The sequence below is a fragment of the Esox lucius genome, chromosome 7, assembly GCF_011004845.1.
Source record: "Esox lucius isolate fEsoLuc1 chromosome 7, fEsoLuc1.pri, whole genome shotgun sequence".
Taxonomy (NCBI): Eukaryota; Metazoa; Chordata; class Actinopteri; order Esociformes; family Esocidae; genus Esox; species Esox lucius.
The window spans coordinates 21728078-21800166 of NC_047575.1; the positions used below are offsets into that span (position 1 = coordinate 21728078).

The 72089-nt window shown below is 41.0% G+C and overlaps 4 protein-coding genes and 1 pseudogene across 5 annotated transcripts; 3 read left to right on the plus strand and 2 right to left on the minus strand.

The window, feature by feature from the left end:
- Nucleotides 1–1000: 1000 nt before the first annotated feature.
- On the plus strand, nt 1001–1939 carry LOC114839533 (olfactory receptor 4E1-like). Its single transcript, XM_029121192.2, has one exon. It carries the CDS (start codon nt 1001–1003, stop codon nt 1937–1939), a length of 939 nt encoding a protein of 312 aa, XP_028977025.2.
- Nucleotides 1940–11646: 9707 nt separating this feature from the next.
- LOC105009282 (olfactory receptor 4E1-like) lies at nt 11647–12585 on the plus strand. The gene has a single exon (XM_010868701.5). It carries the CDS (start codon nt 11647–11649, stop codon nt 12583–12585), a length of 939 nt encoding a protein of 312 aa, XP_010867003.5.
- Nucleotides 12586–19799: 7214 nt separating this feature from the next.
- Nucleotides 19800–30456, plus strand: LOC105009284 (olfactory receptor 52D1-like). Of its 2 annotated transcripts, XM_020048103.2 has the most exons (3): nt 20115–20134; nt 26280–26617; nt 29342–30456. In XM_020048103.2, exon 3 carries the CDS (start codon nt 29368–29370, stop codon nt 30301–30303), a length of 936 nt encoding a protein of 311 aa, XP_019903662.1. In that variant the 5' UTR covers nt 20115–20134; nt 26280–26617; nt 29342–29367; the 3' UTR covers nt 30304–30456. The 2 variants fall into 2 exon arrangements, with proteins under 2 accessions (XP_010867005.1, XP_019903662.1); XM_010868703.3 differs by lacking the exon at nt 26280–26617 and having other exon boundaries at nt 19800–20134.
- Nucleotides 30457–38417: 7961 nt separating this feature from the next.
- On the minus strand, nt 38418–39356 carry LOC105009283 (olfactory receptor 2F1-like). The gene has a single exon (XM_029121194.1). It carries the CDS (start codon nt 39345–39347, stop codon nt 38418–38420), a length of 930 nt encoding a protein of 309 aa, XP_028977027.1. The 5' UTR covers nt 39348–39356.
- A 14643-nt stretch (nt 39357–53999) lies between these two features.
- On the minus strand, nt 54000–54931 carry LOC114839454 (annotated as a pseudogene).
- Between the last annotated feature and the right edge of the window lie 17158 nt (nt 54932–72089).

Genomic DNA, 72089 nt, shown 5'->3' on the forward strand with positions numbered 1-72089 from the left:
CATCCCATAAAAACTGACAATCTAGATTCACCCTATAGTCATTGTATCATTTTAAATTCAAAGAAAAATATGTGTCACTATATATTAATCACCCCCTCGGCAGTTAAAAATAAGAAAAAAATTTGGTAATTCATGCTTTTTTCAATGTATTCAATTAATTTTAAAACAAAATGTCAGAGTATTAGATGCTTATGTCAATACACATTCATTGATAAAATAAGTATGCCAACAATATGCTTGTCAGTACATTTCATTCAGTGGGAGAAGATGAGTGTCACAGGGTGGGAGATTTTGCCAATAAAAATGCAGTCAATAGTAAGGTAATTGTAGTAATTGTAGTGAAAGTAATGGGACATTGTGCATTAAATTGCCTTCAATAAACATGGTGACAGGTTTGATACATCAAAACATCCTGTTGAATGGAAGATTCTGACAGTACATTGCATTTAGTAACAGGCCTTAATGGGAGATACTGTAAACGTACAGCATATGAGCTACATTACCTGAGAGATTTGACATACTGTGTCAGTTGCTTGGAAACGATTAGCCCCACAGACTGCCCAGGATCTGCCTCACAGTTAGAGAGAACCCCTTACCTAATAAAAGGTGCTGGTATTATTTGTCTGGTCTCATTTGTAGAGATGTGTCAGACTGGGTGAAAATTAAGAACATTTCCAACTTTCTCTTTCTTTGTATAAATATGGTACGAGATGTTAGAGGATGAGTATATATTTTGGACAGTTTTATATTCTCTTTTATTTTCATCACTAATGTTCACTGTTAGAGATCAGCGTTATTACTGACTCCAGCCATAACCATAAATGCTGCATTAACTAATGAATTGAAGATTCAGGAAACATTTAATAAATTCCCAGGTATTCCAATTTCTGTTTAATCTACCCTGACTGGCAAAACAAGGGACGGTATTGAAATTTACTAGAATTTCTTAACCTTAATGAATAACATTTTAGTTGGTATTTGAGTCTAGTCTGTCCCACAGATGGAAAACCAAACATACAACGTGGACCTTCTCAAGCTTGAAGGAATGTACGTCGACAATCTGTCCATGTACCCAGCCTTTATCTTCCTCCTGATCGTCTACATCTTCTCAATGGTGTCCAACATTGGGCTCACAGTTCTTATCTGCTTGGAGAGGATTCTGCACCAGCCCATGTACATCCTCCTTGGCAACATGTCTTTCAATGATGCTCTTAGTATCACCACCGTCATACCTCGACTGCTGTTTGATATTTTAACACCTACTTCAGACAGATATATTACCTATAATGAATGTTTCACCCAAGCTTTCTTGGGCCACTGGTTTGCTGCAAACTTTCATACAATACTGATGACCATGGCCTTTGACAGGAATGTGGCCATTTGCGACCCTCTGCGATACACCACCATCATGAACAACTACATGCTAGTGAAACTATGTGTATTTGCCTGGTTGATGTCTATTGTCTTTGTGGCAGCCCTCCTCGGCCTTGTAGTACCCTTGTCTCGTTGCAGGTCGGAAATCACCAACCCTTGGTGTGACAATGCCTCGCTAGTCAAGCTATCCTGTGAGACCACGGTTGTGAATAACATTTATGGACTTTTTTACACTGCCATATTATTTGTCTCCTCCATGGGGATTGTGGCTTATACATACATTAGAATCACCATGGTGTGTTTGAGGAGTAAGAGCAAATCGCTTAACAGAAAAGCCCTACATACATGTTTTACACATCTGGCTGTATATCTCATTATGCTTTTTGCAGGTTTTATCATTGTCTTCCTCCATCGGTACCCACAGTGGTCAAATTACAGGAAACTGGCATCAGTTATTTTCTATGTGGTTCCTCCTGCCCTGAACCCTCTTATCTATGGATTCCAGTCTAAGGATATTCGTAAACAAGTCATAAATATCTTGAAATCCAAGAAAGTGTCTCCTTGAAATGAACACATTTTACTGTTTACACAAATACGTATGTATGTACAATGCAGTGTGGAATGTGAAAATCATGTATTTTTATAAGTGGATATTAATATTACCCCCTTTGGAAACAGTAGTAGAGTGAAATATAGATTACTACAGCATTCCTGATTTACAAACCTTTTTCCAGAAAATGTGTGATGCTGCGTAAAATGCAAATAAAAACAGAATGCAATGATGTGCAAATCATTTATCCCTGTATTTAATTTAAAATAATACAAAGACAACATATCCAGTGTTGATACAGAGATAGTTTATTGTTTTTGGAAAAATACATGCCCATTTTGAATTTGATGCCAGCAACATGTTTCTAAAGAATTTGGGACACAGGCATCTTTACCAGTGTGGTGCATCACCTCTTCTTTTAACATAATAAGACAGAGTGATTTAACTCTTTGGTCTACACATTACTGTTACAAGGATTGCATATGAACAGACACAGGGTGTAGACTAGGGCAGAAATTGAGTACATGTGCATATAAAAATATGCTCTTTTCATGGCTAAACTCAAAACCTACCTGTTTAGAATTGCTTTTAATACGCAGTAGTGGTGTGACAATTTCCTCTTCCTGTTTCTATGTAAACTTTTATGATTATATTGTTTTCTACGTTTAATTTTTCTTATTGCAATATATGTTTTTTTTATTCTTGGTTCCTGATGTGAGCACTTTGGATACCTGCTGGTTGTTGTAAAGCGCTATACAAATAAATGTAGATTGATTGATTGATTGAATACTTTAATCATTTAATCACTGAATTAACATAGAATTGACATTTTTCAGTTCCTTCAGGTTGTTGGCCGTAGAATGTTATCTCATCCGGTGCGAGTGCTTACGGAAACCTGGTTGAAGAGAAAGGGGCGCGAATGGCGGACTGGCAAATTCTGGTGTTCCCTGGCGAATGCCAGTCGAGCTGCACGGTACTGGGTTGTGAGCACAGGTCCCACTAGAGGACGTTGGGCCCTCATGCCACCCTCATGGAGTCTGTTTCTGACTGTTTGGTCAGAAACATGCAAACCAGTAGCTCGCAGGAGATCAATTTGTAGGGCTCTGGGCAGTGCTCCTCCTGTTCCTCCTTGCACAAACGAGCAAATATCAGTCCTACTGCAGGGTTTATGGCCTTCTACGGCCATGTCCAGCTCTCATCGTGTAACGGCCCCGTCTCGTGTAATGGATCTCCTCCATGCTCCTGAGATTGTACTGGGAGACACAGCAAACCTTCTTGCAGATAGTACGTATGGATGTGCCATCCTGGAGGAGCTGGACTACCTTTGCAACCTGAATGGGCTGCCGGTATCGCCTCATGCTACCAGTAATAACATGGACACTAGCAAATTGCAAAACTTGAGAACAGTCAGGAAGGATAAGGAGAGAGCAATTGTCTGTGGCCACCACCTGAAAAACCATTCCCTTTTAGGGGGTTGTCTTGCTTTTGCCTCTCCAGGTGCACCTGTTGTCACTTAACTTTGCCCCAAAACATGTGACACTGATTCATAATCAGCTTTTGCTTCCTAACTGGACAGACTGATAACCTGAAGTTTAATTGACTTGGTGTTATACTGTGATGATTTCCTGTTCCCTTAATTTTTTTTAGCAGTGTACTATGAATTTCCATTAGACATAGTAATAAGCAATAAGAGTTCATTGTAATAAATAAAATGTTCCACCACACGTAACGGATTAATAATCACCAATTCCATATTTTGATTTAGTGGAGTTCATGTATTTAGTAGAAAAATGTGAAATTAAAAATGTGTTCGCTTGTGCAATAAACATGCAAACCCCTTCATTCATTAGCTTGTGACACCTCCATTAGCAGTGATAACTTAGAATAAATTGAATAAACTCCTATAGCCCTTAATCATTCTCTGACATTTTTGGCAGGATTTTTTCTCTCTGCTGCTTATCCGAATTCAGCAAATTTAATGTAGTTTAAGGGGTATCTGTGACGGCTGCTCCGCGTGGCGCTGCGAGTTCTCTCCCTCGGCGGCGCTCCACCTCGCTGGTCGACAAACTGCCGGCTGTGAGGTTCTGTTGGTTCGGTTTGGTTCTTACTTTTGTTTGTGAATGCGGCCTGTTTGGTTTTTGCCCTTTGCTTTTGAACGTAGCCTGGCGTTGTCCTTATTGTTTCCACCTGTGCCTTGTTTGCTCCCTCATTTTGTCCCTATTTTATGTCCTCCTGCCCCAGTGTTTCTTGTTGTTCATTGATGTTAATGTGTGTTTGTTACTGTTGCCTGTTCTTGCCATTTGTGCAATTTTGTTTTTGTTCTTTGTAAGTTTATTAAATTACCCTTTTGCCATTTTGGAATCCTCTGTGCCTGTGTTCTTCTACCCCTACTCAAACCATGACACCAGCTGGAGAAGATGACAGCAGTGCACCAAACAGACTCTCACACCTGTTTTGAGTTAGTTATAATGATGTCAATTTATGTTTCTCATTTTCACTCGCACCTCACGGGTTATTGAATCTATGTCTGTTTTGAGACTGTGTGGTACTGTGAGCTTTTCCTATAAAGACAAGAAGCGTAATTCTTCGTGTCGGTGTTGTTTTGTACCAATAAACCTGGTAGGCCAAGAAAGCCTACTTTCAACACACTAAAAACAGTCCAACTGATCAAATAAAACTCTCCAGATGTGTCAAAGACTACCATATGGAGAAGAATATACCAAGAGGAGTCAGCTGGTACTGTCACGGTACGGTGAGCAGCAGCACCACCGTTCCGTGCACTCTCACTTCCCATCACTTATGAACACATCCCGGACTTGTTTTGTGTCACATGTCTTTAACCATGCACACCAGGTCCGTATCACATCATTTGATAGTGTTTAAATGTTTCCCCTCTGCTCCCCGCATTTGTGGATCATTGTTGTTGTGTTTGACGACGTTGTCGTGTGTGTTGCCGATTGAACATACATTTCTTTAGAGCCATTGTGTACTGTCGTTTTGCTACTTCAGTCAGCCCTTTTCTTTTGTTGTTTGGTCGTGCTTATTAATTGTTTATTAAAAGATGAAAATCGACCACATTCCGCCTGCGCCTGGTTCCTTACCCCCGCAACCTCGATGACAGAATGATCCACCAAAAATTGAACCAGCAGGCAGTCCCTCCAGAAAGGGTTTACACCTGGAGGTGTGATTGGGGGTCTGACTCCCTCTCCTCTGATGATGAGGAGACTGTTTATGGGAGAGTGGAGGAAGACCCCCCGATGGAGCAAGGAGGGAGATCGCCCCAAGAAGAGTTTGGGGGGTCGCTGTGGGGCATGGACCAATGGGGAGTGGTCAAGCCGCTCACTGAGGAGCTGGTCACAGGGCTCCTGCAGGATATGCAGGAGGCAGAGAGGACTGGACGCAGGAAGAGAGGCCGAAGGAAGAAGAGGGCAGCACCACAATGCAGGACGAGGTGCCCAACGCCTGGTCGTGGTTCCCTCCTGAACAGAGGCCTCCTCAGGGTACGGAGACCCGGCACCCCGTCTACGTCCGGTGCCAGCGCCACGGCGCCGGCTATTCCCTACTGCCCCTGCTGCCGTGGAGTCGCAGCTAGCGCCCCCTGCTGCCATGGAGTCGCAGCCAGCGCCCCCTGCTGCCGTGGAGTCGCAGCCAGCGCCCAATGCTGCCGTGCAGTCGCAGCCAGCTCCTCCCGCTGCCCAGCGGCCGACGCCGCCAGCTCCTCCCGCTGCCCAGCGGTACGGTGAGCAGCAGCTCCACCGTTCCGTGCACTCTCACTTCCCATCAATTATGGACACATCGCGGACTTGTTTTGTGTCACATGTCTTTAACCATGCACACCAGGTCCGTATCACATCATTTGATAGTGTTTAAATGTTTCCCCTCTGCTCCCCGCATTTGTGGATCATTGTTGTTGTGTTTGACGACGTTGTCGTGTGTGTTGCCGTTTGAACATACGTTTCTTTAGAGCCATTGTGTACTGTCGTTTTGCTACTTCAGTCAGCCCTTTTCTTTTGTTGTTTGGTCGTGCTTATTAATTGTTTATTAAAAGATGAAAATCGACCACATTCCGCCTGCGCCTGGTTCCTTACCCCCGCAACCTCGATGACAGAATGATCCACCAAAAATGGAACCAGCAGGCAGTCCCTCCAGAAAGGGTTTACACCTGGAGGGGTGATTGGGGGTCTGACTCCCTCTCCTCTGATGACGAGGAGACTGTTTATGGGAGAGTGGAGGAAGACCCCCCGATGGAGCAAGGAGGGAGATCGCCCCAAGAAGAGTTTGGGGGGGTCGCTGTGGGGCATGGACCAATGGGGAGTGGTCAAGCCGCTCACTGAGGAGCTGGTCACAGGGCTCCTGCAGGATATGCAGGAGGCAGAGAGGACTGGACGCAGGAAGAGAGGCCGAAGGAAGAAGAGGGCAGCACCACAATGCAGGACGAGGTGCCCAACGCCTGGTCGTGGTTCCCTCCTGAACAGAGGCCTCCTCAGGGTACGGAGACCCGGCACCCCGTCTACGTCCGGTGCCAACGCCACGGCGCCGGCTATTCCCTACTGCCCCTGCTGCCGTGGAGTCGCAGCTAGCGCCCCCTGCTGCCGTGGAGTCGCAGCCAGCGCCCCCTGCTGCCGTGGAGTCGCAGCCAGCGCCCAATGCTGCCGTGCAGTCGCAGCCAGCTCCTCCCGCTGCCCAGCGGCCGACGCCGCCAGCTCCTCCCGCTGCCCAGCGGTACGGTGAGCAGCAGCTCCACCGTTCCGTGCACTCTCACTTCCCATCACTTATGGACACATCGCGGACTTGTTTTGTGTCACATGTCTTTAACCATGCACACCAGGTCCGTATCACATCATTTGATAGTGTTTAAATGTTTCCCCTCTGCTCCCCGCATTTGTGGATCATTGTTGTTGTGTTTGACGATGTTGTCGTGTGTGTTGCCGTTTGAACATACGTTTCTTTAGAGCCATTGTGTACTGTCGTTTTGCTGCTTCAGTAAGACCTTTTCTTTTGTTGTTTGGTCGTGCTTATTAATTGTTTATTAAAAGATGAAAATCGACCACATTCCGCCTGCGCCTGGTTCCTTGCTCCCGCAATCTCGATGACAGGTACACCACAAGATGCAAACCAGTAGCACCCTATAATGTTAAGACTATGTACAGAACAAGCTGTCATATCTAAAGGGTAATCCAGTATGGATGTAAATACCATCAAATAAAAACTGACAATCTAGATTCACACTATAGTCATTGTATCAATTTAAATTCAAAGAAAAATATGTGTCACTGGTGTTCCCTGGCGAATGCCAGTCGAGCTGCACGGTACTGGGTTGTGAGCACAGGTCCCACTAGAGGACGTTGGGCCCTCATGCCACCCTCATGGAGTCTGTTTCTGACTGTTTGGTCAGAAACATGCAAACCAGTAGCTCGCAGGAGATCAATTTGTAGGGCTCTGGGCAGTGCTCCTCCTGTTCCTCCTTGCACAAACGAGCAAATATCAGTCCTACTGCAGGGTTTATGGCCTTCTACGGCCATGTCCAGCTCTCATCGTGTAACGGCCCCGTCTCGTGTAATGGATCTCCTCCATGCTCCTGAGATTGTACTGGGAGACACAGCAAACCTTCTTGCGATAGTACGTATGGATGTGCCATCCTGGAGGAGCTGGACTACCTTTGCAACCTGAATGGGCTGCCGGTATCGCCTCATGCTACCAGTAATAACATGGACACTAGCAAATTGCAAAACTTGAGAACAGTCAGGAAGGATAAGGAGAGAGCAATTGTCTGTGGCCACCACCTGAAAAACCATTCCCTTTTAGGGGGTTGTCTTGCTTTTGCCTCTCCGGTGCACCTGTTGTCACTTAACTTTGCCCCAAAACATGTGACACTGATTCATAATCACTTTTGCTTCCTAACTGGACAGACTGATAACCTGAAGTTTAATTGACTTGGTGTTATACTGTGATGATTTCCTGTTCCCTTAATTTTTTTTAGCAGTGTACTATGAATTTCCATTAGACATAGTAATAAGCAATAAGAGTTCATTGTAATAAATAAAATGTTCCACCACACGTAACGGATTAATAATCACCAATTCCATATTTTGATTTAGTGGAGTTCATGTATTTAGTAGAAAAATGTGAAATAAAAAATTTGTTCGCTTGTGCAATAAACATGCAAACCCCTTCATTCATTAGCTTGTGACACCTCCATTAGCAGTGATAACTTAGAATAAATTGAATAAACTCCTATAGCCCTTAATCATTCTCTGACATTTTTGGCAGGATTTTTTCTCTCTGCTGCTTATCCGAATTCAGCAAATTTAATGTAGTTTAAGGGGTATCTGTGACGGCTGCTCCGCGTGGCGCTGCGAGTTCTCTCCCTCGGCGGCGCTCCACCTCGCTGGTCGACAAACTGCCGGCTGTGAGGTTCTGTTGGTTCGGTTTGGTTCTTACTTTTGTTTGTGAATGCGGCCTGTTTGGTTTTTGCCCTTTGCTTTTGAACGTAGCCTGGCGTTGTCCTTATTGTTTCCACCTGTGCCTTGTTTGCTCCCTCATTTTGTCCCTATTTTATGTCCTCCTGCCCCAGTGTTTCTTGTTGTTCATTGATGTTTATGTGTGTTTGTTACTGTTGCCTGTTCTTGCCATTTGTGCAATTTTGTTTTTGTTCTTTGTAAGTTTATTAAATTACCCTTTTGCCATTTTGGAATCCTCTGTGCCTGTGTTCTTCTACCCCTACTCAAACCATGACACCAGCTGGAGAAGATGACAGCAGTGCACCAAACAGACTCTCACACCTGTTTTGAGTTAGTTATAATGATGTCAATTTATGTTTCTCATTTTCACTCGCACCTCACGGGTTATTGAAACTATGTCTGTTTTGAGACTGTGTGGTACTGTGAGCTTTTCCTATAAAGACAAGAAGCGTAATTCTTCGTGTCGGTGTTGTTTTGTACCAATAAACCTGGTAGGCCAAGAAAGCCTACTTTCAACACACTAAAAACAGTCCAACTGATCAAATAAAACTCTCCAGATGTGTCAAAGACTACCATATGGAGAAGAATATACCAAGAGGAGTCAGCTGGTACTGTCACGGTACGGTGAGCAGCAGCACCACCGTTCCGTGCACTCTCACTTCCCATCACTTATGAACACATCCCGGACTTGTTTTGTGTCACATGTCTTTAACCATGCACACCAGGTCCGTATCACATCATTTGATAGTGTTTAAATGTTTCCCCTCTGCTCCCCGCATTTGTGGATCATTGTTGTTGTGTTTGACGACGTTGTCGTGTGTGTTGCCGATTGAACATACATTTCTTTAGAGCCATTGTGTACTGTCGTTTTGCTACTTCAGTCAGCCCTTTTCTTTTGTTGTTTGGTCGTGCTTATTAATTGTTTATTAAAAGATGAAAATCGACCACATTCCGCCTGCGCCTGGTTCCTTACCCCCGCAACCTCGATGACAGAATGATCCACCAAAAATTGAACCAGCAGGCAGTCCCTCCAGAAAGGGTTTACACCTGGAGGTGTGATTGGGGGTCTGACTCCCTCTCCTCTGATGATGAGGAGACTGTTTATGGGAGAGTGGAGGAAGACCCCCCGATGGAGCAAGGAGGGAGATCGCCCCAAGAAGAGTTTGGGGGGTCGCTGTGGGGCATGGACCAATGGGGAGTGGTCAAGCCGCTCACTGAGGAGCTGGTCACAGGGCTCCTGCAGGATATGCAGGAGGCAGAGAGGACTGGACGCAGGAAGAGAGGCCGAAGGAAGAAGAGGGCAGCACCACAATGCAGGACGAGGTGCCCAACGCCTGGTCGTGGTTCCCTCCTGAACAGAGGCCTCCTCAGGGTACGGAGACCCGGCACCCCGTCTACGTCCGGTGCCAACGCCACGGCGCCGGCTATTCCCTACTGCCCCTGCTGCCGTGGAGTCGCAGCTAGCGCCCCCTGCTGCCGTGGAGTCGCAGCCAGCGCCCCCTGCTGCCGTGGAGTCGCAGCCAGCGCCCAATGCTGCCGTGCAGTCGCAGCCAGCTCCTCCCGCTGCCCAGCGGCCGACGCCGCCAGCTCCTACCGCTGCCCAGCGGTACGGTGAGCAGCAGCACCACCGTTCCGTGCACTCTCACTTCCCATCACTTATGAACACAACCCGGATTTGTTTTGTGTCACATGTCTTTAACCATGCATACCAGGTCCGTATCACATCATTTGATAGTGTTTAAATGTTTCCCCTCTGCTCCCCGCATTTGTGGATCATTGTTGTTGTGTTTGACGACGTTGTCGTGTGTGTTGCCGTTTGAACATACGTTTCTTTAGAGCCATTGTGTACTGTCGTTTTGCTGCTTCAGTAAGACCTTTTCTTTTGTTGTTTGGTCGTGCTTATTAATTGTTTATTAAAAGATGAAAATCGACCACATTCCGCCTGCGCCTGGTTCCTTGCTCCCGCAATCTCGATGACAGGTACACCACAAGATGCAAACCAGTAGCACCCTATAATGTTAAGACTATGTACAGAACAAGCTGTCATATCTAAAGGGTAATCCAGTATGGATGTAAATACCATCAAATAAAAACTGACAATCTAGATTCACACTATAGTCATTGTATCAATTTAAATTCAAAGAAAAATATGTGTCACAATATATTAATTTCTCAGCAGTTAAAATAAGAAAAATGTTATGTAATTCATGCTTTTTTCAATGTATTCAATTCATTTTAAAACAAAATGTCAGAGTGTTAGATGCTTATGTCAATACACATTCATTGATAAAATAAGTATGCCAACAATATGCTTGTCAGCACATTTCATTCAGTGGGAGAAGATAAGTGTCACAGGTTGGGCGCTTTTCCCAATAAGAATGCAGTCAATAGTAAGGTAATTGTAGTGAAAGTAATGGGACATTGTGCATTAAATTGCCTTCAATAAACATGGTGACAGTTTTGACACATCAAAACATCCTGTTACATTAGGAAATATGGGGAAATGAATTGAAGATTCTGTCAGTACATTGCATTTAGTGACATGCCTTATTGTAGCAAGCACATTTATTTTGTCTATAATAACATTGAAGCTTTTCTATTAATTACAGATTTTGTCAACACCATTAAACCCTCTTTGGACTGACTGTAATGGGAGATTACAGACAGTACATTGCATTTAGTAACAGGCCTTAATGGGAGATACTGTAAACGTACAGCATATGAGCTACATTACCTGAGAGATTTGACATACTGTGTCAGTTGCTTGGAAACGATTAGCCCCACAGACTGCCCAGGATCTGCCTCAAAGTTAGAGAGAACCCCTTACCTAATAAAAGGTGCTGGTATTATTTGTCTGGTCTCATTTGTAGAGATGTGTCAGACTGGGTGAAAATTAAGAACATTTCCAACTTTCTCTTTCTTTGTATAAATATGGTACGAGATGTTAGAGGATGAGTATATTTTAATATATTATTGTGCTCTGTGTTGTTTTGTTGACAGTTATTTATTCTCTTTTATTTTCACTACTAATGTTCACTGTTAGAGATCAGCGTTATTACTGACTCCAGCCATAACCACAAATGCTGCATTAACTAATGAATTGAAGATTCAGGAAACATTTAACAAATTCCCAGGTATTCCGGATTTCCTGTTTAATCTATCCTGACTGGCAAAACAAGGGACGGTATTGAAATTTACTAGAATTTCTAAACCTTAATGAATAACATTTTAGTTGGTATTTGAGTCTAGTCTGTCCCACAGATGGAAAACCAAACATACAATGTGGACCTTCTCAAGCTTGAAGGAATGAACGTCGACAATCTGTCCATGTACCCAGCCTTTATCTTCCTCCTGATCATCTACATCTTCTCAATGGTGTCCAACATCGGGCTTACGGTGCTTATCTGCATGGAGAGGATTCTGCACCAGCCCATGTACATCCTCCTTGGCAACATGTCTTTCAATGATGCTCTTAGTATCACCACCGTCATACCTCGACTGCTGTTTGATATTTTAACACCTACTTCAGACAGATATATTACCTATCATGAATGTTTCACCCAAGCTTTCTTGGCCCACTGGTTTGCTGCAAATTTTCATACAATACTGATGATCATGGCCTTTGACAGGAATGTGGCCATTTGCGACCCTCTGCGATACACCACCATCATGAACAACTACATGCTAGTGAAACTATGTGTATTTGCCTGGGTGATGACTATTGTCTTTGTGGCAGCCCTCCTCGGCCTTGTAGTACCCTTGTCTCGTTGCAGGTCGGAAATCACCAACCCTTGGTGTGACAATGCCTCGCTAGTCAAGCTATCCTGTGAGAGCACTGTTGTAAATAACATATATGGACTTTTTTACACCGCCCTATTCTTAGTCTCCTCCATGGGGATTGTGGCTTATACATACATTAGAATCACCATGGTGTGTTTGAGGAGTAAGAGCAAATCGCTTAACAGAAAAGCCCTACATACCTGTTTTACACATCTGGCTGTATACCTCATTATGCTTTTTGCAGGTTTTGTTATTGTCTTCCTCCATCGGTACCCACAGTGGTCAAATTACAGGAAACTGGCATCAGTTATTTTCCATGTGGTTACTCCTGTCCTGAACCCTCTTATCTATGGATTCCAGTCTAAGGATATTCGTAAACTAGTCATAAATATTTTGAAATCCAAGAAAGTGTCTCCTTGAATTGAACACATTTTACTGTTTACACAAATACGTATGTATGTACAATGCTGTGAGGAAAGTTGAAAACCCTTTTTTATAAGTGGATATTATTATTACCCCTTTTGAAAAATGTAGTAGAGTGAAATAGATTACTACAGCATTCCTCGTTTACAAACCTTTTTCCAAAAAGTTGGGATGCTGTGTAAAATGAAAATAAAAACAGAATGCAATGATGTGCAAATCATTTATCCCTGTATTTAATTGAAAATAATACAAAGACAACATATCAAATACATGCCCACTTTGAATTTGATGCCAGCCACATGTTTCATAAAAAGTTGGGAGAGGGGCATGTTTACCAGTGTGGTGCATCACCTCTTCTTTTAACATAATAAGACAGAGTGGTATAACTCTTTGGTCAAGCTTGGGTAATTATGGCTTGTCCTTAGGCTCTGTATTCAGAAGCGAGTTATACATTAACATGTAACACATTTAACATTACAAAGATAGCATATGAACAGACACAGGGTGTAGACTGGAGCAGAAATTTAGTACATATCCATATATTATTGTTCATTATACTTTATAATAAAGAATAGTTAAATCACTGAATTAACATTTTTTCAGTTCCTTCAGGTTGTTGGCCGTAGAATGTTTTCTCATCCGGTGCGAGTGCTTACGGAAACCTGGTTGAAGAGAAAGGGGCGCGAATGGCGGACTGGCAAATTCTGGTGTTCCCTGGCGAATGCCAATCAAGCTACATGGTACTGGGCTGTGAGCTCAGGTCCCACTAGAGGACGTTGGCCCTCATTCCACCCTCATGGAAACAGTTTGACAGTTTGGTCTGAAACATGCACACCAGTAGCCCACAGGAGGTGCTTTTGTAGGGCTCTGGAAGTGCTCCTCCAGTTCCTCCTTGAACAAACGAGCAGATACCAGTCCTCCTGCTGGGTTGATGCCCTTCTAAGGCCCTGTCAAGCTTTCCTCGTGTAATGGCCCATCTCCTGGTATCTCCTCCATGCTCCTGAGACTGCACTGGGAGACACAGCAAACCTTCTTGCGACAGTACGTATGGATGTGCTATCCTAGAGGAGCTGGACTACCTTTGCAATGCCTAATACTACCAGTAGTGACATGGACACTAGCAAAATGCAAAACTAGAGAATAATTATTCAGGAAGGATAAGGAGAGAGCAATTATCTGTGGCCACCACCTGCAAAACAATTCCCTTTTAGGGGTTGTCTTGCTTTTGCCTCTCCAGTGCACCTGTTGTCACTTTCATTTGCACAAAAACAGGTGACACTGATTCACAATCGCTTATGCTTCCTAACTGGACTGACTGATAACCTGAAGTTTAATTGACTTGGTGTTATACTGTGATGATTTCCTGTTCCCTTAATTTTTTTTAGCAGTGTACTTTGAATTTCCATTTGACGTAGTAACAAGCAATTTTCCACCACACATAACAGATTTATAATCACCAATTCCATATTTTTATTTAGTGGAGATCATGATGTTTAATAGAAAATGCAAATAAAAAAGGGGTTTGCATATGCAAAAACATACGCAAACACCTTAATTCTATAGCTTGTTGCACCTCCATTAGCAGTGGAACAAATTGAATAAATTCCTATGGCCATTATTCATTCTTTGACATTTTTGGCAGGATTTTTTCTCTCTGCTGCTTTCAGAATCCAGCAAATTGAATGTAGTTTAAGGGGTTTCTTTGACGGCTGCTCCGCGTGGTGCTGCGTGCTCTCTCCCTCTCCGGCGCTCCACCTTGTCGGTGCACTAACTGCCGGTTGAGGCAGATGGCAGCAGCACAACCAACACACCTTTTTTATAATTAATTACTGGTTATAACCTTTTTTATAATTAATTACTGGTGTTGAATGATGGCCTGAAGTTCTGTTAAAAAATCTCCTGGTGTAACTCAGAATTCATGGTTCCCTTAATGATTCGGAGAAGGAAAAGAAGCCACAGATCTTGAAATCCCCACCACTATGCTTGACTCTTTGTATAAGTTTGTTTTGGTGGTGGGCAGTGTCAGGTTTTTTGCAAACATAGCAGTTTTGAGAAACATACATTTTGGACTTATCTGTCCAAAGAATGGACTTCCAGAAACCGTTATTTTCAAGGGGTCTCGTTAAGATTAGCAGTTTCGTTCTCTTTTGACACTAGAAGCTTGTTCCTAGCAACCCCCCAATTAATGCAATTTTGATTCAGTGTTTATCTTATTGAAGCATGCTGTGAGGCAAATTCGCAGATCTCCTGGTGTTATTTTTGGGTTGGCATTTACCTGATTTATGATACAGAGGATATAAAAAGTCTACACACGCCTGTTACAATGGCAGCTTTTGGTGATGTAAAAAAATGTGACTAAGATAATTCATGTCAGAACTTTTTCCACTTTTAATTTGAACTATAATGTGAACAATTCAATTGAAAAAATGACTGAAATCTTCGAGGGGGAAAAATGAAAAATAATAACCTTACAATAACCTGAGGGATAACCTCATATAACTGGGGATGTGGCTGTGTTCAGAATTAACCAATCACATTCAAACTCATGTTAAATAGAAATCAGTACACACCTGCCATCATTTAAAGTGACTCTGATTAATCACAAATACATTTCTAGTAGGATTTTCCTGAAATTTTCTTAGTTGCAATGTCAGAGCAAAAGCCATGGTCTGCAGATAGCTTCCAAAGCATCAGAGGGATCTCATTGTTGAAAGATATCAGTTAGGAGAAAGGTACTAAATCATTTCCAAAGCATTAGATATACCATGGAACGCAGTGAAGACAGTCATTATCCTGTGGATAAATATGGCACAACAGAGTGGTGGCAGCATCATGCTTTTGGGCTGTTTTTCTTCAGCTTGAACCAGGGCCTTAGTCAGGGTGGAGGGAATTATGAACATTTCCAAATACCAGCCAATTTTGGCACAAAACCTTCAGGTGTCCGTTTGAAAGCTGAAGATGAAGTTCACCTTTCAGCATGACAACGACCAAAAGCACACATTCAAATCCAGAAAAGCATGGATTCACCAGAAGATTAATGTTTTGGAATGGCCCAGCCAGATCCCAGACCTGAATCCAATTGAACATCTGTGAGGTGATCTGAAGAGTAATGTGCAGAGGAGATGTCCTCGCATCTGACAGATTTCGAGCACTTTTTCAAAGAAGAGTGGGCAAATATTGCCTACGTCAAGATGTGCCATGCTAATAGACTCCTACCCAAAAAGACTGAGTGCTGGAACAAAATCAAAAGTTGCTTCAACAAAGTATTAGTGTGGGTGTGCACACAAAAAAAAAAGTTATTGTACTTTTTTTAATTATTTTGTTTTTCAAAGATTTAATTTTGTTTTTCATTTGAATTGTTCACGTTATAGGTCACATTAAAGGTGGAAAATGTTCTCACATGATTATCTTTGTCTCATTCTTTTACATTACAAGAACCTGGTATTTTAACAGGGGTGTGTAGACTTTTTATATCCACTGTATTTCTTTAGTCTATATTTTGGAAGGGCATCCACTGAGTTGCTGTCATGTTAAATGCTCTGAATTTCTAAAATGTTTTCCTGATATTGCACTTACGAAGCTCAAATCGTCTTGTGACCATTGTATAGCCTTCACCAGACTGATGTGCTTTCAGTACCCTCTTGCTGATGTCCTCTGATATCTCATTTTCCATTTTCCTGCCCAAATACTTTCCTATAGATCCCTCCTTTGATTGGTTAATTTGGTTCCCAATTATTTACCAACTTGATTCTACTTACCTTCTTAATTTACTCAGTTATGAATTTGGGGTCCACTTTTGCAACTAGCAATGGTGATCTCTGGCTTATAAAAGTTAGGTAAACTAGCTGCCAATACCTCTATCTAATTACCTCCTGTAACGTGAGGTAGATATTTATCTTATCAGAGTGTTTTTCTTAAACCGGTAAGGTGTAGTTATTCTAACATTATATATATGAATGATATTGATAGTAGCAAAATATATATTAGCTTGCCAGCTAACATTATTTCGCTAGCTAGCAAACAGTCTATTACACTAGGTTCACCTCACTGACAGCTAGCACAGTATGACACCAGCATGATGCCAGCCAAGAAGTTAGACAAACAGGTGTTTTTTATGCAAAGGCAAAGTGAGTGGTACAGCTAGCTAGCTATGAGACATTAGAAGATATAGCTAACTAACTAGTTTAATAGTTGATCTCTTAAAAAGTCCCTACATAAGTAGCAGGATCAGATGGTGACCGTGAGAAAGTCCTTGTCATAGCAGGATCTGACAGCCAGAGAGAAAAGGTCAACCGTGGAGTTTAGGTGAAATGTTGTCTTTAAGGTGGATAACTTAAATACAATTAGTCATGTGTAGCCCATATCTTGAATGTTCATATTTATTAGCCGAACCAGAATGATGTTGAGTCAACCAGTGTACAATAGTCATGCAAGAGAGTGGTGGAGCTTGGGAGGTGAGGCTGTGAAATTCAAGTACAGTACTGGCAAAATATACATATAGATCACATATCAGCCACACACACTGAAATACAGAGGTCTGTAGCAGCTCTTCACTATGAGCACACATGGAAAATGTGTTAACTAAGTAATATTAAATGAAATGGCTTGAGGCTGTATTTAGTTTGTTTTAGTAGAATCAATGAGATTGTTGTCAGTGCACATACTGCATACGGCCAAAACCTACATGAGCTTGTTGGCCATCCCATTCCAAAACCATAGGCATTTGTAAAAACATATTTGTTCCCACTGGCATAGATATCCATTGTGCGGTTGCACCAGGGCCCGCAGTGGATGAGGGGCCCGTGCTTGACCTCTATAAAAAAATATATATATATATTGTGTGTTTCTATGTGGTTATCATAGTCAGACCTCAGGATCAGTTTTCCATGTGTATATACCGCTTCACAAACAAGTTTCAGTAAATAACTTTCTGCAGAGCATGTCAAACGCCATCCTGCAAACGTGGTCTAGACATCCAATGGAAACGGACATCATTTGCATGGTAGACTAGTGTTGAGATGTTTCTAACATTGGCCTAATATCCCTTATTCAGATTGGAAACATGATTTTGGAATACAAATATTGTGCAGGAAAATCATTAATTGCGATCTGTCTCAAATAATTACGATCAGGCAATTATGTAGTAATTGGGACAGCCCTTGCAGGCTCAGTTTACAAAGATTGTGAAGACTCCATTCTGCTGATAAATTTAAATAAAACAAACATTTATAATTAAATTCTAATTATTACACACCCCACCATGTCAACAAAATTTGATTTTTTTCTAGTATCCAATTATTACATGATGGAGATGATAATGTAATTTTGAATAATTACACCAATAATTTGAATTGAATTAATTGAACTGACAGTCTACTGAAAGTCTACTTAAAGCATGTTATGAAAGCTGTTATGAAAATTGTGGTTATGTGTTCACAGAGATTTACATTGTGTGTTTGTAGCAGCACTTGACTTGAGATGAAATAAGCACAGGAACTGACAAATCACACATTAGACTGTGTTCATCAATATAGCCAAGACCGACTCCATACAGTAAGGCTTGTTACTAAAAAAGCAACAGTGACGGGCTATTAGCCTAAAATTATTAGTCTCCCATATGAAAGACTGTACTGCCCGGATTTATCAATTGTTTTATCAATCGAGTTTGATCTATACCCCACATCAGAGGCATCGCTAGGATCTCAATACATTCGGGGCTTAGCTTTGCAAATGCATATCTTTACACAATCATGTAAAAAGTGCATATAAAGATAGACCTAAGATCAAGATCAATTGATTAAATCCATTTCTAATCCTTTGATAATCAAATGCAGCTTGTGACATCAGATGTAAAAATATTGATATTTTGAGTAAGGTACATTTCATTAAATAATTGAGTCAAAAAAATTATATCAAACTATCTATTAAAAAATATTTATGTATGTTTATATTTTATGTTGTTATTGCAGATTAAATATCTGTGAGGGGAGAAATTATGGTTCTATACAAATAACCACTGATGGATATTGCAGGATGTATCAAAATGTTGTTCATAGATATTCTTGAAAATCTGACACACATCATCCTCTCAGCATTTTTACTGTTACAATAATTGTGTTAAATAAACAAGATTAAAAAAATAGGAACTTCAGAACAGTTTTGGATTACTCAGTAAAGACATGTTGTAGCTAATCCTGACCCCCACTGACACCAAACACCCATATCACAACATATTCTTATTACACTAATTCATAACTTCAATTGTTTTTTGTCACTTAATTGTTACTGTATTTTGCAGTTCTGCACTTTTGTACTTGCCAGTTTTTGCCCTAGCACTATACAGTATGTTTATTGTTATGCATCAGACCAAAGTAAATTCCTTGTATGTGAAAACCTAATTGGCAATAAATCTGTTTCTGATTCATGGTGCTCTTTGGCTTGAAGTGATATGAGATATTGTTTCCCCTGAAAAAGTCCTCAAACAGATACATTTTCTAGCGAAAAACATGCATTTTACTGCACTATTTGTTTTAAATTAAACCAAATTAATTTTGAAGTATTAATTCATTTATTTTTTATAACAACCACAATCAGAATTTGGCTATTTATTAAAAGTGAATTGTTTTATATAAATAAAAAATAGACAAAACACAAAATGGAAAAGCAAACTAGCTTTCCAGCTTTGAAATATGATGTATGTAATTGCAATCAAACACTATGGAGATAGAATTGCTTCAAAATTATTGCAAATTTGTAGATCACAATTTACAAATGTATTTTACAATGCGTAAACAGAAAATACAGTTTACAAATGAATGTAGCATCCACAAACAAAAGTCTCACAATCTGCAAATACAAAACACAATCCACAAATATATTTCGCAACCCATAAATATACTTTTAAACTTATACCTCAAAGCAGGGATTTCCATATATGAAAAATGATTTTCGATTATCCCTCACATCTTTGAACAGTAAATTCATTATTTGCAGATCATATTATATTTGTGTATTGGTTCCTATTTGTTTGTAACATTTTGACTCTAGTTTTGTGATGTTTGATACAGCATAATAATCTAGAATTGCACAAATTCTCCAAACAAATATATTATGATCTGCACATAGGAAACGCAGTCCACAAATGTAATTCAGAATCTTCAAACAAACACGTTTAAAATTCACAAACGACTACTTTACCATCTGTAAAATCGATCCACAATCGGAATTCACAATATGCTAACTATTTTCATCAGGTGAAGAGGTATTTGGAGTGACATTTTAGTTTGTGGAACTTATCGTATTTGTGGATAGCAAACTGTGTTTTCGAATTGGTTCTTGTTTGTTTACAGAATTTGGACGCAAACATTCTGCCTTTGATTTTCAAAAACAATTTGTACTTGCAATCCAATGAGGCTAATAGGGTTATCTATTCGGTAGCTTTCTTTACTCCAACTTGCCTTTAGTCTTACGTCAGGTCTTGGTTCGAGAGCTATGAAGTGTGACTTTCCTGAAGTCCTGGTGAAAATCGCAACTATGCAGTACACTGGTAAGCTGTTGGCTTGATATCTTCTGTAACCAACTACCTATTTGTAAGCCTCACTCAGATAATTGTTTGTTTTGTGCCTGACTAAAATCTAGCGTTGTATCATTACTAAATAGAGACACTGTAGTGAAGCACGTGTCACTCTCTCAGCCGGATTTATTTATCCTTGTCAAAGTAGTTTGTTAGCTAGATAGCTATCCAGCCAGCCATCCTATTTTGTGATAGTTTCACATGTAGCTATCACATAGTAATTTCATTGTTTCTTTCTTTAATGTGACACATACGTTTTGTTATTTTGGCTGTTTACCAAAACCTTTATTTGTTACAGTATAAATAAACAAATAATGAAAATGGGCTTAAAGTGCAGTCCCTCAACTTTAATGTGAAGGTACTCACATCCAAATGGGAGGAAGGGTTTAGGAATTACAGCTTTTTAATATGTAGCCCCCCCTTTTTTGGACTATTGACTCAAAAGCTGTTTCATGGACAGGTGTGGGCTATTGCTTCGTTATTTCTTCATCAATTGAGCGGGTAAAAAGTCTGGAGTTGATTCCAGGTGTGGAATTCACGTTTGGAAGCTGTTGCTGTGAACCCACACCATATGGTCAAAGGAGCGCTCAGTGCAAGTGAAACAGGCCATCCATAGCCTTCAAAAAATGTATTCCATCAGGGAGATAGCAGGAACACTAGGAGTCGCCAAATCAACAGTTAGGTACATTCTGAGAAAAGAAGAACGCACTGGTGAGCTCTGCAACACAAAAAGGCCTGGATGTCCACAGATGACAACAGTGATGGATGATCGTAGGATCCTTTCTGTAGTAAAGAAAAATCCCTGCACAACATCCAGCCCAGTGAAGAACACTCCTAGAGGTAGGCATAACATTATCCAAGTCTACCATAAAGGGAAGACTTCATGAGAGCAAATACAGAGGGTTCACAAGTTGCAAAGGATTCATAAGCGTCAAGAATAGAAAGCCCAGATTACACTTTGCCAAAAAAACATCTACAAAAGCCAGCTCAGTTCTGGAAGAGCATTCTTTGGACAGATGAAACTAAGATCAACCTGTGCCAGAATGATGGGAATAAAAAAGTATGGGGAAGGCTTGGAACGGCTCATGATCCAAAGCATACAACAGCATCTGTAAATCACAGTGGAGGCACTGTACTGGCAAGGACATGCATGGCTTCCAGTGGCACTGGATCACTAGTATTTATTGATGTGACAGAAGCAGCCAGATGAATTCTGAAGTGTATAAGGATATATTGTCTGCTCAGATTCAGCCAAATTCAGTGAAATTGATTGGACAACGCTTCACTTTACAGATGGATAATGATCCAAAACATACTGCAAAAGCAACCCAGGCAAATAAATGATATATTCTGCAATGGCCAAGTCAATCTCAACCCGATTGAGCGTGCATTTCACTTGCTGAAGAAAAAACTTAAGGCAGAAGCTGAGGATTAACTTGGGGCTTAGACTAGATGTGCCTTGCTGACTCACTCTAGCAACTGATTGTGATGTGTTTAGGCACCTGCAAGTTCAATCAAAGTGATTTCACAGGTAATTACACTACCGTTCAGGTTTGGGATTACTGAGAAATGTCTTTGTTTTCAAACGAAAAGAAAATATTTTGTCCATTAAAATAACATCAAATTGATCAGAAATAGTGAAAACATTGTTTATGTTGTAAATGACTATTTTAGCTTGAAGCAGCTGATTTTTAATGGAATACAGGTGCTGGTCATATAATTAGAATATCATCAAAAAGTTGATTTATTTCAGTAATTTATTTCAGTAACTTGTATAATGTATGCATTAATTCCATACAGACTGATATATTTCAAGTGTTTTTTTCTTTTAATTTTGATTATTATAACTGACAACTAATGAAAACCCCAAATTCAGTATCTAAGAAAATTTGAATATTGTGAAAAGGTTCAATATTGAAGACACCTGGTGCCACACTCTAATCAGCTAATTAACTCAAAACACCTGCAAAGGCCTTTAATTGGTCTCTCAGTCTATTTCTAATTCACATTGTCTAATTCACATTTTCTGAGATACTGAATTTGGGATTTTCATTAGTTGTCAGTTATAATCATCACAATTAAAAGAAATAAACGTTTGAAATATATCAGTCTGTGTGTAATGAATGAATATAATATACAAGTTTAACTTTTTTAATGGAATTACTGAAATAAATCAACTTTTTGATGATATTCTAATTTTATGACCAGCACCTGTAGTTTGTCACACAAACAAATATCCATCTCTCTCTATACCACTGTGGCTCAGCTTATACAGGAAACTGGCACATTCACAAGAGCCCTGTTTTGAGCATCGCTGATATATTAACTGGCCTGTCCAGGGTTAGTTGATCCTTTATCAGCTGCATTGAAACAAATCTCTTAACCTTCCAGCGGTTCTTAAAATGGGAATCTCTGGACTTGGCCAATCTCTCGCAGAAGTTAAGTCACAGTAACATAGAGAGCTTGCCCATGTCCTGTGGTGCTTTCATCTCTTGCCATGATGGATACTGTCTTCCAGTGTCTTGGTCAGACTGCACCCATCTAAAAACAGCAACAGTTGTATAGGAGATTGTTCCTATAGCTTGTAAACCTAGCCAAAATACGAGGAGTACATTTTTTCCTATAGCTACAGTTTAAGTTATAAGCAAGGCTCAAACATGCCAACCTTCATTTTAGTGTTCAGTTTTCCAAATTACAGCCATGTACCTGAATTTGTGTTTGTTTAAATAGGCACTTCACCCTGGGAGAACCTCATGTCTGTGAGACTTCTATGTCAGTAAGATTTGCGCTGATTTTTAAACAGACATAAATGTATTAGGGGAACATATATATTTTCATTTTCTTTTATTTGACATATTTTATTATAGTGTTTCTGTCTTATCTATCTATCTAAGTATATTTGTAATATAAAATAGCTATGAAGTGCCCAAAAGAAGCATGTAGGTACATCATGCCCCCTGTCCCTAAATGGGCTGGTCCACCAGGCAACTTCAAGGTTGAAAATGAGTTTCACTATAGCCCTGCTGAATGTTATACACTTGTTATTTGTACAACACCAAAGCAGTTCACATTTTACTCAATTCTATTTTTGTGGTGTATAGGAGCCATTTGTAACAAGACAGGGATAAACTGATGTGAGGGTACATACCAAGTCACTGAGGATATCAATTAGGTATATCTGCAGACCGCAAGTCTAGGACTTTACTTAATATGGTTAACTTAATATTCAGTTACGCCACTGAATATTAAGTTACACCCACTGATGTTTGCCACTGATCAGTTTGGGACATCCTGGTTTGACACGCGGTTCGACGCTAGGTGCCATGTATGGCTATGATGTTATTACGTTGAGTGTAGGAATGGAGGAAGAAGAGTTATCCCAGAGTCCGTGTGATTTCATTAAATATCTTTGTTCAAGATACACTACGTTCAAGCATAGATGTAGTAAACAAGTGTATTTGCTTCGAGAAAGCGTTCTAGTCTGATTTCAGGATTTAAATTGTTTGATAAAATACAACTGAAATATATTTATCTGAAGACTGAAGTGCCTCTAAAAAATAGTTTTAAATGTTTTGGTTACAGTCAAGAATGAGACACTGCCAGTGGCCGTACATTTTACACCTAGGCCTTCAGCACTATTTTCCGTAATTCAATTGCAATCTAATAAATATTAGCCTATTGACATTCAATGTAACCACCCCATATTCACAGTGACAATAACCTTTATCAAGTGGAATAGACTGATTTAACACTAGGATCAACAACTTTGAGACTTACAATACACTAATTGACCTGAATACATGGTGACTGAAACCATCAAGAATGTACCAGTATAAGGCAGTATGACAGGATGCTGCATCACACACCGCCATGGCATAGCCCAAATCAATGTCCTCACCGAATAAACAAGAACAAACTCACAACAACCAGTCACATTTAGTCATACGACTAAGAAGCAAGCAAAAATGCAGGGAGGAACAACACAATCAGGACTCAGTCTTCCACAGAGATTCCAGCCAACCTGCTGGACCTAAACAGAAACATCAGTTGTTTAGCAAGAGTAAACAGGAAAGTGTTTTGGAAGTGTTCACCTGACCATACAAGATGATAGGATGAAACCAAAGTCTACATAATCTGGGCAAAGCTGAATACACAGTACATAAACATAGTTTTGTCAGTGTTGGAATGTAATGTTTTGAATATTAGATGGTGTCATTAAATGTTTAATTGTCTAACTGGCAAATAATTTAACTGTATTTTTAGGTTATGCCATTAACTTTAGGGTTTTGGACTGCATTCATTGACTTTCAATAATGTCTGTTGTGCTATTTTGGATCTGTACTACTGGTAGATTATGCTATTGAATCAACTTTTAGGATAAGGTTTAAATTAGATTTCAGATAATCAATTCCAATACATGTAACACTTATATTCCTCCCAACAATGTTTTAAGTCCATAACCACATCATTACTTTAGAATTATAAAATGTACTTGTTCCCCAGGCACCCCAGGAAAAATCATATTTCTGTAAACCGATGTTGACCAGACTGCACACGTATGAACACTGTTTAGGAACTTACCAAAACTAGTGAACACAGCCGAGTACATTTTACACCTCTGCATAGAAGATGGCCATGACCAAATTATTTCGTTTACATCTCTAAATAATGACAATGTAGTGTATATGACGCTACAAAATAAATGGATCTTGCCTGCTTGCATATAGTGACAGGTGGATCAGTGTCATCATGCATCTTTAGCTCGTTATAACGTGCCATATTTGACTAAAGCTGGCTGACAAGTAGCCGACCCCGTAGAGTAGCTAGCTATCTTTAAACAGAGCTATAAGAGTTCTATGCTCTGTAAGTAGCAAGCTATTCGAATCTCAGATTCAAATACACGATGGTGTGAACATGCTATTTAATCTTTTAGGCCATCTATATACATTTGCAAGGCTATTATTTGATATACGATTTTCAACTGTGGTTTGGTCCCTAGCCTGACTGCGCAAATACAGCCACACAATTTTAAGTCCCTCTTGGTCAAACGTCCTTCTGGCGCTAAGTGTCATTAGCATTGGATATACTTGCAAGATGCGCCATCTAACAATCATTGTGTGTCAGCAACACCCTTCCATTCCAAACACACATGGGTCAAAATGCCCCCTAATGGCGCTTCTAGTAAGTGTCAATGGCTCTGCGCTTCTAGTGTTAAAGTTTCCTCCACCTGTCAGCAATGAGTTGAATATGGAGTCTGACAGCTTTCCTTGCAAGTGGGTGGAGACAGTTTCTGCGATGCTGGTGTAATGAACACCGAAATTCATTTTGATGGGGTCGAAGTAGAGGGGCCCTTTTCATAACTACGGAAAACAGAATAAACAAACAGAAACTGATCACAATGTCTACTGGACTGTCCATTGCCAAGTTTCAGAGATGGTGGCAGATGAGTTGATAACTCATCTGCCACCATCTGATTAATGCCAAACCAAAATGTACCCTCATTTTACTCCATGATTTTACTCCATCGGACGCTCTTTTTGCTTCCATATGTTTTTGTTTCTTATTAATTTAGCGTTCTCCTCCGCTAGTAGGGCCTGTGTACGCCATTGCTTCCTCGGAAATAGTGGCCATGTTATTTTCAATGTACCAGCATTCAAAGCCTGTAATTGGCCCTCACCTCACACACCTTCATGGATGTACATGCCTATGAACGTCCCAGGCTTCTATTTTTTACTTGCAACCAAGGCAGTGAGGATTATGTCAGTCCTGACACTGCCAGATACTCTTTGTTTAAAGTTAGCTGATGACGTATAAGGATTATTATCAGATATTGTGAGGATTTTGCCTACAGCCTGCTCCTTTTGTGGTTCTGCTCTTCTTTGGGATTTCCTGTGGATCGAGTTCTGCCTGTATTCATCTGACCACGCCGTTTGCCTGCTCCTGTGTGTGGAGTTGAATATAAATTCTACCCGCTCTGCAATTGGGACCATACCTCTGCCTCTCCCGAGTCGTATTCTTCACCGATTCTTATGAGATTTTGCTGGTAAATCAGGCCGATGGATGATAAATTGTCATGTCCTGGCAATGCCCCTAGCCATTTCTGTGCCCTTTCATTCAGCCTCCTCAATGCCGTGTGGACTGGACGGGCAGTCGGCTGGCCATATGCCGCACCACGCCTGGTCCGTGGCCTGCTGCCGCCCCAGTCGCTGCTCCATGGCCTGCTGCCGCCCCAGTCGCTGCTCCATGGCCTGCTGCCACCCCAGTCGCTGCTCCATGGCCTGCTGCCGCCCCAGTCGCTGCTCCATGGCCTGCTGCCGCCCCAGTCGCTGCTCCATGGCCTGCTGCCGCCCGGATTGCCCTCTCCGCCTCAGCCCGCCGCAGACTGGCCGACACTGTCGGTGCCTGCAGCACCCCCTGATGTCTGGGGGTCGCCGGATCAGCCGTCCGCAGCCTCGGGTAACCCATGCCATTCCGACATTCATATTCTGCTGTCTCCCCAGGCTGCATGGCAGGACACTCCGCCCCCTTGGCCTGTCCCGGCTGCTCCGCCCCCTCGGAGCCTCCACCTGTCCGGGTGCAGTCGCCCCGCCCTCCCCCTCTGGGTTGTTCCCGGTCTTGCGGTCAGGAGTCTGCACTTTGGGAGGGGGGCTGGGGCAATAGTCAGCTACCAATAATTGGTGCCAATAATTTCGGAGGGAACTGCATATACATACACACGTAATACATACTTTACAAATACCCAGATATACATAATTGTTGTTGTATGCTGTCAGCACTTGAGACCCATCCCAAATCCAAACATCCATGTTCTCCATTTCCCAGTCCTAACCCTAAACCACATCCTCAACCTAAATTACCTTTAATGCCAAAACTTAACTTAGCCCTGATGTCTAACGCGGGGTTATATGTCCAACCAGTAATGCCCAAACCCAAATGTACACACAACTCTGCACTTTTCCCTAAATCCAACATCTGAACCTGTATATTTACAGTGGACATCTCAAAAACAGAATAAAAAAATGACATTTTGTAGCTAGACACTTTATTTTAATTAATGCATATGCATGCATCTACTTTCGGCCACAATATTTTCTGCCTCTGTGAAATGTTTGTCTTCTTGTTGAAACACAACTCATTCTGTAGATACACTGCCCATTTTCAAGTTTATTCATTAGTATTCATAACTATACAGTATTGTCTTTTTCGGGCATTTGTTTCCAGAGTTTTTTGTGTCAATAATGTTAGATTATGTTTTATTTTTTTTGCATCTGTGCTATAAGCTAAATTTTATCCACAGCTACAGTATCTCAGAAAAGTGAGTACATCTTTTCATGTGACAACTCTGAAGAAATGACAATTTGCTCAAATGTAAAGTAGTGAGTGTACAGCTTGTATAACAGTGTAAATTTGCTGTCCCCTCAAAATAACAAAACACGCAGCCATTAATGTCTTAACCGCTGGCAACCGCTGTCCAAATTGTCCTAATGAGCAAAGTCTCAGAAGCACTAACTTGTTTTTCTCATTAGCTTCTATGTGCAATTTGTCATCACATGACAGTCATGTTTATATCTTTACTGACACATTCTTCATTCCCTTGTGGGATTTTTGTAAATAAAAGAATGTGAGGTTCTTTGCCAAGTCATTCTGGAAAGGTTAGGAGAGAACTCAGGTATCAACGTGGCATTGAAGAAATCTGAGGTAGATTTACTCACCTGTTTAATGCTAGACTTCAACTCTTAAATATGTCAGTGAGACTTATTGTTATATTATATAGTGTGGTGTCTATTGATTCATTTATAAATGGCTTTCTTTTCTATCTAGCTTTCATCTGACTTATGGAACCTAAACACACTGCTGAAGACATTAACTTTTTCACAATGTTTAGTCCACCGGACTAGAAGACAACTAAAATGTACATTTACACTTAAACATGCACCAAAAAGCATTTGAATAATGTTGTGTTTGTTTCCAAATAGGTGATTACCGTGAGATCATAAAGATCCTGTATAATCCACATCATTACATGACATTTTCAGTAGATGGTACAGCACCTACCAATTGTTGTATGCAATATATACGGTAAAATGTAACCCAGTTTTAACACATTCGACATCAACAAAATGTTAAACTGATTACTTTAATGGTATAATTAAAAACATAAATTCTTATTTTAAAACATGTCCAACCAAAATAAATTCCACTCTTTGTAAGTACAACCTAACACAATGAGTCGTACCATGTGTCTTGGGTTTGACAATTTGTAAGTATCCATAGTTAGTTACAGAAAAAAATTATAATAAACTTGACTAAAACATTGGAGATGCAATGCTCTCCTTGTGCAAGAAACTCTGTTTAATCCATTATCTAAGTTGGCCCATCAATCCTAATGCAGTACATTGTCATGTTATTGTCACATTCAAATGCATTATATTTAAAAATGGATTTCTTCAACAGTATCAGTGTATTCTTTCAAGACAGCTTTTTATCCTCACTTGCACTTTGAAATATTGCTAAATTATAAAGCATTTTTCTTTACCACTACTCAGAGCTCACAATGGAAAGGGAAAACACGTTTCTGCAAGACAGACAGTAGGAACTCAATACGTTGAATTGACCATTAATTAAGATGTAAATGTGTCTGTTGAATGTGATTTGCAAATGCGTAGAACCTTCAGGAAGCTTTGGATCTCGAGAGACAACCCAACAGAGACAAAATAACCAAACATTCTGGGTCCTTGCAGTCTGCTTTATCATAGCTGTGTCATTGTGGTTCAAATGTGGTTCAAATCTTGCATGCAGTTCTCCCCAGAGTTCCCATGGAGGGCAGCCTTGTTGTTTGGGTGCCTATGAGTTCATTTGTGGTAAAACTCTGGAGAGTTTTCCAGTCTAAACTTGCAAATTAGCGTAAGAATGCCGTGTAATAAGAGCCAGAAAGAGATGTGCTTTTGAAGACGTTTTCAAGTCTGCTGGGAGTTGCTGTGATGAAGCAGGGCCTTAGTCATGAATTGGTATTAGATCACTACATTTTTGGTGACTGGGCCAACTGCCCCTTTTCCCCGTTAATATAGTACTGCTAGTCGTATGACAAACAGCAATAGGTTATTTTCTAATAATATAATATAATGGTTTGAAATGGACCCTCCAGTTTTCACTACTAATATTTTAAAATTCTCTTCACAGGTTCTGTGCTCCCCTCCGACTAGACAATGGATAACCACACATACCCTGATCACATGCTCCTCCTGGAGGGGATAAAGGTCCCCCAGAATTCTTCCTACCCTGCTTTTATCCTTATTCTCATTATTTTCATCTTCATCATGTTGTCCAACATTGGCCTGATAGTACTAATCACCATGGAGAGGAGTCTTCATGAACCCATGTACATGCTGTTTTGCAACCTGCCTCTTAATGACATAGTTGGGGCTACAGCAATAATACCTCGATTCTTATTGGACATTTTAACCCCAGCACCTCAGCGGTATATAACTTACATAGACTGTGTCACTCAGGCTTTCTGTGCTCAGTTATTTGGTACGACTTCACACACCATTTTAATGATCATGGCCTTTGACAGGTATGTAGCCATCTGCAACCCGCTGAGGTACGCCACCATTATGAACAACAAAATGGTGATCAAGTTGTCTGTGTCTGCCTGGGGCGTGGCCACTGTCTTAGTGGGGATTCTTCTGGGTCTCACAATCCGTCTGTCACGATGTAGGTCAAAAATATTGTATCCATATTGTGATAATGCTTCCCTATTTCAGCTCTCCTGCGAGAGTGTGCTCATAAATAACATCTATGGCTTAACGTTTACTGTTGTACTGTTTGTCACGTCCATAAGCAGCATCAGTCTCACCTATCTAAAGATTGCCATTGTGTGTCTAAGCAGTAAAAACAGTTCTTTAAACAGCAAGGCCCTGACAACCTGCAGCACACACTTACTGGTTTACCTCATGGTGATTGGATTTGGGGCCATCATTATCATCCTCCACCGCTTCCCAACATATGCCGAACTTGGCAAGTGGTGTAGTGTGCTTTTCCCTGTGGTCCCCACATGTCTCAACCCAATCATATATGGTTTACAGACTAAAGAGATTAAACAGAGGATATTAAGAATATATAACACAAGGTTTGCCGCATGATGTTTTGTCTGACAAAGCAATATATTTAATTTAATGCAAACCTCACTGTGTATAGCATTCTTTAAACAACTGTGGTATATTGATATACCAACAAGAAAACCATCCACCCTGGTTTGTGTCTGTACAATTATCCACCCTGGCTAGCTAGTTAGCTTTCTATGTATCATCTATCTATCTATCAAAAGACTAAATAAAAGTATTCTGGCAAAGAACAGTAATTGTGAGTCTTTAATGTGTGTGAAAATAATATATAAATAGTATCTCTGATAGTTGCTAAAAAGTTTTTTTTGAAATAAATAGGACTAGGTTGTGTTAAACATTTGAGTTTTACATTGTTTCATTATTATGTGATTCAATGCATTTAAAACAATCCAGAGAATGCAGATCTCTTATATTTGAATTTGTTTTGGGGAAATTACCTCATTCCCCCTGAGTTACCACCCAGAACCTCCACTGTTAAGTTGGCAGTGCATTACAGCTCATTCCGGTGTGTCATAGCAAAAGGGGTGAATATTTATGCAATTTTGTTTTATAGTTGTAGGCAATTTACAGCAGTTTGATCTAATTTATTTTTCACTTGGACTTTTGTGTGTGGATCAGTGGCAAAACGTCCTAATTAAATCCATTTTAATTTCATGTTGTAACATAATAAAATGTGGAAAGTTCAGGGGGGGGGTGAATATTTTTGAAAGCCACCATACACTCACCTAAAGGATTATTAGGAACACCATACTAATACTGTATTTGACCCCCTTTCGCCTTCAGAACTGCCTTAATTCTACGTGGCATTGATCCAACAAGGTGCTGAAAGCATTCTTTAGAAATGTTGGCCCATATTGATAGGATAGCATCTTGCAGTTGATGGAGATTTGTGGGATGCACATCCAGGGCACAAAGCTCCTGTTCCACCACATCCCAAAGATGCTCTATTGGGTTGAGATCTGGTGACTGTGGGGGCCATTTCAGTACAGTGAACTCATTGTCATGTTCAAGAAACCAATTTGAAATGATTCAAGCTTTATGACATGGTGCATTATCCTGCTGGAAGTAGGCATCAGAGGATGGATACATGGTGGTCATAAAGGGATGGACATGGTCAGAAACAATGCTCAGGTAGGCCGTGGCATTTAAACAATGCCCAATTGGCACTAAGGGGCCTAAAGTATGCAAAGAAAACCTCCCCCACACCATTACACCACCACCACCAGCCTGCACAGTGGTAACAAGGCATGATGGATCCATGTTCTCATTCTGTTTACGCCAAATTCTGACTCTACCATCTGAATGTCTCAACAGAAATCGAGACTCATCAGACCAGGTAACATTCTTCCACTCTTCAACTGTCCAATTTTGGTGAGCTTGTGCAAATTGTAGCCTCTTTTTCCTATTTGTAGTGGAGAGTGGTACCCGGTGGGGTCTTCTGCTGTTGTAGCCCATCCGCCTCAAGGTTGTGCGTGTTGTGGCTTCACATATGCTTTGCTGCATACCTCGGTTGTAACGAGTGGTTATTTCAGTCAAAGTTGCTCTTCTATCAGCTTGAATCAGTCAGCCCATTCTCCTCTGACCTCTAGCATCAACAAGACATTTTTCCCCACAGGACTGCCGCATACTGGATGTTTTTCCCTTTTCACACCATTCTTTGTAAACCCTAGAAATGGTGAAATGCGTGAAAATGCGTGAAAATCCCAGTAACTGAGCAGATTGTGAAATACTCAGACCGGCCCATCTGGCATCAACAATCATGCCACGCTCAAAATTGCTTAAATCACCTTTCTTTCCCATTCTGACATTCAGTTTGGAGTTCAGGAGATTGTCTTGACCAGGACCACACCCCTAAATGCATTGAAGCAACTGCCATGTGATTGGTTGATTAGATAATTGCATTGATGAGAAATTGAACAGGTGTTCCTAATAATCCTTTAGGTGAGTGTATTTGGGAGGAACAAATCATAGTTTGGCTGCTAGTGTTGGCTGCCTGTTGGTACATAAGTAACACGTCTTGTAGCGATTCACTTGATACCTCGTTAATATCATAGTGTAGATCTTCAAACAATTACAATGAGGAAATAAAGTTTTAATACTGTGTGATGTCACGAGAGGCTGTGTCCTGGAATGGTGCTACATCCCCCTGAGATGGCTGCAACCATGAGCAGCTATGGCTCTATCTGCTGGTGGAGTCGGGAACTCCACCCGTCAAAACATGGCACTCCCGCACACCTGAGACTGATCAGGGTCTGATGACCTGAAGGGTTTAAGGACTGGAGACACTGTTAGTGGGAGAGGGGTTTTGTTGGGAGACAAGCTGCGGGTTGTGCGTTCTGGGAAGGACCAGACCGCTCCAGTATCGTATCCAGTGAGGAAAACGGAAGGCTGGAAACACCACCAGACATTAGAAGGATTTACAACTGGAATAGCCTTGGGCTAGGACACCCAGTAGAGTAAGGTTGAAAAGACTGTTTACTTACCTGAGGAAATCAGGATTACCGCCAAGAAGAAGTGTCATTTAAGTTTTCTGTTGAAGGTGGACCGGACCCTGAGTTACCTTTTTGAATTTGACACGCTGTTTCTGTTAATTCCTTAGAACTATAATAAAATCCTTGTTCATACTTGAGCTTTGTGTCCTCGCACTAATTGAACAGTCCCGCTAAGAGCTGTGTAGCCTCTCATGACGTCACAACTGTCAAACACTGTTTGAGCTAAATGTAACTAAATAAAAGCGTGGCCTGACCAATGATCGTGGGCTTCAGGGACCACTCTAGCCTGATCAAACTGGTTTGGTCCTATGCGTCAAAGGGTTCAATACATTATAGAAATATTGCAAAAAAAACATTAGGCCCCTCTCCATTTTTAACTGCCCCCTCAGTTACTTTGTCCTGCTGCCGGGCCTGGTATCATGATGTCACGGTACAGTGATGACCAGCGCCATCGTGCGGTGCAATCCCGGTTCCCGGCACTCACCCTGGACTCGTTCATTGTCTTGTCTCCCATAATCATGCACACCAGGTCCCAATCTTCTCATCAATATGTGTTTAAATGTTTTTCCTCTGCTCCCCTCACTTGTCGGTTATTGTTGATTGTTGCTATATGTCGCATGTGCTTGGTGAGTGTTTTGTTTTCGCTATAATCAGCGCTTTACTTTGTAACAGTTAAAGTTTTTGCATTCTGTGTTTGTTTTATAAAATTCAACATTCGAACGCAAGTCTGCCTGCACGTGGTTCCTCTCCACCACCAAGTTACACAGGACAACACTACACAGGACAATCATCAGTACTTACACAGTAAATTGGGTATGGTAAGATACTGCACCGCTGTCCTATGTCAACAATACAGGTTCCCTTTGGTCCATCCATACCTAGGTTTACTGAAAAGGGCATGCTGTCCACGTACCTTAACCCAGGGGAGTTCCAGTGCTCAGGGTCAATGCAGAGGATGTGAAGTTGCCCATTTTCATCACTTGGGGTCTGGCTGTCAGGAAGTCCTGGATCCAATATGGGAAATGGCGTTTGAGTTACTCCTCCTTCCATGACCTTTCCTAAATAGGCGTATATTACACTGTTCCGTTGTCAGAATTCTAAACTACTTTTAGAATTTAGCTTTCAAGGTTTTTTGATATTCAATCAAATGTATTTATAAAGCCCTTTTTACATCAGCAGTTGGCATTGGAGAGAGGGCATCCCAGTGGTGATGAGAACCCACCTGGCAAAACAGCGAGAGTGGACAGTATCAACCCTTTCAGTTCACCTTCACGCCCCAGGGCCAGACTGCACCTAATCATAGACCATGCTGAAGAGATGAGTCTTTAGTAGACACTTGAAAGTTTGCACTGAGTCTGCATTTCTAGCCAGTGGTGGTTTGGTTGAGAGAGCTAATCAGACTCTAAAAACCAAATTGACCAAATTGATGACTGAGACAGAGTTGTCATGGGTAACTGTGATGCCACTTGCTTTGATGTACATGTGAGGCAGAGAGGATCGCATTACAGGTCTTTCTCCTCATGAGGTGCTTGCAGGCAGACCAATGAGGATGATCACCACTCCTTTCCCATAGATAAGACTGGCGTTGCAGAGCTGTGATGTTAACAATGTGTTGAAGCTTATTTTTTCTAGAGTGAAAGCAGCAAAAGGAAGACCACTCCACAAGATCCAACCAGGTTGTCGTGAGGGACCTCCGAAGAAGTACTGGCATCAGCATAAGTGCTACTGATCACCCAGAAGGCTGTGAGGGTTGTTGAGAGTGCTACGTGGGTCCACCCCAACCACTGCAGGACGGTGCCATAAGATCCTGATGATGATGTATCATCTGATGGCAGGACGACAACCACCATGATGGCCATGGAGTCGTGAGGAGTGCATGCTGAAAATCACGTTGATTGCCTTCATCGCCGGTCTTGCTCTTTCCGCCATTATCTGGACCACATAGGCTGCGGGGGGGGGGGGGGGGGGGGGGGCAACAGAGAACCTTGAGGAACCAACAGCAGCAGCATAGTCCAATGGCAGAACTTAAATAATAGCCACCTCAACACGAGCCCACAGCGGACTCAAGACTGGAGTCTAGCAAATAACAGTTGCCCTAACCGTTAAAGGAAGACCGCCAAACTGCATGCTTTACGGGAAACGCCACCATGACGATGGGTGGTGGATGCTGATGAAAAAAATGGTATCTTTCTAAGCCATAGTTCGCAGAGAAGCTGGTGAGATATGTAGACTAACAATGCATAGGAGGGGGACACAGTGTGCTGTACTGAATGTATATAGGCCTGAGCTCAACCTTTAACTGAGAGCTCTTGAAATGACTCTGCTGAGAGTGTTGTTAACTGCTCCAGGTTTATAAATATTGTACAAAGCTTTACTTGTGAAAAGAATGTACAGTCTCTGTGCCTTTCCCATTTAGTGATTTCCACGACAATTGATCAAAAATAGGATATTTAGAATATATAACAGAAGCAAGTTTGCCGCATGATGTTGAAGATATAGTGGGGAGAACAAGTATTTGATAAACTGCCAATTTTGCAGGTTTTCCCACTTACCAAGCATGTAGAAGTCTGTAATTTTTATCATAGGTACATGGCCCCAAAAATAAGAGACCACTGTGATGGTAATTCCATGCATCGACACTCGGAGTAAGGGACACAGAGACAAAGTTCTCTTTGTACATTATAACCGTTTTATTAATTATCATGCACAGAGACTATTATGAGAGACGCGTCAACCGCTTACACACACATAATCGTCTGAGGAGTCTCTAACTCAATATAGCTCATTCAACTGTATATATCACATAGGAAAAAGGGGTGTGGTAAGATGCTGCCATCTGTCTCATGTCAATCAAACACCTTTCCCCTTTGTTCTATCACACAAGTCAAATGCTATCTTCCCCCACCTTATCCTTCCTGCCATAATGTTTACTGTAGTGTTTACCCAAAGGGGCCAACAGACCTTACTCCCCCCAAGGACCACATTCCTGAGGAACAAAAGACTGACACCCTTCTTCTAGGCAGGAGGACATGGACCAAATACCTGTTAATCCTCTGATATTATACAGACATGTGTGTCACAATCAAAGTAAAGATCTACATATCAGCCAAATGGAAAGACAGACATTTCTCAAATGTACCTTAGTTCAAAATTACCATAACACCACCGCACCTTGTTCTTTCCTTTCCAAAACAGTCGAAAAGGAAGGTTTTGATTGAGGAACAGAAGGGTTAAAATAAAGAGACCACTGCAAATTAAACACTTCTGTTCCTCACTCAAAACCTTCCTTTTCAACTTTTTTGGAAAGGAAATAATAAAGGTGCTGTGGTTTCTTACTTTTTTCCGGAGCTGTATATCATTTAATGCAAACCTCACTGTGTGTATATTATTCATTAAAAAAAATATTTTCATCTAGCACCTGAGCCTAAATTGAGACTAATGTTGATATTCCAACAAGAAAATATGAACATTTTAATCATTCATCCACCCTGGTTTGTGTTTAATAGTGCAGACCAGAACATTCATTATTGCCATGTTATGTACACTATATCTGGTAGTCAAACCTAAAGTAGAAAGAACTCTTGTTTTCAAACAGAAACATACTCCCAAAAGTATTTATTGAGGGCATTTATTATTTATTATCTATCTATCAAAAGACTAAATAAAAGTTTTTTTGAGTCTTTATAACGTCTGTGAAATAATATATAAATATTATCTCTGATAGTTGCTTAAGCTTCTTTTAGAAAAAATAGGACTAAGTTGTGTTCAAAATTTGAGTTTTACATTGTCTCCTTATTATGTGATTCACATGCATAAAAAAATCCCCAGAAGCAGGAAACAATGTCTCTTATATTAAAATTTGTCTTGTGGAAATAACCTCTGCGTCCCGAGTTGGAACCTCATGCCACCCTTTTGCCACCCAAAACCTCCACTTTTAGGTTGGTAGTGCATTACAGCTCATTCAGGTGTTTCATAGCAACGGGAGAAGACTTATGCAATTGTGTTTAGTTGTGTATAGTTGTATATGGATGCCCTGATGCCCAAGGCAGTAAAATGTTGTTAAAAAAGTTAATCTCATTGGAATTACTTAGTATCTTGTTTGAACGACTTTAGTAAGGTTTTTTTATTACTACTAATTGGTTTTTTTGGTAAGTCCATTCAAACAAGATAATCATTAGTATGTCTAATTAGGCCAAATTTATTTGGCCTAATTGGACATACACGTTTTTGTACTCATTTGTTTAAATGAGATATTATGTAGTTCAAATGAGAAACATAGTCTCAGGGCCAAATCATTTTTACTGTCTTGGGCTTTAGGGCTTCCGTATTTTAAGACAATTTAGAGCAGTTTGATTAATTGAATTTTTTACTTGGACTTTATGGACTTTTGTGTGCCGATCAGTGGCAAAAACTCATAATTAAATACATTTTAATTTCATGTTGTAACTTAAATTGTGGAAAGGTACTAGGGGGTGAATACGTTTGAAAGACACTTTATATGTTCACAGGGTGCATTGTTACTGAAGGGTGTTCTACATATAATTCATATATTTATACATGCAAATCCAACAATATCATACAAAAGTATTTGGATTTGTGGTGAACCAGTTGCTTCCATCAAGATCAAATATAACCAATTGCAAGGCAAATTGTCATTAGTGCAAACCAACTTCAAACTAGCTTAACAAGATATAACAAAGACATGTGCAGTGATTGAGTGATTTTCTAATGTAATGTGTAGCTTTTGTCACAGTCTTCTACTTGTAAATCATGTAAATCACATAGAAAGGATTGGTTTAACATAACACTCAACACACATCTAAAAAGGGTGTGGGGAGGTTTCTTAAAATATAACATCTAATATAAATCTTAGCAATGGGAGTCTTAGCATCATTCAAATCATTTTTAATATCTGATTGTTTCTAGACATCCAAGGAGGCAGAATGAGATTTGGATTTATGCCTTCACAAAACTAGTTATAAATGCTTTCAATTGGTGTATATCTGCATCTTAGCTGATGTATGTGACTTCTAAAGACAGTTGCACAACAGCAAATTCAGGTGAATACTTAAACCACAGCAACGGGCGTGAATATTTTCTGTTTTATATTAGTAAATTGTTTAGCTTGTTAGAACTTATTTCCCACATACTTCTTACATTGAAGCATTACCCAGACAGTTGTTTTCGTCGATAAAATAGTAATACTTTTTAATTGTTTTTATTTTGTGCAAGAGCTATATACCACAGGTGCCAGACAAAACAAAATAAATACTTCAAAACAATCCCACAGTAAACTATACAAACATGTTATGTTTTTGACATTTATAAAGGCATTGAAAATGCAAAACATCTAGACTATTATAAACATCAGTGTGTATCAATCAAACTGTGTTTACTTCCTGCCTTGCCCTTGGAATTAATTTCAATATCAGGGTGCTGCTTGTCTCACTTAGTCATGTACACCTCTAAAATTCCAAGAAGCCCGGTTCTCAAGGCTAATCTGTTTGATCCCACTTTCCAGCTCAATCCTGAGATTTGAAGTCGAAACATCAGGTCTGAGAGGGTTTTGTAACAGCAGAAGAAAAAAAAGTACATTTTACATTGAACATATTTGCTACTGTACCACCATATATCATACATTCACTTTTTTGGATAAAACTTACTGACAAGTTTCTGCCTGATCTCTTTGGTCTGCAGACCATAGATAATAGGATTAACCCAAGGAGGAATCACATAAAACAAAATTGCTGCCAGTTTTCTGTGGTTGGACCATTCAGGAAAGCGATGAAGTAAGATGAAGGTGAAACCAGAAACCAGCATAATTATATATACAGTCAGGTGTGTGGAGCAGGTCTGCAGGGCCTTGCTACTCAGAACCCGGTTTTTGTTTTTCTTACACACTATAGCTATCCTAAGGTATGTCAATATCAAACTCCCCATTGACGATCCCAGGAGTAACACGGTAAAAGTGAGTCCATAGATATTATTAATAATAGTGCTTTCACAGGAGAGTTTAAATATTGAGGCATTGTCACAGAAAGGGTGAAGAATTTCCGATCTGCAACGAGAAAGTCGGAAGGTGAGGCCCAAGAGAACCCCAACAAAGAGAAAAGCAGAACCCCATGCAAACACAATTAGTTTAACAATCATCCTGTTGGTCATTATCAGAGTGTATTGCAAGGGCTTACAGATTGCCACATATCTGTCAAAGGCCATTATCATCAATATTGTATGTGAGCTGGTACCAAACATGTGAGCGCCAAATGCTTGGATAGCACATTCAATATAGTTTATGTAGCGTTCTGTGCTTGCCACGAATATGTCACTCAGCAAACGGGGGATGATAACAGTGGCTGTAAGTGCATCATTGAGAGGTAGGTTGCAGAAGATGATGTACATGGGATGGTGCAGGCTCCTCTCCATTGTGATCAGCACAATGAGGCTGATATTGGACACCATGATGAAGATGTAAATGATGAGAAGAAGGATGAAGGCTGGGTAGGAGGACTGTTGTGTGACATTTAACCCCTCCAGGAGTAACATGTTCCTTGGGTAGGAAAGGTTTTCCATTTGCCAATTAGAGAATCACAGGAACCTGATGAGTGGGGAAGAGTGTTATGTAATAACAAATACAAGTAAAATTATGTTTAAAATATGGTTTCTGTGGTCATATTGATACTATCAAAACAAGCCCATATTTCAAATAATTATTGAAATGCGGGAATATAGAAGATTTTGATGAGAGAAAATCTCAACAGGAAATGCAAAATAGCGCAAGCATTTACAGAATACAGCATTGTAGGGGAGTAGGCAAGCATTTAATAAAGACCAATGCTGGAGCATTATATATCGCCAGAGAAAAAGCAAGTCAGTTACCTAGTAATGTCTGCCAGTCATTATCTTTATGTATGTCTTGGTTTTCCTTGAAACAGGATGGAAGCAGAGTTGTCATGTTGGTATTTCATAGTTCTGTTTTTAGATTAAAGATATTGCTCTGTTGAGCAGATCAAAGTTCAAGGCACTCTATAAGGCTGTTTAAGGGAAATCATATATTCTTCCATACTCCCTTCATAATTTAAAACCAAAAATGAACCGTTTTAGAATAGAAATCTGACTATAAAATGTTTTATGACTCAATACATTTTAATACAATTAAAAATATCCTACTCTAATAGATACAAAAATTATCATCACAATCTGATAACAAGGATTGTCCCTGACTTAAACAGTTAATGAATAACACCTTACCGAGTATCCTTACTTCGATTCCTGGGTTCTCTGTCACCACTCAAAACTGGAAGGGCCTTTAATCCAAAACCCTGACGTGGTGACACGCCCAATCCCAGCTGCAACAATGGGAGCCATAGTTAAAGCCAGTGGCCTCTGGTGAAATACAACTCCAGGAAAAACAAATTAGGACAGAATAAGATTGTAACTTATGGTGATTGTATCAATCAATCAAAGTTATTTATAAAGCCCTTTTCACATCAGCATATCTCACAAAGTGCTTTTACAAAACACCTGGCCTTAAACCCCAAGGAGCAAACAACAGCAGTGTTGAATTTCAGTGTCTAGGAAAAACTCCGTAAAAATGCCAACATTTAGAAAGAAACCTAGAGATCACCCAGTCTCAGAGGGGTGACCAGTCCTCTTCTGGCTGTGCCAGGTGAACATATTAAGATTACAATTGTAATAATTAATAAATGCATGTGGGCTGAGTCCTGAGTCTATTTAAACTTAGTCCAGGTTGAAAGCATGACCTGATGGACAAGGAAAGGGACAACACGGGTTGGGGGAGGTGTCAGCACAGTGGCAGCTGAAATGGTCAGGTATCGTCTTGATCTGCAACACAACCAGGAGGACTTTGGACAGGGACAGCAATGGGTCTTTCAAGCCAGGTACTCTGCAGATGTGGGCCAGGACCTGGGAAAATTCTGAAAATGCATTCCTCATATAGGATTTATAGTGGAGAAGGAGAACTTAGTGGAGAAGGAGAACTGACCCTACTCCCCCAGCACAATAATATAGCAGCGTAAGACCTTGGGACTGAGACAGGGGGGTCCGGCGACACTGTGGCCCTATCTGGGGGAGGCCCCGGACAGGGCCCAAAAGGCAGGAAATCAATCCACCCACATTGCCAAGCATCAACCAAAGGGACAACCACCAACCTCAACCACCCTGAATATCTAATCAAAGACCGTGCTGTAGAGATGAGTCTCTAGTAGACACTTGAAAGTTTGCACTGAGTTTGCATTTCTAATCTTAATTGGCAAATCATTCCACAGTAGTGGAGCTCTATGAGAAAAGGCCCTGCCTCCAGCTGTTTGTATAGAGATTCTAGGTACAATTAAAAGGCCTGCATCTTGCGATCATAGGTTACGTGTAGGTATGTAGGGCTGGATCATTTCAGCGAGGTCAGTAGCAGCAAGTCCATGTATTGATTTATAGGTTTACAATAAAACCTTAAAATCAGCCCTAATTCTAACAGGCAGCCAGTATAAAGCTGCTAGTTTAGGAGTAATGTGTTACATTTTCTATGTTCTAGTTAGGATTCTAGAAGCCGTGTGCAGCACTAATTTAACTTTATTTATTGATTTGTCAGGGTAACCAGAGAGTAGAGAATTGCAGTAATCTAGTCTAGAAGTAACAAAAGCATGTATTAGTTTTTCTGAATCAGTTTTTGATAAAAAGTTTCAGATTTGTGCAATGTTTCAAAGATGAAAATAAGCTAATCTTGAGACATTTTATATGTTCATCAAAGGAGAGGTCAGGGTCAAGGGTAATGCTGAGATTTCTTACAGTTTTTTGGGATATGCTGTTGAGGTTCACACTGCTAACAAAGCTCTATGTTTCTAGGGTCCTAAAATTAGCATTTCTGTTTTTCTTTAATTTAAAAGCCATCCACTTCTTAATATCTGAAACGCATGCTTCCAAAGTAGGTCATTTTGGGACTTCTCTGTACTTCATTGAAATATATAACTGTGTGTCATCAGCATAACAGTGAAAGTGATTCCACATATATAGTGAGAACAATAATGGCCCAGAACCGAGCCTTGAGTAACACCAAAGCATACATTTGACTTGTCAGAGGATATACCATCCACACTAACAAACTGATATCTTTCAGATAAAAATTATTTAAACCAGGCTAGAACATGTCCACGTAGCCCAATATGGGTTTCCAGTTTCTCTAAGAGAAGGGAGTGATCAATGGTGTCAAAAGCAGCACTAAGATCAAGAAGCAACAGGACGGATGCATAACCTTTGTCTGAGGCCATTAGAAAGTCATTTTTTACAGTCTCAGTACTATCATGGGATCTGAAACCGGACTTGAGCATTTCATAAATGTTATCTGTTTTCAGGAAGGCATTCAGTTGTTGGGAAACACATTTTTCTAAGATTTTTGAGAGGATCCATATTGGCCTATAATTGTTGAATATGTCTGGATCTTTTTTTAGAAGAGGCTTAATTTCTGCAATTTTTTGTGAGTTTGGTACACATCAGGAAGAAAAGAGAGCAATTTATTATGCTCAACATTGGCAGACCTAGCACAGGAAATGGCTCCTTAAGTAATTTGGTTGGAATCGGGTCTAGCTGACAATTTGTGGGTTTAGAACTCATTACAAATTTAGTGAATGTGTCGAGCGATACAGTATCAAAAAATGTATGTGTCCCCATTGACACCTTGGTCAGGTAGGTTCAGGACATTCTCAGGACAACTGAGATTTTGGGGACTATAACTATTTAAGGAGGAGTCAGTTATTTGTTTTCTAATGGTGATGATCTTTTCATAAGTAGTTCATGCATTCATTACAGCTAAAGTGAAGACCCACTTCACTTGTTAAGCGTTGCTTTTTTGTTAACTTTGCAACTGTATCGAAGATACATTTTGGGTTGTTTTTGTTCACCTCAATCAGGTTTGAGAAATAAGATGATCGAGCAAATGTGAGTGATTTTCGGTATTGTAGTGTACTGTCTATCCAGGCTAGTCTGAATACTTCCAACTTGGTGGAGCGCCTCTTGTGTTCCAATTTTTTCTAAAAAATTTCGCAGTGTAGAGTTTAGATCCTCGATTTGATTGTTTGCGGATTTATTTACTCTGTCGTTGATGAGCGACCTTGTAAGAATATTAAGGAATCTATTTGTAGTCTGAGAATTTATAGTACGGCTTTTGAAACTCATTGTTTGGATTTTTTGTTTTAACGGTAAATGTAATAAGACAATGATCCGATAATCCAGCATTTTGGTGAGAAATTCATAGATCTACAATATCTATTTCTCATGACAGGACTAAATCTAAGGTGTGATTGTGGCAGTGTATTGAACCTGAGACATGTTGGATAAAACCCACTGAGTCAATTATGGCTTCAAAGGCTTTTTGTGCATTCTGTTTTCAATGTTCACTTTGAAAGGAGAATGGAAACCTGTATTGGGGATCTTTGAAATGTGTTCATTTGTAATAATAAAAGGGATTAATTATAGGTGAATGACATATAAACAGTATATAACATACACTCACCTTAAGGATTATTAGGAACACCATACTAATACTGTGTTTGAACCCCTTTCGCCTTCAGAACTGCCTTAATTCTACGTGGCATTGATTCAACAAGGTGCTGAAAGCATTCTTTAGAAATGTTGGCCCATATTGATAGGATAGCAACTTGCAGTTGATGGAGATTTGTGGGATGTACATCCGGGGCACGAAGCTCCCGTTCCAACATATCACAAAAATGCTCTATTGGGTTGAGATCTGGTGACTGTGGGGGCCATTTCAGTACAGTGAACTCATTGTCATGTTCAAGAAACCAATTTGAAATGATTCGAGCTTTGTGACATGGTGCATTATTCTGCTGGAAGTAGCCATCAGAGGTTGGGTACATGGTGGTCATAAAAGGATGGACATGGTCAGAAACAATGCTCAGGTAGGCCGTGGCATTTAAACAATGCCCAATTGGCGCTAAGGGGCCTAAATTGTGCCAAGAAAACGTCCCCCACACCATTACACCACCACCACCAGCCTGCACAGTTGTAACAAGGCATGATGGATCCATGTTCTCATTCTGTTTACGCCAAATTCTGACTCTACCATCTGAATGTCTCAACAGAAATCGAGACTCATCAGACCAGGCAACATTCTTCCAGTCTTCAACTGTCCAATTTTGGTGAGCTTGTGCAAATTGTAGCCTCTTTTTCGTATTTGTAGTGGAGATGAGTGGTACCCGGTGGGGTCTTCTACTGTTGTAGCCCATCCGCCTCAAGGTTGTGCGTGTTGTGGTCTCACAAATGCTTTGCTGCATACCTCGGTTGTAACAAGTGGTTATTTCAGTCAAAGTTGCCCTTCTATCAGCTTGAATCAGTCGGCCCCTTCTCCTCTGACCTCTATCATCAACAAGGCATTTTCGCTAGAAATAGTTGTGCGTGAAAATCCCAGTAACTGAGCAGATTGTGAAATACTCAGACTGGCCCGCCTGGCACCAACAATCATGCCACGCTCAAAATTGCTTAAATCACCTTTCTTTCCCATTCTGACATTCAGTTTGGAGTTCAGGAGATTGTCTTGACCAGGACCACACCCCTAAATGCATTGAAGCAACTGCCATGTGATTGGTTGATTAGATAATTGCATTAATGAGAAATTGAACAGGTGTTCCTAATAATCCTTCAGGTGAGCGTACACTAACGTTCAAAAGTTTGGGATCACTTAGAAATGAAGAAAACATTTTCTTTATCCAAAAACATGAAATTGATCAGAAAAACTGTGTAGACATTGATAATGCTGTAAATGACTATTGTAGCAGGAAACGGCAGATTTTTTATGGAATAAACAGGCATACAGAGACCGGTTATCAGCAAAAATCTGTCCTGTGTTCCAATGGCAATTTGTGTCTGTTGTTTACTTAAAAAGGTAATGTGATCATTAAAAAAACCTCTTGCAATTACTGTATATTAATCACAGCTGAAAACCGTTGTGCTGATTAAAGAAGCAATAAAACTGGTTTTCTTTATACTAGTTTAGTATCTGCAGTATCAAAGCTGGAATGAGGAATCCATTAGCACTCTCCAGGACTGCTTTGAAATGACAGATTAGCAGATGTTCTGTGATGAAGCCGATGGAGACATTGATGAATATACAGACTCTGTCTCAGCATGATAGTTCAGCACACACTCAGAGTTCCAGAATTTGATTGTGACGTCACAACACATTTAATCTGCAGCTTCCCAAAAACACCACGATGCTTACTACCCAGATAGCAATGAGTCGGCGGACCGGAGGCGGTCCTCCAAAGACAGTAGAAGCGTCAGAATGTCTAAATCGCAAACACGTTTGCCAGCTTTCCGCCCGCGGCAGACGCTTTTTAAAAGCGGCAGTCGCCCTCCTACCGCCTGTGTTCTGCGGCCGGCCCGTGGTCCAACCGCCTTTCCACCGCCGTTATACAAAAGGCGGACCTTCCGCGGTTTTCGAGCGATCTGCCGCTTTTATATATATATTTAATATTTATAGCATGCAGTTTATCGAGAATAATGATTGATCAAACCAGACAAATTTCCATTTGGTGTTTTAATTCCACATTTCAAAGTACAGTAACTGTCATTCAAACAAGATGTGTCAGATCACTGAAATAAATAATAGGCAGAAAAAAATAAACAAATACACACAGAACATGCAGGTTTCCAATAAAATGTTGGTTAAAAAAAAAGAACAGCCATACAAGCAAATTATAACACAAACACAATCATTGTTAATAATATAGAGGTCAGCTCTGGGATGAAAATAATTACCAGTAAACATAACAAGTAATGAGGATATTTGGTACCAAAGAATGTGCAGGATACCAAATAAAACGAGGTAGAACATCACATTTTCAAGCCATTGAGTAAAGCTCTAGAGTAGAATATTCCATTATAATGGCATTGCTGACCTGGAGCACAATATTTACACCATGCTGCATTAAGATGTGTCTCTTGTATCTGTGATAAACAAAACTTGATATACATATATAAAAATACAGAGGTAAAAACAGTAGTAGAACAGACCATTATAACTGCAATGCTGACCTGTGGCACAAGGATTTACAAGCTATATTTAACAATAGAATAACAGTTAATGGAATGAAAAATGCTGATGTTAAAAACAGAATAAGTAGAATATTTGGTACCAGGTACTGTGCAATATCAAGTATCAGAGGTACGAAATAGTATTTCCAAGCTATTATTAATTGAATAACAGTTAAGCATAGTGATGAAATGAAAGTAGAATGTTGGTACTAGTTAATGCTCAATATCAAGTAACAGGTATGAAATAGGATTTACAAACTATAATAGAATCGTTAAGATGGAATGAAATAAGCCAATACTAAAGTTAAAATACAAAAAAAAACAGGGTGGGTTTGGTGAGTGTAGTCTGGCACTTCTGGCTTCTTGATGTTACTGACTGCAGGATAAAGAAAGTGTTCCAGTTCAGTGATGCTGGGGTGTCAGTAGTCAGCCTAGGTTTAAGGGGTTGGCTGTGGGTCCTTCTCAGCTGGGCGGCTTTTTCCTCCTTCACGGTCTGATGCTCCTTTCAGGTAACGTGTAACGTTAACCTGGACTGCCTCATCAGTGGCATCCTGGGTTGCCGGGTTCTTCCGGAGGGCCCCTGTAGAAAATACAGATCTGTCATTACATTTGAATGGCATAAGGCATAAGGGCATCTACTTAAAAAAATTACTTTGAACAATGGTCTTCAGGAACAGGTCTCTAAAACAGGTTTTATCCCCTATACCAGTCCAGGTTGTATTAACGGCAAGGTTATTAGAGAAAATACTCTGAAGCATTCTCCACACTGTTGTCTTCAGGTCACATTTTATGCATCACATTTTATGCATCACATTTTTTATTTCAATTCTATTAACAAACTTCTTCAGGTAGTAACTGTTAAAAATATATATTGAATAATTATGAACCAATCTTAAAAATGCAGATCGCGGCGAGAAAGATACTGAAACGCTTCACTTTGTTGTATCAATAAAACATACGCAATCTATCAGGCAATAGGTGGTGTGTACATTTATTTACGTAATTATTCAGAAGCTCTCAAAAAATTATTAATTCCGATTCTTGCATTTAGTAATGGACAAATGCGAAAGGATTTTTGAGGATTACGTTGAGCTTTTTTCTCAAAAAAAAGTAGCTCTGTAATACTGTTTTAGTTTACGCCATCGTTTCGCTACTAGATCTGCCAATTGAGCTATTGTGCGTGAACCCTACCAAAACAAACTGACTGGATTAACCCCACGTTAGCTACATGAGTGGGATTCAGACGGTTGACATGAACAGTCACTTTGCCAGGTAAGGAACACTACATACTGTACATTGCATTGCAAGCTTCTCTCTTTGACTCGAATTCAAAGAGCTGCAAAAGCTGGTTTATGTGTAACTGTAGCTAGCTAACAAAGTGTGACCTGTAATACAATGCAGCTAAAATGAAGATCACAGTTTTCCCAGGATGGCAAATCTGTCCGGAAGACAGGCAAATGTAAATGACCATCAGGTCTCTCACCTTCACCTTCACCATCAGGTTACTCACCTTTCTTTATCTTTGCTTGATAAAAAGCATAGCAGAGCCCTCAACGGGTAACGTAACTTCTAGAAAGTTTTTACGCAATGATTTTGACCGGTTGTCAGCTCTTTCAGGAAATGGTTAGATGCTGAGTAGCAGTCGCTAATATCATTCGTTTTTGCGTATTATGTTTATTGCAGAAAATATAACTGCTAATGTTGGCTGTCTGTTGGTACGTAAGTAACCCTTTTTTATGCTTGCTACCTGGTTAATATCATAGTGTGGTCTTGAAACAATTACAATCAGGAAATAAAGTTATAAACGCTGTTTGATCTAAATGTGAGTAAATAACAGCGCGGTCTGACCAGCCATTGTTAAGTCACTCGTACCTAAGCGTTCTAATGATGTGTTCTAAACAATACGTTCTAATTACACCGGTGTGATCGTACGCTTCAGGGACCACTCTAGCCTGATCACACCGGTGTGATCGTACGCGTCTAAGAGTTAAACTAATACTTTGTTGAAGCACCTTTAGATTTTATTACAGCACTCAGTCTTTTTGGGTAGGAGTCTATTAGGATGGCACATCTTGACAGGGCAATATTTGCCAACTCTTCTTTGCAAAAGTGCTCCAAATCTGTCAGATTGGGAGGACATCTCCTGTGCACAACCCTCTTCAGATCACCCCACAGATGTTCAATTGGATTCAGGTCTGAGCTCTGGCTGGGCCATTCCAAAATGTTAATCTTCTTCTGGTGAAGCCACGCTTTCGTGGATTTAAATGTGTGCTATGGGTCTTTGTCGTGCAAAAAGGTGAACTTCAGCTTTCTAACGGACTCCTGAAGGTTTTGTGCCAAAAATGCCTGGTATTTGGAACTGTTCATAATTCCCTCCACCCTGACTAAGGCCAGCGGGGAAAAAACAGCCCTTAAGCATGATGCTGCCACCACCATGCTTCACTGTGGGTATGGTGTTATTTAGGTGATGTGCAGTGTTGTTTATGCGCCAAACATACATTTTGGAATTATGGCCAAATATTTCCAACCTTGGTTTCATCAGACCATAACACATTTTCCCACATGCTTTTGGGGGACTTGATGTTTTTTTGTGCAAACTTCAGCCGGGCTTGGATGTTTTTCTTTGCAAGAAAAGGCTCCATCTTGTCACCCTACCCCATTGCCCATTCATATGAAGAATATGGGAGATTGTAGTCGAATGTAGCACCCAGCCAGTACTTGCCAGAAATTCCTGCAGTTCCCTTAATGTTGCTCTAGGCCTCTTGTAAGCCTCCCTGACCAGTTTACTTCTCGTCTTTTCATCAATTTTGTCTCTGTTGTGCCATATTTTCTCCACTGGATGATGACTGTCTTCACTGTGTTCCATGGTATATTTAATGCTTTGGAAATTATTTTGTACCTTTCTCCTCACTGATATTTTTCAACAATGTGATCCCTCTGATGCTTTGGACGCTCACTGTGGACCATGGCTTTTGATCTGACATGCAACTAAAAATATGTCAGGAAAATCCTACTAGAACAGCTGAACTTTATTTGTGATTAATCAGAGGCACTTTAAATGATGGCAGGTGTGTAATTACTTTTGTTTAACATGAGTTTGAATTTGATTGGTTAATTCTGAACACAGCCACATCCCCAGTAATAAGAGTGTGCACACTTATGCAACCAGGTTATTGTAGGGTTTTTATTTTTCATTTTTTCCCCTCAAAGATTTCAGTTTGTTTTTCAATTGAATTATTCACATTATAGGACATATTATCAGTGGAAAAAGTTCTGACATGATTTATCTTTGTGTCATTGTTTTACATCACAAAAACCTGGCATTTTAACAGTGGTGTGTAGACTGTTGAAAGATTTCAGTCAGGAGAAGGGTAAAAAATAATTTCCAAAGCATTAGATATACCATGGAACACAGTGAAGACAGTCATCATTAAGTGGAGAAAATATGGCACAACAGAGACATTACCAAGAACTGGACGTCCCTCCAAAATTGATGAAAAGACGAGATAAGAAGTGTTACTTACATACCAACAGGCAGCCAACACTAGCAGTTATATTTTTCTAAAATAAATATAATCCGTCTGACACAAAAACCAATGATATTAGCAATTACTGTAGAGCATTTTACCATTTCCTGGAAAGCTGAAAAACTTTCTAGAAGTTACGTTACCCATTAGTGGGCACCGCTATGCTTGTTTATCAATCAAAGATAAAGAAGGTGAGTAACTGTAAGACCTTATGGTCATTTACATTTGACAGTCTTTCTGGGAAAACTATGATTTGTTCCTCCCAAATATATCACTGTAAAAATACCTGTAATTTCAATAATATTTATAACATGCAATGAAAGCACTTGTGCTGGATATAGACACTTAATAGCACATTTTTAATTTTCAAATGTTTGCGACCCACCGCCCTTTGCCTCACAATATTTTGATCCAGTCCTCAGCAGTGGTACATCATGCAGATACTACATAACTACAGTGTGTGTGTGGTGATCTGAGGGAGTTTGTTGTTGGTGGCTGACTTTCAGTAACTAGTTCAAACAAATGATTTTTGTTTATGAAAAAACCTCAACATAATCTTCAAAAATAAATTGTTTCACTGATCGTATTTGTCCATTACTAAATGCAAGAATCGGAATTCACAATTTGTCATAAACCTTTGAGAGCTTCTGAATAATTACAGAAATAAATGATACACACCAACTATTGCCAGATAGATAGCATATGTTATACAGTGGGGAGAACAAGTATTTCATACACTGCTGATTTTGCAGGTTTTACTACTTACAAAGCATGTAGAGGTCTGTAGTTTTTATCATAGGTACACTTCAACTGTGAGAGACGCAATCAAAAACAAAAATCCAGAAAATCACATTGTATGATTTTTTTAAATAATTAATTAGCATTTTATTGCATGACATAAGTATTTAATCACCTACCAACCAGTAAGAATTCTGGCTCTCACAGACCTGTTAGTTTTTCTTTAAGAAACCCTCCTGTTCTCCACTCATTACCTGTACTAACTGCACCTGTTTGAACTCGTTACCTGTATAAAAGACACCTGTCCAGACACTCAATCAAACAGACTCCAACCTCTCCACAATGGCCAAGACCAGACTCCAACCTCTCCACAAATAGCCCATCCCTGCACAAGGCTGGGATGGGCTACAGGACAATAGGCAAGCAGCTTGGTGAGAAGGCAACAACTGTTGGCGCAATTATTAGAAAATGGAAGAAGTTCAAGATGACGGTCAATCTCCCTCGGTCTGAGGCTCCATGCAAGATCTCACCTTGTGGGGCATCAATGATCCTGAGGAAGGTGAGGGATCAGCCCAGAACTACACGGCATGACCTGGTCAATGACCTGAAGAGAGCTGGGACCACAGTCTCAAAGAAAACCATTAGTAACACACTACGCTGTCATGGATTAAATTCCTGCAGCGCACACAAGGTCCTCCTGCTCAAGCCAGCGCATGTCCAGGCCCGTCTGAAGTTTTCCACTGGATGATCCAGAGGAGGAATGGGAGAAGGTCATGTGGTCTGATGAGACAAAAATAGAGCTTTTTGGTCTAAACTCCACTTGCCGTGTTTGGAGGAAGAAGAAGGATGAGTACAACCCCAAGAACACCATCCCAACCGTGAAGCATGGAGGTGGAAACATCATTCTTTGGGGATGCTTTTCTGCAAATGGGACAGGACGACTGCACCGTATTGAGGGGAGGATGGATGGGGCCCTGTATCGCGAGATCTTGGCCAACAACCTCCTTCCCTCAGTAAGAGCATTGAAGATGGGTCGTGGCTGGGTCTTCCAGCATGACAACGACCCCGAACACACAGCCAGGGCAACTTAGGAGTGGCTCCGTAAGAAGCATCTCAAGGTCCTGGAGTGGCCTAGCCATTCTCCAGACCTGAACCCAATAGAAAATCTTTGGAGGGAGCTGAAAGTCCATATTGCCCAGCTACAGCCCCGAAACCTGAAGGATCTGGAGAAGGTCTGCTGCAGTGTGTCCAAACCTGGTCAAGAACTACAGGAAAAATATGATCTCTGTAATTGCAAACAAAGGTTTCTGTACCAAATATTAAGTTCTGCTTTTCTGATGTATCAAATACTTATGTCATGCAATAAAATGCTAATTAATAACTTCAAAATCATACAGTTTGTTGTTTGTTGTTTTAGAATCCGTCACTCACAGTTGAAGAGTACCTATGATAAAAATTACAGACTTCTACATGGTACAAGTGGGAAACCTGCAAAATCAGCAGTGTATCAAATACTTGTTCTCCCCACTGTCGTAAGTCCATTCAAACGAGTTATTAAGTCGTTCAAACAAGATAGTAATTAGTATGTCTAATTAGGCCAAATTTATTATGCAGCAGCATTAGAAGGCCATGTAATGGTTGCTACAACCCAGATTCTTATCAACGAAAATGTTCACACTAAACAGAACAAACAAGTTGAACACTGGAGCCACCAAGAAGTCAGTTTTCAGTATTATGAAATAAATACAATTATTTAAAGATAAACATAGCAAAAAACAAAATTGGTAGTAGAAAAAATTAATTAAAACAAATGTGTTTGTACTAAGTATATATATGAGATACTAAGTTCCTTCAAATGAGATAAACATATTTTTTACTGTCTTGGTCTTCAGGGCTTCCGTAGTTGTAGACTATTCAGAGCAGTTTGATTGATTTTATTTTTCACTTCGACAGACTTTTGTGTGCCGATCAGTGGCAAAAATTCATAATTAAATCCATTTTAATTTAATGTTGTATCTTAAATTGTGGAAAGGTACTAGTGGGTGAATACTTTTGAAAGTTCACAGGGTGCATGGTTACTGAAGGGTGTTCTACATATAATTCATTTATTTATACATGCAAACCCAACAGTATCATACAAAGGTATTTGTATTTGGGGTGAACTAGTTGCTTCAGTCTTCTACTTACATAAAAATTTAAATCCTAGTAACGGGAGTCATTGCATCATTCAAATAATTTTTAATATCTGATCGTTTCTAGACATCCAAGGAGGCAGAATGAGATTTGGATTTATGACCTCACAAAACTAGTTATAAATGCTTTCAATTGGTGTATATCAGCATCTTAGCTGGTGTGTGTGACTTCTAAAGACAGTTGCACAGTAGCTAATTCAGGTGAATACTTACGCAACAAACCATAGCAATGGGGGTGAATCCTTAAGCAATGAATTATTTTCTGTTTAATATTAGTAAATTGTTTAGCTTGTTAGAACTTATTTCCGACATACTTCTTACATTGAAGCATCATCATCCAGACAGTTGTTTTGGTCAATGTAATAGTTCTTTAACTTATTTTTATTTTGTGCAAGAGCCATATAACACAGTTGCCAGACAAAACAAAAGATATACTTCAAAACAATCCCACAGTGAACTACACAAGCATGTTATGTCTTTGATGCTTATAAAGGCATTTAAATGCAAAAAACCTAGACTATTATGAACATTAGTGTGTATGAATCAAACTGTGTTTACTTCCTGCCTTGCCCTTGGAATTAATTTCAATATCTGCGTGCTGCTTGTCTCACTTAGTCATGTACACCTCCAAAATTCCAAGAAGCCAGGTTCTCAAGGCTAAACTGTTTTATCCCACTTTCTAGCTCAATCCAATTTAATTCATATTTTGGTATGTGTAGCAACACAGCCTGTGTGGACAAGCAAAAGATGACAGGCCTACCTCATTTTATCAGTGATGGTAACAACACTGAATGTATAAAAGCTAAAGTAGCTAATTCATTTTCCTTAAATGCAAATACAACTAGGGATGATTGCAGCAAAAAAATACATTGTGTTCTTTGGAAAATATTAGGACCTCATAGCAAGGTGATTTGCAGGTCCAATTATCGGAGGACATTTGGGTGAGCATATGAAACACAAAATATAAAGCCAATGCCTGTAATCGAACAGGGGAATTCCAGTTCAAGGTTTTTTTTATGAATATGGATAAGCATGCTGAAGGAGTGTGGACAAACAAGGACAGTTTTGGCAGTGTCCAAAAATCCAGTTAAGTTGGGCCAAAATTCTCAGCGATACACAGGACATCACAGGTGACAACATTCAGAAAGACCCATGCCACCTTTGTCTGGGTATTGATCCTGTGGATGCTCTCTGCCCCACTACATTTAAATTAATAGATGATCTATTCCAGCAGCAGCAAGGAAGTGTTTAACAAAGTGCTGGAAATGTAAGCATGGCCCTCCAAGGATATGTGGTTAGGATAATGGGGTGAAATGCTGACGTGGAGAGAATAACATCAATCTTGCAACATAGAAACAGAGGTACGACAGTGTTTGGTCAGAATTCATAAATTATCGCAAAAGCCTTACCTGATCATTTCTGAATATTCTTCTATTCTTGCTCTTTACTTTAGGTATAGTATTTCACATTTCTTCCCCTGATGTGACACCGACCATATCCATAGAATAGACAGCTGTTAAGGACTAGCAAGACTGCTGTTATTTATTATTGATTTTGCTATCTGGAAAAACATAACTTTTAACACCTAATCAAACTGAATTTGATTCTGAGATTTGAGGTCGAAACAACAGGTCTGAGAGTTTTCTTACAGCATCAGAAAAATTATTACATTTTACATGGCACGTTTCCTAGTGTACAACCTTACATCATACATTCACTTTATTTGGAGAGAACTTGTTGAAAAGTTTCTGTCGGATCTCGTTGGCCTGCAGACCATAGATAATAGGATTAACCCAAGGGGGGATGACATGAAACAAAATGGCTGCCAGTTTTCTGTGGTTGGACCATTCAGGGAAGCGATGAAGAAAGATGATGGTGAAACCAGCATAATTATATATACAGACAGGTGTGTGGAGCAGGTCTGCAGGGCCTTGCTACTCAGAACCCGGTTTTTGTTTTTCTTACACACTATAGCTATCCTAAGGTATGTGAATGTCAAACTCCCCATTGACGATCCCAGGAGTAAGATGGTAAAAGTGAGTCCATAGATATTGTTAATAACAGTGCTTTCACAGGAGAGTTTAAATATTGAGGGATTGTCACAGAAAGGGTGTAGAATTTCCGATCTGCAACGAGAAAGTCGGAAGGTGAGGCCCAGGAGAACCCCAACAAAGAGAAAAGCAGAACCCCATGCAAACACAATTAGTTTAACAATCATCCTGTTTGTCATTATCATAGTGTATTGCAAGGGCTTACAGATGGCCACATATCTGTCAAAGGACATTATCATCAATATTGTATGTGAGGTGGTACCAAACATGTGAACGCCAAATGCTTGGATAGCACATTCAATATAGTTTATGTAGCGTTCTGTGCTTGCCACGAATATGTCACTCAGCAAACGGGGGATGATAACAGTGGCTCCAAGTGCATCGTTGAGAGGTAGGTTGCAGAAGAGAATGTACATGGGATGGTGTAGGCTCCTCTCCATTGTGATCAGCACAATGAGGCTGATATTGGACACCATGGTGAAGATGTAGATGATGAGAAAAAGGATGAAGGCTGGGTAGGAGGACTGTTGTGTGACATTTAACCCCTCCAGGAACAACATGTTCCTTGGGTAGGAAAGATTTTCCATTTGTCAAGCAGAGAATCACAGGAACCTGATGAGTGGGGAAGACTGCAAGAGTGTTATTTTTATAATAAATACCAGTTAAATTATAATTTAAGAATGCTTTCTGTGGCCATAATTGTATTATGAACACAAGCCCATAGATCAAATAATAATTATAATTAGTTGATTTTGTTAAAAAAAGATCTCAGTATAAAAAACGAAATAGCACAAGCATTTACAGAAAACAGCATTGTAGGGGGAGTAGGCAAACATTTTTGGAAACATTTTAGAACATAGTAGCCTCAAAAATATACAGACCTATACTGGTGCATTATAGAAGGCCACTAACTTTCCAGAGAAAAAGCTAGTCTGTTACATAGCAATGTCTGCCAGTCATTGTCTTTAAGTATGTCTTGGTTTTCCTTTAAACCGGATTGAAGCAGAGTTGTCATGTGGGTGTTTGATAATTGTGTTTTTAGAATAATTATTTTGCTCTGCTGAGCAAATCAAAGTTCAAATCACTCTGTAAGGCTGTTTCAGGGAAACAATATTTTCTTCCATACTCCCTTCTGAATTTAATTCAAAAGTAAACTATTTTAAAAAAGTGAACTGACTATAAAAAAAATTATAATTCAATACATTTCAATACATTTGAAAATATCCTACTCTGACAGATATAAAAATCATCATCACAGCCTCATAACAAGGAATGTCCCTGACTTAAAGTGTTGATGAATAACACCTTACAGAGTTTCCTTACTTCGATTCCTGGGTTTTCTTTTACGCCTCAAGACTGAAAGAGCATCACAGTCTTTAATCTAAAACCCTGACGTGGTGACACGGCCAATCCTAGCTCACCAGTATTATCATAGATGCAATAATGGGAGCCATAATTAAAGTCAGTGGCCTCAGGTGAAATCAAACTCCAGGAAAAACAAGTGACGACTATCGGATAGTTACTCACATGGGCATTGTATGTACAATCTGTTTTGAATGTTTGATTTGAAAGCAGAATGGAAACCTGTATTGGGGATCTTTGAAATGTGTTCATTTGTAATAATAAAAAGAAAGTAACGATGGGTGAATGACATATAATAAATATATAGCATAATGTTGAAAAGTTTGGGGTCACTTAGACATTTTCTTTTTTTTTTTTGGTTAAAGAAAATCACTTTGTCCAAATAACATGAAATTGATCAGAAATACAGTGTAGACATTGATTACGTTGTGAATGACTATTGTAGCAGGAAATGGCAGATTTTGAATGCAATACGTAGGCAAACAGAGGCCAATTATCAGCCAAAATCTGTCCTGTGTTCCAATAGCATGTTGTGTTTGCTAAGTCACATTTTTTATTTTAAAAGGTTATGTGATCATTAGAAAACCCTTTTGCAATTACTGTATTTTAGCACACCGGAAAACTGTTGTGCTTATTAAAGAAGCAATGAAACTGGCCTTCAGTAGACCAGTGCAGTATCTGCAGCATCTGCAACGGTTGGTTCGATTACAGGCTCAAACTACCCAGAAAAAAATAACTTTCATCGGAAACGTCAGTGTATTCTTGTTCTGAGAAATGAAGCCTATTCCATGCAAGAAATTGCCAAGAAACTGAAGATCTTGTACAACGATGTGTACTAATCCCTTCACAGAACAGTGCAAACTGGCTCTAACCAGAATAGAAAGTGGAGTGGGAGGCCCCAGTGCACAACCGATCAAGAGGACAAATACATTAGAGTGTCTAGTTTGAGAAACAGACGCCTCACAGGTCCTCAACTTCATTAAATAGGACCCGCAAAACACCAGTCTCAATGTCAACAGTAAAGAGGCGACTCCCAGATGCTCAACATGAAAAATTACCTAAATACTTTATATTAAATAATTACTGTGCATTACATCATTATTATACAATGAGTGTAAAGTAAAGGACTGAACATTTTGCACTGGAGAACTCATTTGTGAACTATAAGAAATGCAAATATGACTCAATCAATCAAATGTATTTATAAAGCCCTTTTTACAAAAGCAGTTGTCACAAAGTGCTTTAAAGAGACACCCGGCCTTAAACCCCAAGGAGCAAACAACAGTAGTGTTGGATTTCAGTGGCTAGTGTTGAAGTCTAACACTTCCCCGAGTTGGTTTGTTGGAAAGGAGAGTAAAACACCAGGAGTCAGGTCAATTACCGTATCGTATATCCATTTATTACAGAAGCTTCTGGAGACAAGTGTCGCCGCACAATGTCTAAGGATCAACAGTCAAAACATCATTTTTATACTTCTACTCCGCCCAAAAAGATAGAGGCGTTAACTTACAAAGCAAGTGTGCCCTTGGCCCAATCCCAGTTCTATTCCTTATAGGATAACTTCAAGTACCCCCTTGCCCCCCTCGTGGTTTCTGTGTTTTCTGTCCGACTATGTGTGTGTGTCTCTGACCTGTGACCTGTTTCTCACAAAACAGACATACTAAATCTTTCTCTCCCCGGCAACCGCTTGAACAGGGTTTCCTATTCTCCTACTTGCTCCTTCAGTTTCAGCTCATATTACAAACAATTTATATTTTGTTTCATTGGTTACAACAGCTTACAACAGTTCACTAACTTATACAATCAATACATCTACATTGGTTACAACAGCTTACAACAATTCACTAACTCATACAATCAATACATTTACAATTCCCCCTTTTGATCTCTCCCCAGAGAGATCACCCCTATTCGCCAAGCTCCAGTTCTCCCAGGTCATGCTGCTCCAGTAGAGGCATCAGCATCCCTGGTGGCGGTCCTGGAGCCTTCTCAATGGCTGTAGAGATCACTCTCATGGCAAGCCCTCTTATGCATGGGATACAACAACACACACAAGTAACCATTATAGCACCAAATGTAGATAGCGATAAAAGAACAGACATTATCAAACCTCTCCACTGGCCGAACATCGAGGTCAGCCATTCCTCCAGCGGATTATCTATCCCAGAATGCTCGTATGCGACCCCTTGACATAGTCCAATTCAATCCCCCAAATTTCCTCAAACAGGTGTCCTCAGGTGGGGTCGCAAACCTCTTCGATGGGGGAATGAAGACCCAATGCCAACCTGGGAAACCTGTAACAACACACAACACACATCGTTATACCACCAATTCCCATATACCATTTCATTCTACTATCATCTCCCCAGACCTTTCTCTGTAACCCTGTCATCTTGGTACGAGTGGTAGCCACTCTGTGTCCTATACCCCCTTTTGTTACAGTATTCCTCAGTTCTTTCCCCTAAGAGTCTATTCCCCTGGCGCTGTCCTTTGTCTCCTTCTCTCGCTCGTAGTCCCGCCGTGTCCTGGGGTCCGCTCCTGGCACCGGTCCGGCTGGTGCTGGTCCTCCTTCCGTCCACACTGGGGAAAGCTCCTCCTTCCCGGTTTGGATGAGGTCCGTTAGCGACCTCCCTGGCTCCTGCGCTGGTGTACACTGGCTCCAATGGTACCATGTCTCTCCTTTGTCCCTCAGGCGGACCGCATGACTCGTTCTCTCCACCACCTGATGAGGACCCGTCCACCTTGGCTCAGACCACTTTCGCTTGATGACCTTCAGCAACACCCACTCCGCCTGGGGCAGGTTCTGGTCCAGCGGGGGTGCAGGTCCCTCCTTTCTCCGACTCTGTTGGTGAATTCTGAAACGAGAGCTCGCAATTCATCAAAATACACTCTGTGGTCTTTGGGCCACTTTTCCCCTTCCGGGACCGCAGGCCCCGCGGTTGGTCCTAGAAACTGTCTCCCCGTCAGCAGCTCATATGGGGTAAACCCAGTGGTCTGATTTAACGAGCATCGAATCATCATGAGTGCCAGTGGCAGTGCATCTACCCAGTTCAATTTAGTCTGTGCACATATCTTAGCCAACTTGTTTTTTAAGTTTTGGTTCATCCTTTCTACCTTTCCCTGGGACTGTGGATGGTACACAGTGCCAAAAGCATGTTTTAGGCCCAATAAGCTCTCTACCTTCTGTAAATCACTGTTCTTAAAGTGAGTCCCATTGTCTGACCTAATTTTCTCTGGGAAGCCGTGTCTGGGAATGTACTGGTTCACTAAACACTTGATCACTGTCTGACTGTACTCCCTTCTAGCTGGCCAGGCTTCTAGTCACCCTGTGAACATGTCCACACACACTAACATGTAGCGGCACCCCCGTACAGTTTCCCCCATGTCCGTGTAATCTATCACTATCTCTTGTCCAGGCCTCGTCGTCATGGGGAATGCCCCCATCTCAGGTTTGATCGTCGGTTTTGGATTGTGGTGAGTGCAGATGGTGCATGTCCTAGTGTAGTTACGTACCATGTCTACCATAAACGGGTGCCACCAATGGCACAAGTTCCTTAACATCTGTGCTGGCCCTACATGGCCCAACCCATGGGCTTCAGCAAATTTATCTCCCCGCATGGCTGGTGGAAGTATTACTCTACCGTCTGGCCCTCTCCAGAGCCCGCTCGTCTCTGTTGCTCGTCTCTGTTGCCAAATTGTTTTCTCTTGTGGGGAAGCTCTGTGAGCCCTGAATAGTTTGGGATGTAATTGCGGCTGTACCCCGTGAGCCCCAGGAATGATAGCATTTCCTGAACAGTAGTGGGTTTAGGATGGTGGAGGATGGTTGTGCGGTGAGCTGGGGAAAGCCCCGCTCCTTTCTGCGAGATTACTCTGCCCAGAAAGGAGACCTGCGTGCTTACCAGCTGTAGCTTTTCTTTTGATACCTTCAACCCTTTCTCTGCCAGTCTGGTGAGGACCGTCATTGTAGTTTGGATGCAGGCGGCCACCGTCGGAGCCGCAATCAGCAGGTCGTGTATCGCCATTGTCGACCCCTATGTGTGAAAGAAAAAATATCACGAAGTTCCTCTGCTAGTGGAAGACAGAAAAAAGTGTTAGCCAGGTCAATGCAGGTGAACCATTTTTAGGTCTTACAGCTGTGTGAGTACCATACGTTTGGCGCCTGAGGGAGTGTCCAATCAGTGCATTAGACTGCCCTTTTAACCATGGGCCCCAGGTCTTTTGCTTGGTGTTTAGGATGCAGGGCCAGTGCCACATACGGGACGGACTCCTCCGCCATCATGTACCACTGATCCTGCTCCTCTGTCAACTGTACATCTGCCGCTACCCCTTCAGGGCCTACATATATGAATTTAGACCCGACCTGCCACGTGTCCCCACATACTACATCCCCAAACCCCTCTCTATACACCTCATCGCCCTGCCGATCATAAAATAGGGTTACATGTGGGGGGTCTGGCGGAGGAAAGTACGGCTCGAGGAGGGAGATCCACGGCCTCCATTTGAAGTACTGGGACAAAATACCCTGTTTGTCCGGCTTTTCCGGTATCAATAGTCCCCAGTATATCTCTGCTATTTCACCCTTCACCGGTTGTACCAGGTACTGCCCTTTGCGTGTGGTTTCAGGTCCGCACACCGCCGATGTCCCGTCTGGTAACGTGACAGTTAGTCCATCTGGAGAACACAATATATTAGCCCCCAGTTTTATCAACAAGTCTCTCCCCAATAAGTTCACTGGTGTGTTTGTCGACACCACATACGGATGGCTGAGGGCCTGTTTACCCAGTATCGTTTTAAGAGGAAATGTCACTGGCAAAGTCTGTCCCACTCCTTCAAACCCCACAACTTCCACTGTCTTGGAGGATAGTAGTCCTGTGACGGGAGGGGCGGTGATGGTGGAAAACGTGGCACCTGTGTCAACCAGAAAGGGGAAGTCCTTCCCGTCGACATTCAGGGACAGCATAGGGTCTGCCTTTCCCCCGCTGTCCCCTCCCCTCCCTGTAGACCGTCATTCCTGGTCCCACCCTCCCTCATAAGAGAGTGGGTATTGTCCAGGTACACTTGGTGGTGGGACGGCGTGTGGGTTGGGAACTGGAGCTGCCCCTTCGTTTGGGTATCCTCTGCCCCTTGCAGTGTTCTGTGGGCAGTCTCTGGACCAGTGGTTCGGGTCACCACACGTAAAGCAGACTCCGTATGGGACTTGGGCTCCTGGAGCCCCTCTGTGATTCACTACCCGGCAAGTCAGGATTTGCCATCATTGCCTCTTTTATTTTCTCTGGAAGTCCCTCTAAGACCACCCTTCTAAACCACTCCTGCTGCAGACCCCCCTTCCCCGGGTGGTGCCCTGTGTGTTTGGCCCCTGTGTCTTTACATGCTTCTAGATACTGTCTAGGGTGTTGCTCTTTTTCCCAAGGTAACTTGGGCATCGGGGCCCCAGCGGGCAAGGGAAATCGTTCCCTCAGGGCTGTGGCTATGCGCCCGACCACCTGACTGAAAGGAGTGGTGGGCAGACATCAGTCATAGCCTGGGCAGACATGGCTCGGGCGGCTACTGCCCTCCAGTCCCCCAGTGCCAACATTTGACCAGCTGTGAGTTTATCAAATTGTGACAACCATAGTCCACCTCCCTCTCCCATCGGGGGTAATTTATCTACCAGTGCCTGTACGTCTCCCAGCCCCAATGGTTTATATCGCGGTTCGCCGCCTCCCACTCTAAAGAGAGGCAGCTGAAACCCAGCACAACTAGCTTCCCCTGCTTGTGACCGCGTATACATTTTATTTTGAGTCTTTTGAATTGATTCTACTGCGTCATGGTGTAGTTTATGTTCTGGTGGGGGCGTACGCGGCAGAGGGTATACGTCTGCGTCTCCCTTACTCCCATCTCCGCTAATGTCTGCGTCAGGGTCTTCGTCTGAGTCAGTCCATCTCCCTACTGCTTGCCCCGTGAGTACCACCCGTCCTTTATGTGAGTTTTTGTCCTTTTCACTGTGTCACTATCGTCCGACCCCAACCTTGAGTCCTCACCTAACCTGCCTTTAGTACGGCCTGATCTTTTCTTTCTGGCCCCTGTAATCTCATCCTGTCTATTATCTCCTAGTCGCCTCCTCTCCTCGTATCTCCCGTACTCTCTCACTGCCCTTGCCTTGAACGGTTTCACCTCCTCCTCAGCATCTGTCTCACTCTCTGACTCCACCTTCCTACTCAACTTTCTCTTATCTTGCTTTCCTGTGAATTGAGTTATGGGCCTGCTGTTCTGTGTGTCTAAAGACAATATCCCCTTCTCTAAACGTAACACTGGATATAATGGTGCCCGGTCTGTACCGAGTACAAGGTCATCTTCATATGCTGGGGGTTCTATCTCTCCTCCCTTTTTCTCCTCCTTAATTTTCCCATGTCCAGTCAAGTGGCTCCTGGCTGTTACAGTCATGGATGTAGGAGCCTCTTTGTTCTGAATGCGTCTCTCCATTCCTCCACCCTCTCCTTGACTGTGGTGCAGCTGGAACCATCAGTGTCCAATATTCTTATTCTGGACCCAAGGCAGTCTCTCAAAGGTCTGGGCTTGGTTTGGCCTTAGAATGATCTGGGCCATCTGTGTGAGGTACCCCTTTATTGGACAAGGTGTATCAGGGTTGCAGGATTCAGGACTCCTACTCTGTGAGAAACAAAGATGGAATCTTGCACAACACAAAGTTAAAACCTTGACTGGAGAGTTTAGCATTAACTTACTGAATTTAAAGTTATGTGTTAATCAACAATTTTAAACCCCAATCTAATGGCTATCTCTTATAAATGTCCTAAATTGGGAATTACTATTTTACCAATGTTTCATAAATGTTGCACTCATTTTCTTTACATTTAACACTGGCCAGTTGATTCTAATTTGACATGTCTTTGTCGTGTTTCATAATTTAGATGAGCTCAATTTTCATACAATTTCGTGTACACAGAATTCTCCAATTGGAATGGGAAAGCAATTGCCATTTTAATATTACAATATAGAACCTGATTTTGCTCTATTTTAATCTATTTTAATATTGGGAATCTACTTCCCTGAATTTCATTTGGTATGTCTGTCATCTTTTGCACCTCTCTCCTAGAGTGTCTCTGTGTTCTGGATTGGGATGCTTAGAGTTACTCCCTACTTTCTGGGACGGCAGCCAAAAGCCGTCTTATCTATTTGACTCCTCTCACTATCCTTTAACTGGACTCATTCAAACTTAACCAACAGACCACCTTTACAATATTTTCAAACAATTGAATGAAACCACTTTAAAGAAAACTATGTTTACACAAATAATTACCCAAAACTTGACCAAAACCTTTGTCCACTGTTGAATACTTTCTCGTGGCACATCTCCCACTAAATCTTTGTCTATCTGGCTATTTTCTTCATTAACCCTTCTTCCAATCTATCCAGACGTCCCTTTTCTAGAACTCGAGCAAATATCACTATCATCTACTGTCAATGTATCCACTATGCGCATCACTCCCAAGGAGTCTCCTTTCACACACTTCCTTATAAACAGACAGGAATTCTCTTAAAACACAATTTACTCTACTCCTCACTTCTCCTTGACAACAAACAATTCAACACTTCTCTCAACAGTTCTCTCTCAAACTCCCCGTCCATTTCAACCTGACTTATGTTACTGTGAGTCCCAGACTCAGAATGATTAACAAATGATTGACGGGTCCCTGACCCAACACTTTTTGGGACTTAAACCCAGTTTTCTTATAAAAAATTTGGGGAGTTCCAAACTCCCTGGGCCTCTAACCCAGCTGAACGGGTCCCTGACCCAACACTTTTTGGGACTTAAACCCAGTTCTCTAATAAAAAATTCGGGGAGTTCCAAACTCCCTGGGCCTCTAACCCAGCTGAACCTTTACACACAATAAGTATTTCGAGGTGCCCCTAAGTCCTCGGGCCTCTAACCCGACTGGTTGCCAAGACTCTCCACCGTCCCCGTCGGGAAGTGGCGTAGGGTAGTCAACCCTAGAACGATTAACAGGCCTCTAACCCGACTTACAGTGAGCCTCTAACTCACACACCGGTAACGGGCCTCTAACCTGACTTACAGTGAGACTCTATCTCACACACCGGTAACGGGCCTCTAACCCGACTTACAGTGAGACTCTAACTCACACACCGGTAACGGGCCTCTAACCCGACTTACAGTGAGACTCTATCTCACACACCGGTAACGGGCCTCTAACCCGACTTACAGTGAGACTCTAACTCACACACCGGTAACGGGCCTCTAACCCGACTTACAGTGAGACTCTAACTCACACACCGGTAACGGGCCTCTAACCCGACTTACAGTGAGACTCTAACTCACACACCGGTAACGGGCCTCTAACCCGACTTACAGTGAGACTCTAACTCACACACCGGTAACGGGCCTCTAACCCGACTTACAGTGAGACTCTAACTCACAGACCGTTCCTCTGACCTCCTGAATTTAAACCAGTCCCACTACGTTTTTCACAGGTCCACAATTTAGTTCACAGCCAATATGCAGATTTAGATATAACAGGCTCTGCTTACCTTTATCATGAGCCGGCTCGGAACCTGTGAATCTCGCGTAGGTTGTCTGGACCAGATCGAATTCCTTCTCCTTTTTCCAATCCCGGACCGAGCCCCCAAAATTGTTGAAGTCTAACACTTCCCCGAGTTGGTTTGTTGGAAAGGAGAATAAAACACCAGGAGTCAGGTCAGTTACCGTATCGTATATCCATTTATTACAGAAGCTTCTGGAGACAAGTGTCGCCGCACAATGTCTAAGGATCAACAGTCAAAACATCATTTTTATACTTCTACTCCGCCCAAAAAGATAGAGGCGTTAACTTACAAAGCAAGTGTGCCCTTGGCCCAATCCCAGTTCTATTCCTTATAGGATAACTGCAAGTACCCCCTTGCCCCCCCCTCGTGGTTTCTGTGTTGTCTGTCCGACTATGTGTGTGTGTCTCTGACCTGTGACCTGTTTTTCACAAAACAGACATACTAAATCTTTCTCTCCCCGGCAACCGCTTGAACAGGGTTTCCTATTCTCCTACTTGCTCCTTCAGTTTCAGCTCATATTACAAACAATTTATATTTTGTTTCATTGGTTACAACAGCTTACAACAGTTCACTAACTTATACAATCAATACATCTACATTGGTTACAACAGCTTACAACAGTTCACTAACTCATACAGTCAATACATCTACACTAGGAAAAAGTCCCTAAGAAGGCCGAATTTTAGGAAGAGACCTAGAGAGGACCCAGGCTCAGAGGGGTGACCAGTCCTCTTCTGGCTGTGCCGGGTGAGATATTAAGAGTCCAATTGGAATAATTTATAAATGTCTCTGGGCTAAATCCAGTGTCTATTTGATTTTAGACTAGGTCAAAAGTATGACCAGGTGGACGAGGACAGGGACAGCAACGGGGCCCCCAGACCAGGTACTCCACAGGTGTAGACCAGGACCTCATCTCTTCCTAAAATGTAAATCTATAGGAGACTGAGAAAAGTTAGAAAGTGCATTCCTCATATCCCCCAGCACAATAATATAGCAGCGTAACACCTTGGAACTGAGGCAGGGGGGTCCGGTGACACTGTGGCCCTACCCGGGGGAGGCCCTGGACAGGGTCCAAAAGGCAGGAAATCAATCCACCCACATTGCCAGGTATCAACCAAAGGGACACCCACCAACCGCAACCCCCCTGAATGAGGGCCGAGTATAGCCAGCAGCATACAGCCCAATTGCACAAGTCCACAACAGAGAGTCAACAACAAGCCAGTGACTCTTCCCCCGAAAGGCATTGGAGGGAGGGCATCCCAGTGGCAACGAGAGCCCACCTGGCAAGACAGCTAGGGTTGACAGTATCAAGCCTACTGGTCACCTTTACGCCCACGGGCCAGGCTACACCTAATTATAAACTGTGCTGTAGAGATGGGTTTTTAGTAGACACTTGAACGTTTGCACTGAGGTTGCATTTCTAACCTTAATTGGCAGATCATTCCACAGTAGTGGAGCTCTATGAGAAAAGGCCCTGCCGCCAGCTGTTTGTTAAGAAATTCTAGGTACAATTAAAAGGCCTGCATCTTGCGATCGTAGGTAACGTGTAGGTATGTATGGCTGGATCATTTCAGCAAGGTAAGTAGGAGCAAGTCCATGTATTGATTTATAGGTTAAGTTTAATTTAGGTCAAATTTTTTTGTTCTGTTTAGGATTATAGCAGCCGTGTGCAGCACTAATTGAAGTTCATTTATTAATTTGTCTGGATAACCCGAGAGAAGAGCATTGCAGTAATCTAGTCTAGAAGTAACGAATGCATGGATAAATTTTTCTGCATCAGTTTTTGATAGAAAGTTTCTAATTTTAGCCATGTTTCAAAGATGAAAATAAACAACTCTTGAGACATATTTTATATGTTCTTCAAAGGAGAGGTCAGGGTCAAGGGTAACGCTAAGGTTTTTTCCAGTTTTTTGGGATACAACCATGCAGCCGTCGAGGTTCACAGTGAGTCTGCTAAAAACGCTCTTTGTTTCTTGGGTCCTAAAACGAGCATTTCTATTTTCCTTGAGTTTAAGATCAAGACATTCTCTGTCATCCACTTCCTAATATCTGAAACGCATGCTTCCAAAGTTGCTAATTTAGGGGCTTCTCCATGCTTCATTGAAATATATAACTGTGTCATCAGCGTAACAGTGGAAATTTACATTGTGATTTCGGATTACATCGCCCGGAGGGAGCATATATAGTGTTGAAGTCTAAAACTTCCCCGAGTTGGTTTGTTGGAAAGGAGAATAAAACACCAGGAGTCAGGTCAATTACCGTACCGCATATTCCGTTTATTACAAAAGCTTTTGGAGAGTGTCGCCGCACAATGTCTGAACATGAACAGTCAAATCAACATTATTTATACTTCTAATACGCCTAAAAGTGGAGGCGTTAAGTTAGCCAAGCAAGTGTGCCATTGGTCCAATTTATGTTCTATACCTTATATGTATAAATGCAACACAAGCATCTTCTTGCCCTTTGTGGTTTCTGTCTTGTGTCTATTCAGCCCTTTTCCAGACTATGTGTGTGTGTCGTTAACCTGTTTCCTGTTTGTCAAAAGACAGACATGCTAAATCTTTCTCTGCCCGGCAACAGCCTGAATAGGATTTCCTTTTCTCTTACTTGCACCTTCAGTTTCAGCTCTTGCTACAGACACTTAATATTTTGCTTCATTGCTTACAACAGTTAAACAACTTATACAATCAGTATATCTACAATAGTGAGAACAATAATGGGCCCAGAACCGAGCCTTGAGGAACACCAAAGCATACCTTTGACTTGTCAGATGATATGCCATCCACACTAACAAACTGATAAATGTGTCGAGCTATACGGTATCAAAAAATTCAAGTGTCCCCATTGACACCTGGTCAGGGAGGTTCAGGACATTTTTAGGACAACTGAGACTTTGAGGACCATAACTATTTAAGGGGGAGTCAGTTATTTGTTTTCTAATGGTGATGATCTTTTCATCAAAGTAGTTCATGTATTCATTACAACTCAAGTGAAGACCCACTTGCTAAGCTTTGCTTTTTTGTTAACTTTGCAACTGTATCAAAGAGAAACTTTGGATTGTTTTTGTTCACCTCAATCAGGTTGGAGAAATAAGCTGATCGAGCAGACGTGAGTGATTTTCGGTATTGTAGTGTACTGTCTATCCAGGCTAGTCTAAATACTTCCAACTTGGTGGGGCGCCACATTTGCTCCAGGAAGCAAGTTTCTTGTTGCGTATTTATTTTGTTTTTAGTGGTGCAACTGTGTCTAATGTATTTCGCAGTGTTGAGTTTAGATCCTCGATTTGATCGTTTACAGATTTATTTACTCTGTTGTTAATGAGCGAACTTGTAAGAATATCAAGGAATTTATTTGTAGTCCCAGAATTTATAGTACGGCTTTTGAAACTCATTGTTTGCGGAGCAAGTGGATTTCTTGTTTTAACGGGAAATGTAATAAGACAGTGATCCGATAATCCAGGATTTTGTGGGGAATTTATTAGATCTACAATATCTATTTCTCGTGACAGAACTAAATCTAAGGTGTGATTGTGGCAATGTGTTGGACCTGAGACATGTTGGATAAAACCCATTGAGTCAATTATGGCTTCAAAGGCTTTTTGAAGAGGATCATTGGACTTTTCCATATGAATATTGAAATCGCCAAAAAATAGAATACTATCTGCCATGACTACAAGGTTAGACAAGAATTCTGGAAACTCATTGAGGAACATTGTGTATGGCCTGGGGGGCCTATAAATAGTAGCTTTGTAAAACGATTTATCAGCCTGGTTAACTTTCATTAGTAAAACTTCAAAAGAATGAAACTCAGTGATATGTTTGAGAGTAAATTTATATAAACCAATAACATCTAGTTTATGATCAGAGATTAATTAATTTACCGCAACTGACTTTGGAGCAAGGGATCGAACATTTAGGAGTCCCATTTTGAGATGCGAGGTGATACGGTCATTTTTATTTGTGAATAAGGTGGAGGAAGGCTTTATCTTAATAAGGTTGTTTTTGTTAGCACTACGTTGTTTAACTTTTCTCAGCTTGGAACGAGTCACAGTGGCAAAAGGTAAAGCTGTACTAACTACTCTGGCTATGCTATTGACAGACTATGCTAGCAGGCTGGCTAACAGCCTGCGGCCTGACCTGGACCCTATCTCATGTTAAGGCTATATGAGTGAGACTCCTGTCAATGTTCTTAAATAAAAGAAGAGCACCACTCCAGCTCCTCAACAGATCAGGCCTGGCCCTATTTCTGGGAGAGTCCCAAAAAGAAAGCCAGTTATCTATAAACTCTACCTCCTGCGACGGGCAGAACTCCGTTTTCAGCCAGCGATTGAGTTGCGCAGGTCTGCTGTAGAGCTCGTCACCACCCCTAGCTGGGAAGGGGCCAGAGACAATTACTCGAGGCCGACACATCTTTCTAGCTAGTTTACACGCTGATGCTATGTTCTGCTTCATAACCTCTGACTGTTTCATCCTAACGTTGTTGGTGCCAACGTGAATAACATCTCTGTACTCTCTATACTTGCCAGTTTTAGACTTTGCTAGCACCAACCTTAGATTTGCGGCTACGTCGGTGGCTCTGCCCCCCGGTAAACAGTGTACGATCGCCGGCTGATTCTTTAGTCTAATACTGCAGGTAATGGAATCGCCAATGACTAAAGTTTTCAGTTTTTTAAGGCCACCGGTAGAAAATGCCTGCCGATCATTCTCCTCCGAAGACGGCTCGGGCCTTGACTCCGATTCCAGTGGGGCAAACCTGTTGAAAGTCTCAGTTGGATTTAGCAATGATTAAGGTTTAACTGGTCGACGGCATTTCTTCCCAGTAACCAAGAGAAAATTATTGCCCGGCTGCAGGAGCTATGCCGGGGGGCTAACAAGACTATCGTTTCTTCCTGGTGGCACAGACGCAGTTTATTTATCTATTTCTACACTAGCATATCCTTGCCTGACATTTGCGTCAGAAGCTGAGCCTCTAACTCTGCTATCTGAAGACGATAGTTCTCCTCCGTGTTGTTGTTACAACAATTACAGTGATATGGCATTTTAATGATACTTAACCTCAGGTGTTCAGGGGTGAGTAGTTCCGTTAATTATGTCCAAAAAGAGTCCTGGTGTAGTAAAGTTGGGTAAGAGGTCAACAGATACAAATATTGCGTTGGTAAAACTCTTAAAATAGAATTTTGACCAATTAGTTTATATAGAGTAAATTCGAAAAAGTTTGGCAGGTAGCCAGGTAGGTAACAGCAGGCAGCGTACAGCATGTCAGCAATTTCAACAATCCCACAATGCAGTTCGTCGATCAATTTTAATGACTGCATCCATTAAGAATTTAATGTGTTCTTAAAATATTTTATAAAAGGCATTAAATATTTCATGGAACACTGTGACCATCATTTATATGTAGTCCCTCTAAAATGAATGGCAGGGCTAGGAGAATGCACATCAGGTAAGCTACCCAGAGGTCAGCAGGGACCTTTAAGGAGCTGCAGGAATTTCTAACAGGAACTGTGCACTCCCTACACACCTACACACATTACAACCATTGAGCATATTCTTCACCTCTCGGGTATGGTCGCTAGACGATACCCATATCTCACAGAAATAACATCCAAGCCCATAAATCATTTGTAAATATTATTTATGGGCTTATTACTGTGTAACTGTGTTATGGTCTAATTAGACCAAGACACAACATTTTGTCATTAATTCCAAAAGGTATGTTGGGTGCAAAGCCAACCTTTAAACACATTTCCAACCCTTCTAGTTACGTTTACATTACCCATTTTCCCTGAAGACACATTCCAAGAGTGGAGTCTGATACAGATAATCAGCAATTATTGATTGTTGTGGAAATCACTAAATGGGAAAGGCACAGAGATTGTAAATCATTTTCACAAGTAAAGCTTTATTCAAGATTTGCAAACCTGGAGCAGTTAACAAAACTCAGCAGAGTCAGGTCAAGACCTCACCTATGGAGGTTCAGCTCAGGCCCATATACATTCAGTACAGCCCACTGTGTCCCCCTCCCATGCATGTTTAGCCTGGGCAATGATGCCCAGCCTGCCGCCTCCCTCCTCAATGAGCTCAACTGATTCTGTGCACGGTTTGAGGCGACTACCACCATCCCTTCTGGAAAGCTTGCTGAGTACCAGGACGACTGCACTCCATGTATAGCCACGGCTAACATGAGGAGAGCTTTCAAAACAGTGAAGTTTCAAGTTTTATTTGTCAAATGCACCGACCAACATAGCGTCATTCTGCACAATGAAATTCTTGTGACATGGCATCCGACAACTACGTAGTGAGAGTTAAGAAGAATATATAAGCATATATATATATATATATATATATATATATATATATATATATATATATATATTGCCAGACAAAAAAATAAAGCAACAACAAACATAACACTACTCTAGCAGCAGGTTTACAAAAGTATTTGATCCCCTGTTGATTTTGTACAATTGCCCACTGACAAAGAAATTATCAGTCTTTAATTTTAATGGTAGGTTTATTTGAATAGTGAGTGACAGAATAACAAGAATGAGTCTCAGCTTGTAACCCATATAAAAAACATCTGTCCACAGAAACAATCGATCAATCAGAATCCAAACTCTCCACCATGGCTAAGACCAAAGAGCTGTCCAAGGATGTCAGGGACAAGATTGTAGACCTACACAAGGCTGGAATGGGCTACAAGACCATCGCCAAGCATATTAGTGAGAAGGTGACAACAATTGATATGTTTATTCACAAATGGAAGAAACACAAAATAACTGTCAATCTCCCTCGGTCTGGGGCTCCATGCAATATCTCACCTCATGGAGTTGCTATGATCATGAGAACGGTGAGGAATCAGCCCAGAACTACACGTGAAGATCTTGTCAATGATCTCAAGGCAGCTGGGACCATAGTCACCAAGAAAACAATTGGTAACACACTACGATTGATTGCTTCTGTGGACAGGTGTCCTTTATACGGGTAACAAGCTGAGATTGGGAGCACTCCCTTTAAGAGTGTGCTCCTAATCTCAGCCCGGTACCTGTATAAAAGACACCTGGGTGCCAGACATCTTTCTGATTGAGAGGCGATCAAATACTTATTTCACTCATTAAAATGCTAATCAATATATAACATTTTCGACATGCGTTTTTCTGGATTTTTTCTTTTTGTTGTTATTCTGTCTCTCACTGTTCAAATAAACCTACCATTAAAATGATAGACTTATAATTTCTTTGTCAGTGGACAAAATCAGCAGGGGATCAAATACTTTTTTCCCTCACTGTATTCTCCATTCTACACTATTTAAAATTGCTGCTAGTTTACATTATGTATATTTTAGCTAAATATTTGCTTTATATATTTCTTAATTCTTACTGTGTGGGTGCCAAAATAATTTCATTGTTCAGAATGACGTTGTGTTATTCTGTGCATTTCATGAATAAAAAGACTTTGACTCCTGTCCTGATTATTTTCACTTCAATCTTAATATAGCACACCCGACTCTATTCATTCAGTGGTTATTAATAAATGACGCTGCAGTTAGATGGGGATAGAAAACTATCAGGTCAGTGTTGGAGACCCTGAAGTTTTCACAAAATAAGCAATGTTTTGGAAATGATAAGTATCAACAGAGAACAGCACTCATGTGGAACACTTAAGCCGTGGAATACCTATTTAACCTGTTAATGCTTCAACTTTTCATGTCAACAATTATTCATTTGTAGTCTATTTATCTGGCGATATATATTTATCTAGTTGAATGTGTTTTTTGCATATGACATGTCCATCCAATCTTGTTTAGGTAATGTTGGAAAGCTAG

Coding starts and splice junctions, on each gene's coding strand:
- LOC114839533 (XM_029121192.2), top strand. CDS start 1,001: ATGGAAAACCAAACATACAACGTGGACCTTCTCAAGCTTGAAGGAATG.
- LOC105009282 (XM_010868701.5), top strand. CDS start 11,647: ATGGAAAACCAAACATACAATGTGGACCTTCTCAAGCTTGAAGGAATG.
- LOC105009284 (XM_010868703.3), top strand. CDS start 29,368: ATGGATAACCACACATACCCTGATCACATGCTCCTCCTGGAGGGGATA.
- LOC105009283 (XM_029121194.1), bottom strand. CDS start 39,347: ATGGAAAACCTTTCCTACCCAAGGAACATGTTACTCCTGGAGGGGTTA.